This window comes from Telopea speciosissima, chromosome 3 (genome assembly GCF_018873765.1).
Source record: "Telopea speciosissima isolate NSW1024214 ecotype Mountain lineage chromosome 3, Tspe_v1, whole genome shotgun sequence".
In the NCBI taxonomy this organism is placed as follows: Eukaryota; Viridiplantae; Streptophyta; class Magnoliopsida; order Proteales; family Proteaceae; genus Telopea; species Telopea speciosissima.
Window position 1 is genome coordinate 43,126,262 of NC_057918.1, and position 72,089 is coordinate 43,198,350.

General features: G+C 40.6%; 1 protein-coding gene across 1 annotated transcript; it reads left to right on the forward strand.

The window, feature by feature from the left end:
- The first annotated feature begins 36,045 nt into the window (after positions 1-36,045).
- LOC122655194 (protein NYNRIN-like) lies at positions 36,046-36,696 on the forward strand. Its single transcript, XM_043849410.1, has one exon. It carries the CDS (start codon positions 36,046-36,048, stop codon positions 36,694-36,696), a length of 651 nt encoding a protein of 216 aa, XP_043705345.1.
- The last annotated feature ends 35,393 nt before the right edge of the window (positions 36,697-72,089 follow it).

The following is a 72,089-nucleotide window of genomic DNA, read 5'->3' on the forward strand; positions in this document are numbered from 1 at the left end:
CTTGATTTATCCTTGAAGTTGAGCTACCAGACAGAGCCGAAGCTCAAAACTTTAAAGTATTGGTTACTTCGCCGAGGGTACCAATGGATGCCCAAGCTACTGCCACTGCACCTCAGCCAGGTATGGCAGCCGAAGAGGTGAACACCATCATGACCACCATGATGCGGACCATGCAGCAATAACAGGAGCTGTTGGCCAAATGTCTACACAATTCGCCGCCATGATGCAAGAGTGAAGAGTGCCACAACCACCACCCAAACGGCCGATACAATTCCCACCACCTGTGCCTCAACACGCAGCGGAAAACTTTATAGCGAAGGTAATGGAGAGATTCAAGAAGCTCCAGCCACCTGTGTTTTCCAAGATAAATTCTGAGGCAATGCTGTCGGAATGGTGGATTAGCGCCTTGGAGAAGGCATTTGACGTACTTGAATGTACGGATGTGTAAAAATTGATATATGCTGGATATCAGCTACAAAACGAGGCAGAAGCATGGTGGAAGGCAACCAAACCTAATCTTGAAGCAGCTTATCCAAATCCCACCTGGGAGCAATTCAAAGAAGTTTTCTTTAAGAACTACTTCCTTGAGAGCTTTAGAGACAAAAAGGAAGCTGAGTTCTCTGCACTCGTGCATGGAACCAAAACTGTGCTAGACTACCAGCAGTAGTTCGAAGATTTGTTCCATTTTACGTCGGAACACCTGAAGGGGGAAGCTAGTAAGACAAAGAAATTCAAAAAAGGACCCAAGCCAGAGATCGGGTCTATTCTGTCAATTCTAGATATTCAGATGTACGCTTAAATGGTCGACAAGGTGAAGACTATAGAAGATAAATTGAAAGAGAAAGAGAAAGCTACAACGTCGCCCAGCTTGGGCAAGAGGCCAAGTAACTATCAGAATTTTGGATGGCCAAACAAGGTTTTTCGAGGAACAAGTTCGAGCCCTAGCCCGACTCAGTATCATCGGCCAGATGTGGGCCAAAGCCCTTTCCGCCCCACTTATAACCAGCCTGCCCAACCAATTATAAGTCAAGCGATAACTGCAGCTTTGCCAGCCCGATCTGCAACGAGCCAAGTAAGCCAGGCCTCATCACCGGTTGTGTTGGCCAACAGATGTTACGTATGCCATAAGGCAGGACATATGGCCAGGGAATGCATACACCGCGGATACAACACTTTCTCGCCAAACCAGTCCCACGCTCGACCCTTCCAACCATAGGACAATCGGACTCGAGGAAAAGTGTTTGCGCTGACCAATGAAGAAGCGGAGACAAATCCCGAAGTGATGACAGGTAAGTCCACTTAACACTACTAAATTATAGGAAATAACCTGTGGATGCAAGAAACTTAATTGCATCCTGAATTTTAAACAAACCCTAGGTACCCTGATTGTCTCGTCTGCCCTGTGCAAGTATTATTCGACTCGGGTGCATCCCACTCTTTTATTTCCACCACTTTTGCGAGTAGGATGACTATTCAACCAAGGGACATTGGGCAAGATTTAGTAGTCTGTATACCAACCGGTAGTGTCGTGAGCCTGAAGGAAGTCTACGACCCCTGTCTAGTGGAAATTTATGAGAAGAACTTAACCGCCCGTTTGATCAAGTTCGATATGAAGGACTTTGATGTGATACTAGGCATGGATTGGCTATCTGCCTATGGAGCGAATGTCATGTGTACAGAGAAGAAAATTACATTCAAGTTGGATGATGGCTCGCTTTTCACCTACCAAAGTGAACCGATGAGAAAGCCCAAAAGAATAACTTTATCCGCCCTCCAGGCACGAAAGTTGTTGGATGATGGATACCAAGGCTATTTGGCCACGGTAATGGATACCGAGACAAAGATAAAGCCATTGGAAGAGCTTGACATCATTAGAGAAATTTTTGATGTTTTTCCAAAAGATCTGACCCAACTACCGCCTGATCGTTAGAAGAAATTTGCAATTGATCTGATTCTTGGTACGACACCGGTATCCAAGGCACCATACCGAATGGCACCCATTGAATTAAAAGAATTACAGGTCCAATTATAAGATTTGTTGAAGAAAGGATTCATACGACCTAGCGTGTTTCCCTGGGGAGCCCCCGTGCTATTCGTAAAGAAGAAGGATGGTAGTATGTGACTGTGCATCGACTATCATGAACTAAATAAACTGAAGATCAAGAATTGATACCCGTTTCCACGCATCGATGATCTATTTGATCAACTGCAGGGAGTAAGAGTTTTCTCTAAGGTTGATCTTAGGTCCAGATACCACCAATTAAAGATCAAGAGCGGCGACATTCATAAGACGGCGTTTAGAACTCGATACGGACATTAAGAATTTTTAGTACTGTCATTCGGGTTAACCAACGCCCTAGCAGCGTTCATGGACATGATGAATAGGGTATTCCATGACGTGTTGGACAATTTCGTCATTGTATTCATTGATAACATTGTAGTATACTCTAAAAGTGAAGAGGAGCATGCTCGACACCTTCCTTTCGTGTTGCAGCGATTGCGGGAGCACCAGTTGTTCGCCAAGTTCAGCAAGTGCAAATTTTGGGTCCACCAGATTGGATACTTGGGGCACATCATCCCCAAAGATGGCATCAAGGTATACCCAGACAAGGTGAAGGCGGTTCTCGAGTGGGAGACTCTGAAGAATGCCACTGAGATCCAAAGCTTCTTGGGTTTAGCTAGGTACTACCGCTGATTTATTGAGAATTTCTCTCGCATCTCGACACCCATGATAAAGCTGACAAAGAAGGGTCCAAATTTTGAGTGGAACGATGCTTGCGAGAAAAGCTTCCAAGAGTTAAGGAATCAATTGGTGACCGTGCCAGTATTGACTATTCCAGATGGCACTGGAGGAATGGTGGTATACACCGACACATCCCGAACAGGATTGGGCGGTGTATTGATGTAGAAGGGTAAAGTGGTCGCCTATACCTCAAGGCAACTGAAGGAACACGAAAAGAACTACCCCACTCATGACTTAGAGTTGCCTGTGGTAGTCTTCGCGTTGAAAATATGGCGACATTATCTCTATGGTGAAAAGAGTGAGATCTTCAGCGATCACAAGAGTCTGAAGTATTTCTTCACCCAGAAGGAGTTGAATATGAGACAGAGATGGTGGTTAGAATTGGTGAAGGGTTACGACTATGAGATTCAGTACCACCCTGGCAAGGCCAACGTAGTGGCAGATGCATTAAGCAGGAAATCCCAAACCGCATCCCTTGCTTCCTTGGTTGTAAGCGAGCAACTGATAGAAGAAGCTCAAAAATTTGATCTGGAAATTATGATCAAAGGGACGGCTATGCAACTAGCAGCTATGGACATACAATAGTCGATCCGGGAAGAGATAATTGAAAAGCAACCCAAAGACCCCGATCTAGCCAAGATAATCTAGGAAGTGCAGCATGGAGTTCACAGGGACCCAGACTTCTCACTGTCCCATGATGGGGCATTAAAATTTAGAGATAGATTGTGCATGCCTGAAGACTATGTTGTACAGGATCGAATTCTTAGGGAGGCACATAATTCACCCTACTCAATCCACCCTAGGAGCACAAAGATGTACAAGGATCTGAAGAAGTACTATTGGTGGATTGGAATGAAGCAGGCTGTAGCTATGCACGTGTCCGAATGCCTCACCTATCAGCAAATAAAGGCGGAAAGACACAGGCCATATGGGTTATTGCAGCCACTCCATATTCCCGCGTGGAAATGGGAAAGAATTACCATGGATTTTGTGACCAATCTACCCAACACCAGGAAAGGGATGAATACAATCTGGCTGATTGTGGACGGACTGATGAAAGCGGCTCACTTTATTCCCATTAGAATAAACTATTCGATGGAAAAGGTCGCCCAACTATACATTGAGAATGTAGGCCACCTACATGGCGTGCCTGTCAGCATCATATCCTACAGGGACCCCCGATTCACCTCAAGATTTTGGAAGAGTCTGCAACAGGCACTGGGATCTCAACTAAATCTTAGCACGGCTTTCCATCCTCAAACAGACGGACAGTTCGAAAGGACTATTTAGACTTTGGAGGGCATGCTCAGAGCCTGTATATTAGAAATGAAGGACAGTTGGGATGCACACATACCCTTGGTAGAATTCGCATACAACAATAACTACCACTCCACCATTGGCATGGCATCGTATGAAGCTTTATATGGTTGGAAGTGCCGTACACCGCTGTATTGGGACAAAGTCAGAGAACGGAAGTATCTTGGGCCCGAAATGATACAAGCAACCTGTGAGAAGGTGGATATAATCTGAGAAAAGATCAAAACGGCCCAATCCAAACAGAAAAGTTATGCCGACAATCAGAGGATGATATTGAATTTAGAGTCAGAGAGAAGGTATTTCTCCGAGTATCTCCAACAAAGGGGTTACTACGCTTCAACAAGAAGGGCAAGCTAAGCCCAAGATATATTGGTCCTTACGAAAGTCCTCAATAGAGTGGGACCCATGGCGTATCAACTGGCACTACTGCCATCCTTGCAAGGCGTCCATGATGTTTTCCATGTGTCAATGCTAAGGAAGTACATCAATAACCCGACACATGTACTCTCAGCTGAACTTGAACAACTGGATGTGGATATGACCTATGAAGAATTGCCAACGGAGGTATTGGACAGAAAGGAGCATAACCTTCACAACCGCACGATCGCATTCGTCAAGGTTCGGTGGGGAAACTGTCCCATAGAGGAAGCATCGTGGGAATGTAAAGAGGAAATGCGAGAGAAGTATCCCCAACTCTTTGAACTACAAGGTAAGCCAATTTCGAGGATGAAATTTTTGTAAGGTGGGGAGAAATGTCAAGCCTGCCCCTGACTGACTGGAATTTTGGATGAAGGATAGGGACCTCTGACCAGTCACCCAAACACACTGTGGAGCATCACTCCAGTGGTTGAGTTCAGTGGAGAACCCCTGAGGATGTTCTCCTATATACCTGTCAAACTATGGATTGCAGACCCATGCAGCTGCACTACCCACAGCATGATGTACACCATCAACCCTAGGTACTCTCTCTCCTATCCATAAATTTAGGGCCCACACCTATTCAGATGTGTATCAGACCCTGGATGAGGTGTTGGTGCAAAGCCCAAGCCCTTTATGCAAGCACAGGGCCTATACAGCAATGTTGTATTCTCTGGGCGATGCATTAGGCGATTGGCCCAAAGGCCCAAAGAATCGCCTAGTGTGGCTAAAATGTGTTTTTTGGACTCCAGACATGTGGGGACCACCCATACAGACCATGAACACCCTCTATGGGTAGATGGGAATTTTAGGAACCATTACCCACCCCTAGAACCATGTGGAGCCACCTGTGCAGCCAGAATGGCCCAGAATTTAATTAAAAATGCATTTTGGAAGGGGGGAGCCCAAGGCCAAACAGACCCCAGTAGGGCCAAGTCTATAAATAGGAGGGGGGCAGTCCTCACTTCGTTTTATTGCCCCAGCTGAAAGAAAGAAAGAGAGAAAGAGAAGGAAGAGGAAGAAGAAGAGAAGGAGAAGAAGAAGGAGGGGAAGAAGGACATGAGCTGCCATTCTACACTCTGTTTCAGTTGCACATCATCCCCAGGTAATCGACCTTGCCTCTATGAGCTATTGTCCTCTGTGTTTATGCCTTGATCACTGCTCTATTGATGGTGTTTCTGGCAAGTAATGCTCAGAACACCTTGGGGTTGCCTTGGGATGCATCAGATCTGACATGCAAAGCTATTACATGAAAGATCTGATCATTATACACAAGTTCTTGTTACTGTTTTACTGTTGAGACTGAAACCAATCTGTGTGCTAGACTACACAGCCCAGTTGCACCCAGAATAGGCAGTCTGGGCATGAATTTTTGCATGCAAGCTGATCCTTGCTTAGTTTAGTGTAGGATCAGTGTCCTATCATGATATTATACGTAAAAGAGGCTTTGCATGCAGCCCAAACCGAATCCTTGAGCTTGAGTTTAGCCTGAACAGCTGTTCTCTGTGCTGTCAGAACAGCTCCTGGTTTCCAAATAGGTAAACTAAACCCAAAAGCATTGGAACCATTGGATTATACTCCAAATATGGTCCATGACTAGTCCACATGCATCCATGATTGATGCCATGGCAGCCCATGCTGTAGAATCCATGAAATCAGCCCAAAACTCGTCTCAAACAGGCTCTGGGCGATGCACTGGGCGATTGGCCCAATCACCCAGTGAAACGCCTAGGGATATATTTTAGACTGAATTGATGTCCTTTCTTTTTGGGCCCTCACTAGTGACCTAAGGGCTATGTGCTGAGGGGGTAAATGACCAAAATACCCCTCTCCACATATGTTTGCTGATCTCCATGCCTTGGGTACCCAAGTGGGCCCCACACGGCCAGGTAACCTTGCCCAGGAATGGTTTCAGCTGAACTGCTAACCTAGGTGCTGATTTGTATGACTATCTGGACCATGTACTAACTGACTATACTATTGGATACCAAGTCAGATTTAATTTCATATCTCTAGATTATGCACCGGGAGATAGACCCAAAAGCCCAGTGCAAGACCCGGAGAATTCCAAGTAATATTAGTATAAACACAAAGTCAGACCAGTAAGCCTAGACCAACTCTAGGATATTAATACAGCTTGGAATATTAATTGACATACATTTATGATCCGATAAATTAGGATTTGATCCCATGCTCGAGGTGCACAGCATGACACCGGCCGAAATAGAACCAACAGCTGAACTAGTAGGACCAGAACAAGGTGAGTGAAATTACACCGTGTATGTTAATGCAACACAGCTAATATGTCAACACAAATTATAATCATATTATTATACTGTTCACTTAATCCAATTACTGTGAATTCTTTTGAATAAAGAATACTTGTCTAGTGAACTCTATGATTGTACATTGAATGCTGTATGTGAATTGCTAGACTAGATGCCGTAGCCGACTTGGAAATGAGGCATGTGGTAGCCCGTAGAATGGGATGTGGTTGACACCACCCGACTCATACAATGTCATATAGATGCATTGGGCTAGAGTTTCATCACCCATGCTACACACCCTTGCCAACAGGGGTTAAGGTGTTGGATGCCTGTGAGAGTAACCATATGAAAGAGAAAAAAACAAGGAAAGAAAAAAAAAGAAAAGAAAGAAATGTTATTGCACCAAAAAGGTGATTATGGCCTATAAGCCAGAGAAAAAAAAAGTATTATAAAGGATGGATGCCTCACAGGTTAATCCCAGAGGGTTGGTCGGGTTGACCTTGGTGACTGATGCGGGAGCTGATCGGTCCTCTCTGACAACTCAATGGGTGTATCGCGGGAAGGGGTTAAAAGCCTGCACCAGGGATGCATGTATTAGGGATTGTAGTAGCACTAACCCGCCTTAGTTGTGATGTTAGGTGGCTAATAAATAAAATGAACTGCACCTCATGTAGGACTCATATGGTTGTGATTGCATGTGCATGCATGGTGATGTTTTCATTCACAGGCTTGGTGGAGCTCACACTCTATTATATATGTTTTTCTGTTAGATGATCCAATAGGTGGATGTTGCTATGGCGGGGAGGCTTATCTCCCAGAGATGAGCTATGGTGGTTATGACAATATTGGTATGGACTCGGACGGAGGTCATACCGCTGGTACGAGTGTTTTCGGTGATAGCTGAGGATGACCCGTGAAGGATGCTGTTGACTCTATTTTGTTCTTGGGGCTCCTTTTGTTTTTGTTGGAGTGTCTCTTTTTGTTTTACAGCTTTGTTTTTGGGGGTCTGGTTACCTTGCCCTATTTATATTCTTTTGTATAAAGCTGTATTTGGTAGAGTTAGGAGCTGTTGTTTCTTTGGGAGTGAGAGAGAGAATTAACAAATACTGTGCTGTATATATTTTATTTTTCTTGTTTTACTTTACTCTTAAAATGTTTAATGTAAATATAGCTTTCCACAGCACTCTGAGTTTTACATTATGTAATATGGTGGATGTGTGTGTCTGTGAATAGATTAACTGCTTCTAGATCCTTGGGATTTGGCGGATCGCTATAGAGCAATTCGGGTCACCTACCTAATCCTCCCAGGGGGTGGTTTGGGGTGTGACAGGTGGCCCCCTTTTTATTCGATGAAATTAACTGTTGACCGGGAAAGCAAAGGGAACCCGGGTGCTAGTGGTGGGGGTGGAATTATTCGTGATCAGAATGGCTTCTTGGTTGCAGCGTTCTCTAGTTTTTATGGTACTTGCACAAATACAATAGCGGAAATGAACGCTCTTTTGGACGGTTTGTGGTTATGTTCTAGCTTGAACCTATATGGGTTTGTTGTTAATTTAGATTCTTCCATTATTGTCAGTTGTATTTCTAGACCGGCGTGTAATCTTTGGAGTTGCTGGTTTGAGTTCCATGATGTTCTTGCTTTGGTTGATGCTTTAGGTGTGACCGTTCAGCTTGCCTATCTTGAAAGCAACATGGCAGCGGATTTTTTGGTTAACCTAGCTTGTGATGCTATGGATAGTTCCACTTTCCACGATGATCTTCTTATTCCCCGCATCATTACGAAGGATAATTAGGGAGGATAATGCCGGTCTTCCAGTATTCAGAATGTAATTGGTCTTGGGGTTTGTTCTTTTGGTTATATGGTGTGAGAGTGTAAGGATCCTCGGGTTGGGGTAAGGCAGGTTATGTCCCCCCCCCCCATTGTATCTTTTTCTCTCTTCATTTTTTAATAAAATTGCAGGGGCCAACCCGGGTCCCAGATAATATTCGGGCTTAAAAAAAAAAAGAGAGATAGCTTGGATCTCCGCGTCGCGTGGTATCCAAGGACAACCATGAAGGATGCCAGTCGACACAAGTGCTGTTGTGCCTGGGGTTAGGGCGACTGTGAGGTAACCATCCTATCTTTCCCTTGGTTATATTTATTAAAAATTTATGTCATGCATGCATAGTATGTTATCCTAGGCTCATAGACACACATAAACACCTTATGTACCACCCTAGGCACATAATGGCACACTAATCAACCCTAGGTACATAATGGCATGCAAATCGAGATAAACACCCTATGCACCATCCACATAATGGCACACTAATCAACCCTAGGTACATAATGGCATGCAAATCGAGGTAAACACCCTATGCACCATCCTAGGCACATAATGGCATGCAAATCGAGATAAACACCCTATGCACCATCCTAGGCACATAATGGCATGCAACTCGAGACAAATATCATATGCAACACCCTAGGCACATAGTGGCACACAAGTCGAGGTAAACACCCTCTGTACCACCTTAGGCACATAATGACATGCAAATTGAGGTACACACCCTATGCACGACCTTAGGCACATAATGTCACATAAATCGAGGTAAACATCCTATGCACCACCCTAGGCACATTATGGCATGTAACTCTAGATAAACACCCTATATACCATCTTAGGCACATAATGGCATTCAATTCAAGACAAACACCCTATGCACTACCTTAGGCACATAATGGTACGCAAATCGAGATAAATATTTTATACAACACCTTAGGCAAATAATGACACACAAATCGAGGTAAACACCCTATACACCACCCTAGGTGCATAATGGCATACAAATTAAGGTGAACACTCTATGCACCACCCTAGGTGCATAATGGCACGCAAATTGAGATGATTGTATCATGCATGGTATACTTCATGGGACCGACTCTTTTTTTTTTCATGGCCTAAATTGTCTCCATTACAAGAAGTATTGTCATACTGACAATGTCAGAGCCTGGTACGACCGGTTGTGTCCCCTAGTGAGGGAGCGAGTTCATAAAACTAGGTTGGGCACACGGTCCAATTGATCACACGAGGGATGGATACCAAAGTAGTACCCATACCTTCCACATTCCTGCGAGGGAGTTCACTATCACCTCTCTTTGCTTGTACATGAATTCTAGTTTACCTTTTGGTGGACGACCTATACGGCTCACCAGGGAAGATCAAACGAGGCCTGTCTCTCACTGTTGTGACCTACTGGGGTGACTTTCGGAGTATGCAAAATGAGGTGGAATATACTCAGGGGTACGTGGTGCACTTGTTAGGTGGATGATAGTTCTCCTCTTGAGACGCTGGACCAGCTTGCCAGGAGCTTCCTTCTCTACATGATTGTAGAGACCCTTTTTAGTGATAATAAAGGGATGGTAGATCTGGCCTACACCTGCATTTTTAAGGATTTTGACTTGGCTTGCAGCTACTGAGGCGGGTCAGCCTATGCCTACTTTTTTAGGGATGTTGGACTTGATCCCCATAGGGATGCCTAACCTCTACGGCTACTCCTATGTTCTATGGGTACATATTTCTCTCTTTTTCCTTATTATTAATCCTTCTCTTTCATGTTTTGACTATTTCTTGTGAAAAATCTGATCCTACGAGGTCCTGGGGATCCACACTCCTATTCTAAAGTATGAGCAGGATATGCCCTTTCCTCGAGCTTGTCGATGGGATCTGGATAAGTCTATCCAGGGTGATGATGCAAAGACACTGGCGCAGTGGCGGGCTCACCTTGACTCCTTCACCATGGATATAGTAAGTTTCTTTCCCTTGTGGTTTATACCTTTTCCCTTTTCAAATATATCTGAATTGATTGTTCTCTTCTTTCCTTGTAGGTGAAGTGGCAGCCTTTTGATGAGGAGCACACACCCATAGGGAAAGGGTATGGACGTGCTCTCGAGCTTACTCACAGGTGAATCCTCTTCATTTGTCCGGGGTCGCCAATTTTCTACTTATGCGATAGGGTCATGCACCAGTAGTTTGGTACTTGCCTCATTCCCCTTCCCCCTCTAGATCTCATGCATGACCCGAGATGCATCCTCATGCAGTTCCTTCCTAATATGATGGCAGGTAGGGATGCTATAGAGTTGGTTGATCAGAGCCAGTCCTACAAAGCATTCCTATATCAAGAGACAGTCTGTATCCCCTTAATTCTAGAAGGTCCTTAAGTACGATTCTTCTCAAAGTCCCATTTTCATTACCATCTTTTGATAATCACATTATTATTTTATTTTATTTTATATATATCTTAGATTGCACTACCCCGGTGATCCTCTCAACCCTGGGGTCTATGGTCTTGAGATACCCTCTTCTTCTAGATCAGGTGGGGCAGGGACATCTCGGCCAGTCCCTCATGCCACAAGGAAGGTCCCCTTGACCTTACAGTTGGTGGGTATGAGAGACCACATTTCAGGGTATCAAGGATGGACCGTTCTGGCCTTTTCTGAGAGTCTGAACGTGGTAAGCCTTCTGGAGTCTTCGATTCTTGACAATAGTCTCAGCCTTCCCCTTCCTTATGATGGAGTGAGTTTCCTTGACTCGACATTCCATTCTGACGGACCCTTGTTTATCAACCTTGATGATGACATTCTTTTATCTTAGTAGGTCTATGCGGAGCGGTATGCGGATATGCGCCGCTTGATGAGCAGTAAGGATGTTGTGCTATTTGAGCGATCCGTGATGATCCGAGAGAAGGTGAGTATCTCTTTTCCTTCTTGACCAATTTCTTCAATCTCTTCCTGGTCCTCATATTCCATCATATGTTTTGTAGGACCATTGATTAGTACAATAGAGGGGAGTCATAGACAGCTTTCGTACTTGTTTGGAGGAGTCAGAGCAGACTTTTAGATTCCTCCGTCATGAGGTGCAGACTTGGGAGACAGATTGCTGCTCTTAGAGGTGATGTCGAGCCATTCGACTATAGGGGGACTACTGAGGACAACGCGGAGCTTGATGGTGGTGAGGACGATGATGCGTATGGTGATGAGGATGATGAGGGTGGCGAGAGTGAGGAGGATTAAGCATTGTAGAATGCCTGAATGTTTTTATTATTCATACACATTTGATTGAGGTTATTTATGTTCATTTATAAATTTGTTTATGTATTGCACACTTTCACAAAACATTTGATTAATTGCTTCCTGTTACATACATGGGTAATCATGGAAACCCTGATGATAGGGGGAAGACATGATAGAAACATTACAGAGTACAGTATTGCTATCCCTTTTTTATCCTGAATATTATCTGGGACCCAGGGAAGCCCCTAAAATTTTATTAATGAAAGTTGAATAATAAAGAATACAAGGGGGGACATTCCCGCCTTACACCAACCCAAATGAGAACACTCTCACTCAAGCCTAAGTACTGGAAGAGCTACCTTGTCTTCCCAGACAATACTATGCAGAGCCACAGGCAAGTCCTCAGTAGTCCAGAACATAGAGTCAGAAGCAGAATCACAAACATGATTAGCAAGCCAATCCACCACCCTGTTGCTTTCTCGAAAGGAGAATGAGACTAACGGCTGCAGGGATTCACAAAGATGCATCACCTCTTGAAACCAATACCAGCAAGACCAGATCCTGCAAAACTTATGGGTGATGAAGGATACAGAAGTTGAAGAGTCCGAATTCACATGAAAATTGGATAGACCACAACCCGCACACAATTTTAAACCATTCTGCCAGCACTCTTAATTCAGCCACTGCATTCGTACAATCACCATAAAAGTTTGAGAAAGCCTCCAAGACACTACCATCACCAGTTCTAATGATTTCACCACCACCCCCAAGCCTGGATTTCCTTTCCAAGCACCATCTATGTTGAGCTTTACAGAGTTAAAAGGAGGACGCCCGTAAATTGGTCTAGGCAGGTTTCGTTTAATAGTCGGGGGAGCCAAGCCGAAGCAGGAAAGGATGAGTTTCTCTCTTTGGGAAGGCGCAACTGTGTACTTAACAGGATAAGGAATTTCTTTGACCCAACTTTTCACCTGGTCTGGTTTGAACAAAAAATGAACCTATGTCGAAATAGGTATCGATTTGCAGGTCACAACCCTCAACATCGCATCCACACATCTAATAAGAGATAAGGACACTTTTTAGAAAATACCAAACCCAAAAAGTACAAAAAATGCCCCCAAATAACTCCAAAGGACCCACCCGGTCTGGTTCGGACCGAAAATGAACATATGTCGAAATACATATCGATTCGAAGGTCACGACCCTCAACATCACATCCACACGTCTAATAAGAGATAAGGACACTTTTTAGAAAATCCCAAGCCCAAAAAAGTACAGAAATGCCCCCAAAGAACCCCAAATGACCCACTTGGTCTGGTTTAAACCGAAAATGAACATATGTCAAAATAGGTATCGATTCGAAGGTCACGACCCTCAACATCGCATCCACACGTCTAATAAGTGATAAGGACACTTTGTAAAAAAAAATAAGCCCAAAAAAGTACAGAAATGCCCCCAAATAACCCCAAACGACCCATTCGGTCTGGTTTAAACCGAAAATGAACATATGTCGAAATAGGTATCGATGCAAAGGTCACGACCCTCAACATCGCTTCCACACGTCTAATTAGAGATAAGGACACTTTTTAGAAAATCCCAAACCCAAAAAAGTATAGAAATGCCCCCAAATAATCCCAAATGACCCACCCGGTCTAGTTTAAACCGAAAATGAACATATGTCGAAATAGGTATCGATTCGAATATCATGACCCTCAACATCGCATCCACACGTCTAATAAGAGATAATGACACTTTTTAGAACATCCCAAGCCCAAAAAAATATAAAAATGCCCCCAAATAACCCCAAACGACCCACCTGGTCTGGTTTAAACCGAAAATGAACATATGTCGAAATAGGTATCGATTCGAAGGTCACGACCTTCAACATCGCATCCACACGCCTAATAAGAGATAAGGACACTTTTTAAATAATCTCAAGCCAAAAAAAGAATAGAAATGCCCCTAAATAACCCCAAACGACCCACTCGGTCTGGTTTAAACAAAAAATGAACATATGCTGAAATAGGTATCGATTCAATGGTGACGACCCTCAACATCGCATCCACACATCTAATATGTGATAAGGACACTTTTTAGAAAAAAATTAACCCAAAAAAGCACAGAAATGCGGCCGCTTTCCCCATGCCGCCTGATGAGCACATTTATGTGTGAAATCTTAGGGCATAAAGCATACATTTTACCACATTGGACAGAGTTACTTTGGTGCTTTCTTGTGCTTTTTAGGTTTTAGATGAATTCTTGTGAAAATGGAGCAAAAGATGCTAAGAATAACCGGAAGCGCCCAGAAGTCGAGAAAATCAAGTTTGGATTGAGCACTGAAAGAATCAAGCCAATCAATCAAATTTGAATGTGATTACAGTGGGCCCCTTAGCATAATTTTGAGGTGTTAATAGTATGGATATGTAGCCCATCGAGTCAGCTTCGCAACGGTTCAAACGGTACTTGATTCCGAGTTGAAACAAAGAAGTTACGGCCGTTTCCGTGGATAGGAGTTTATTTGTAATTATTAACAGTCGAACGGAGACAAAGTAAAACAGAAGTTCGGATTCTAGGAGCCTTAGCGTAATTATCAAAAGTTATTTTTCTGTCAGCCGAAAGATTCCATTTGGAAGGCTCTGGGGCAGTCCAACTTCAACTTGAGATGTCTTGGGCTCCCGGACTCCAAATTAGACAAAATTTGGGTCTATGTTGGGTGATTTTCCGTAAGGAATACAACAGTGAGGCCCATATAATCATCCCATGCTCCACGTTTTTTGAAGGACAGATTTAACATTTTATTAATTGTGAGTGGAATCCTAGTCATCACCCTTGCTCTCTCTCTCCTCCAACTTTTCAAGGGCACTTTTGGAATTCTATTTAGGATAGATTTCTTTTGAAAGATATTCTCTCATCTATGGAAGGTTGAAAAATCAAAGATGCATTGATCTCATTGCTTGGAGAAAACACCTACAAAGAAAAGGAAGCACAAGTTAGAATTAGAAAGTTACTTTTTAATAAATAGAAGGTTTATGTATTTAAGATTCTTTTCTCTCCTTTTTTCTATTTTTTTTTTTTTTTTTCTTTTTTCTTGGGATTCAAGGCATTGTAAAGGAGGAAGGAGAAGAGAATATTCTCTTTTCTTAGGGAATATTTCTCCTACCACTTCCCTCTTCTCTCTTCTCCCTTCCCCCTATAAATACCCCTTGCCCTTTGGGTTGTAACAAGTTAGTTCTAGTTCAATTTTAGTTCAACTTTAGTTAGTTTTCATTCAGTTTTTTAGTGAAATTTCTTCTTCTTTTCTTCTAGTTTTTGGCTTTCTAAGTTCTAGTTTGATTTCATGCTTTCAATTTCATGATTGTAATGCTTTTGATTCATGGTTTAATTTTATGTCTTCAATATGGTTATAATAATTCTAGTTTAGTTTCAAGCTTTCTAGTCTAAGTTCCTAAGTTGATGACAAGACTTGGAGATTTAGAAGAGGAAGCCATGCAAGGTTTGTTCAAGTATCCAGGTTTTTACTCTCTAAACTCTTAAACTCATTCTCCCTCTCTTCTATCTCATTCTCCTTCTTCTTCTTTTATTTTTTTATGTGGTTGTGGTATTTGGCTGCAATTTATCCCTTCCAATCCGCGTTAGTTTGATAGGTTAGATGGATATGTGTTAGGACACCAATTTAATTCGTTAGATGCTTGTAAGTTAGGATCCGTTAGTTTGTTAGTTTAATTAGTTTAATTTAACACTTTAATTTGGTTCACTTAGCATTACTTTAAAGTGAGTAAAATAGGGTGGCGTATATCTCCTTGAGTTCGATCCGTAGCTACGATTGATCCGTACGCTTGCGGATATTATTTTGTGCAAACAAGTTTTTTGCGCCGTTGCCGGGGAGATTATTTTCCACTTTATTTTTTTGATTTTTAAGTAATTCGAAGTGCTTTATTTTATTTTACCGTTTCTTCTAAAAAAAAAAATCAGTTTTTGAAAACCTCATCTTGTTTCTCTTTTGTTTCAAAGACTGTGCGCCCAATCTAAAGTCCTTCTTATGCTCAAACCTAACCTCTTTTGGTGTCCCTCATAGGATTAAGTTACCTATGACGTTGCATCTTGACTTGGTTGGATGGAATGGCATATGACTTATCTTTGGAGGTGACCAACTTTGATAACAGGAAAGCGACATAGTGAGCCTTGGAAACAGAAAAGTATATTAGTCATCCACTCTACATTAGAATCCAATTGGAGTTGCCCGTAGGTGGCTCTTGAAGACTATACGGGTTCCCTTGCTGTCAACCTATATGGCAACCTTACAGCTTTGGAATCATTGTTTCGATTTTTGAGGGCAATGCACCAACTGTCTATTTATTCCCTCATGTTTTTAGTGAATTTTTTCTAGTCTTTTATTTTTCTTTAATTTTTGTAAGGGAGACCTCAATTTGGGATAGGTGGTTAGTTTAGAATAATGGGAGATACACTTCCACCTATGACTTTGGGGGAAAGATGGAACTATGCTAAGGCAACCATGACTTTGGAGGAAATGTTTAAACAGGCTAGGGAAGCCAAAAGTAGTGAGATAGAGAACAATTTTGCACCACCCCAGTACAATTTTGCTCCCCAACCCAACTATGGGCTTTCAAAAAATTTTGATTGGTCACATCCCCAGACTATCCATGTTGTGGAAGGATGCCCTAATCTTTATGGGGGTAGCATTGGTGATGAGAATGTGTGTCTTCTATTTCAGTACAATTCTTTTGGCACTTGCAATTAGGGGTGAGTGATCAACCCGATTTCTCGTGGGATCAATGGAATAACCAAGCTGGAGCACCCAATTTCCAATACCATGGTCAGTTTGGTCCTCCAATGCCCAACCCTCTATTGAATCTCAATGAGCCACCTCTCCTTGCACCGTATCATCAACCCCCTGAGTTTCAGAAAATGGATGAGGAGGCCAGAATGAATGAGCTAGAAAGGACTATTGATAGAATGGAGAAGCAACTCTCTCAATTGATCACCATGTTACAGGAGGAGGAAAGGGGTACATTACCTAGTCAGCCCGAACCTAGTCTATGTTACCAGATTCCTGTTCAGAATGAACCACCCCATCCCCAGTTTAATGATGTTGAAAGTCCACCATCCCAGTTTGAGGTTCATGAGAGTCGCTCCCAACACAATGATTTGCAAGATGATTTATTTGTTGAGATTGAGCCTCCTGAATATGTTAGTAAAGCAGAGTTTGATGAGCTACCTAGGGACGTCCAATTTTTGCCTGAAATTTTTTATCTTAGTGAGTCTAGTGTTTCCACTGATTTAGAATCAAATTTTTATGATAGCATAGAAACCCTGGAAATTTGATCTCCCCCTCTCTCTTTGGAAAACCCAGATAATTGTCATTTTGAGGATTCCATTGTCTTACATGTTGATTTGTCCAAACCTCCTAGGATTGATGATTTTATTGAGGAGGACAATGTTAGTCATGATGCTTTTGAAGCAAATTATCGTGATCATTATTTGGCAAACCAAGTTCTACAAAGAGCGGATAGTTTTATTGCTAGGATTGATTTGAGTAAATCTTCCATTTTTTATGATTATTTTGATGAGGTTACTGACATTCATGATTTTTTTGGTGCTTACTGCGATCCGTTTTTGGTTGGTTTTTCTAAACATGACATGTGTTCTACATTGCAAGAGTTTTAATGCCTTCATTTTCCACTGTCCCATGAGGACAGATTTTTCTATTGGATATTTCTTAGTTGTGCTTAACTTTTATATTATTTCTCGCTTTACTAAAATTCATGGTCGAGTGTTTTCTGGTTCTGAAGCCCTTTCTACATTTGCCGGCCATGGATTGAGATTTCTTTTGATGCCCCAAGTACTTGTTGTAGAGTTCATGACTCTTCATGATCCTCTTTTTTATTATATCTGGTAAGCCCCCTCATCTCCTCCCTTGTCCTTATTCTTTTTCTTATGCATGCATTGAGGACATTGTATGATTTAAGTGTAGGGGTGTGTGTGAGCTTCCTTATTTGGTAAATTTTGATTGTGGAGGTAGTTTTGGTGTTGTGAATACGTTTCTTTGATTGCGAAGTGAGAGAGAGAGGGAATTAGGTGCCCTAGCATGCGAAATAATAAAAAAATCCCTTTTCAAGGATGGTAGTTGGTATGTATCCGGTGAGAGGGATTGAATTGAAAAATATGAGCCTTATTTCATTTGATGGCTAGATTTCTCTATGCGTTTTATGGACCCTTTAATTTTTTTTCTAGTAGATAAGACCAATTTGTTTGTGGTAAGACAAGGCATGAAAGTGAAAGAAAAAAAAGAAAAAAAAAAAAGGAAAAAAGAAAAAAACAGAAAAGAAAGTGGAATTTCTTGGGACTAGATAGGGCACTGTGCCTCATGAAGCAGGGTGACTTGATCGAAATTTCTTGGAAGGAAACTCAAAAAACTCTTGCATCAATGTCTCAAAGTCTTTATGGATATATGCAAAAAGTGAAGCTATCAAGTACAAGTATTTGGGTGTCTGGTGTATGCTCCACCATGTCATTTAGAGAACAGTAATGGAATAGAAATAGAGTTTGTTGTTGAGAAAGAAAAAAGCTTTTGTCTTAATGCCTGGAAAGAAAGTATGGTAAAAAATACTCAAAGCCTAAGTCTTCGGTTCCATCGATGCTATGATTGGTTTACCTGAGGTGAGTAGTGTTCAGAAAATATGAGGAGATCCCTTAATCTTGATGCCTGTTTGTTACTTGAATTGATGTGGGGTGATAAAATTCAAGTGTGGGGGAACCTTTGGCTCCTTGATCTTTAGTTGAGCACTTTTTGGGATTATGTGCACTGTCCTACTTATGCCATGATTAAAATTTGTAGCATTCATTTACAATTGAATTTTGGGTGTATATTCATTGCAAACACCCATGAGACACAACTCGTCCACTAGGGGTAGCCTAGGGGTTCAAAGGCCTGTTGCACATGTTAAGTGCAACCGTGATTCCTACGAAAGTGAGTTAGGATTTTTTGCATTTTAGATTAGTTTTTCTTTTGCTTTACTTGAGGACAAGTAACGTTCAAGTGTGGGGGAATCTGATGAGCACATTTATGTGTGAAATCTTCGGGCATAAAGCATACATTTTACCACATTGGACAAAGTTACTTTGGTGCTTTCTTGTGCTTTTCAGGTTGGTGAATTCTTGTGAAAATGGAGCAAAAGATGCTAAGAAAAGTCGAAAGCGCCTAGGAGTTGAGAAAATCAAGTTTGGATTGAGCACTGAAAGAATCATGCCAATCAATCAAATTTGAATGTGATTACAATGGGTCCCTTAGCATAATTTTGATGTGTTAATAGTATGGATGCGTAGCTCATCGAGTCAGCTTTGCAACGGTTCAAACGGCACTTGATTTCGAGTTGAAACGAAGAAGTTACGGCCTTTTTTGTGGATAGGGGTTTATTTGTAATTATTGATAGTTGGTCGGGGACAAAGTAAAGTGGAAGTTCAGATTCTAGGGGCCTTAGTGCAATTATCAAAAGTTATCTTTCTGTCAGCCGAAAGATTCCATTTGGAAGGCTCTGGGGTAGTCCAACTTCAACTTGAGATATCTTGGGCTCCCGAACTCCAAATTGTTAGGGAAAATGACCCTACACCCTATACCCTCCGAGTCATCTTTATGATAATGTTTTTTATGATAACAAATAAGACTTGGACTAATGTTTTTTGTTCTAGGTATTCTTAGAGTCAAAGCATAGCACCAAGTGAGGGGGAGCGTATACAAGTGTACAAAGACCATGCTCAAAGAAGATTGAAGCTTGGAAGACAAAGTCAAACTTTTGGAAGCTTAAAGTCTTGAAGAATTGAAGACTCTTGATTGAAAACTTTGTAAAACTACAAATATGTAATTTTTGTTGTTTTTGAGTCACATTCGATGTAATGCACACACACACGCATGCATCCATCTAGACTGACCTTAGGAGGATATTTGAACCCCTATTCATATGACCAAATGGGTTCGAAATACCCAAAACAATCCCTAAGGAAATTGGACTGGAACTACACTGTTTTTGCCTAATCCGGCATACCGGTTCCCAATCTAGTATACCGGATCAATTGTGAATCTCAGGAAATGGGAAACAGTAGTTCTGTTAAGCATGCTGGATCCTCATCCAGCATACCGGATTCCAAAGTACTGCTGAGTGCCCTAATCCGGTATACCGGATCCCAATCCAGCATATCGGATCACTCCTGACTATTGAAATATGATCGTTATTCCCCTATTTCTTAAGGAAAGTAGGTAATCCGGTATACCGGATTCCCATCTAGCATACCAGATTATTTATAGACTGTGGAATCCGGTTGTTAATGGGATTCCTTATTGGTTCTAGGCTCCTAGTCTATAAATACTCTCTTGATTTGTGTTCTAAACACAACATTTATCCACAATCAAGAGCTCTAAAAGATCAATTACTCCCTAGTGAGATTATACATTCAAGATCAAAGAGGATCAAAGAAGTTCAATCTCGCTCTTGCTCCCTTCATACACATTTGCATTCAAGCTGCATAGATTGAAAGGTAGCACCTATTCTACTAAGGTTTGAGGTAATCTTAAACTTCTTAGAATTTTACTTTACTTTGTTTAAAGTTGTTGTTGAGTCCTCTTGCTCGGAATCAAGAGAAGGAGTCCTCTTGCTCATTAACTAAAGAGTAGCTTTTGAGTCTTCTTGCTCGTTTCTCAAGAGTAGTTGTACAAGTTCTCTTGCTTACTCAAGATTTTAAATAGTGAAATTCTCTCTAAGGTGAGAGGAGTGGACGTAGGCACATATTGGCCAAACCACTATAAATTGCTTGTGTCTCTTTACATTGCTTGTCTTTACTCTTCTCTATCCTTATTGTTGTTTTTAATTCCGCATAATTCTTTTAATTTTCGAACCTACACCTATTCACCCCCCTCTAGGTGAATTCACATTTGGTATCAGAGCAAGAGCTCAAGACTGTGATTTTCTCAATCCTACTAAGAGTTAAAGACCATGGGAACTTCTGCTAATCGTAAGTTCGAAGGTTATAACATTATCCGACCTCCCTTCTTTGAAGGTGAAGGATTCTCCTATTGGAAGAATCGCTTCAAGAACTTCGTGTGTGCCAATAACATTGACGCATTGAAAGTTATAGAGAATTGACCTAATACCATAGACAAGCCCAAAGAAAAATGGACTCCAGCTGAGAAAGCTAAGATGCAACTCAACTATGTTGCTATAAGTTATCTCCAATGTGTATTAGAAGAAAAAGAGTAAAATAGGAGATGCATGTGTGACTCAGCTAAGGAGATGTTTGATAAGCTTATAGTGACCTATGAAGGTACCTCTGAAGTTAAGCAATCTAAGATTGACATGTAGTAAATGAATATGAATTATTTAAAATAAAAAATGATGAAGATATATATGCCATGTGTACTCGATTTACTAACATTGTGAACAAGTTGAAAGGATTAGGTAAGGTTTACTCCAATGGTGAGAATACTCGAAAGATTCTAAGATCTCTCTCAAAGAAATGGAGATCCAAGACTATAGCCATAAGAGAATCAAAAGACATTGATAAGCTAAGCTTAGATGAGCTGTTGGGATCATTCCAAACACATGAGATGGAGCTAAAGCAAGACACCAAGGAGGACGAGCCTAAGGAACCTAAGAAGAAGGTTATCGCATTCAAAACCTATGACATCAGCGATGATGATGAAGAACTTTTGGATGATGAAATTGCTTATTTGTCAAAGAAATTCTCAATATTTTTTAAGAACAAAGGAAAACCTTCATTCAATAGAAGAATATTCTCAAAAGATAAAAAAGATAAGAATGTTTCTAAGGATAATTCTGACTCTTCTTCAAAAGGTAAGAATGTAGGAAACCTGGACATTTTAGAGGAGATTGCCTTAAAATGAAGAAATATAAGAAGACTTACAAAGCCGAACACACATTCGATTCAAATGATGAAGAATCACAAGAAGAAGAGGAACAACAAATCTTGCTCTAATGGCTACTGAAGAAGAAGAAACTCAAAATGAGATAATTCCTACTTCTTATTCTAAAGATAAAGATAAAGACTATTTAGAATTAGAAGAGGCTTTTGAAGATTTATATCAAAGTAGCATAGAATTGGCTACTATTAAGAAAAATCTCCTAAAGAAGATAAACACCCTCAAAGACCAAAACACATCTCTAACCTCTCAAGTAAATATCTTGAAAGAAGAAAAAGAGAAATTGTGTAAAGCTTTAGAGTCTTTCACAAATGATAAAAAGACCCTTGATATTTTACTTAGAAATGTCTCTAAAGCACCCTTCAACAAGGAAGGAGTAGGCTTGTGAACAAGAGTTCAAATCAAACCAATGAGGCAAGTTCAAGTAAAGTAACAAGTAAGAAAATGAAGAAAAAATTTTGCAATTATTGTAAAAAAAAATGACATTTGATTGAGGAATGCTATGTTAGAAAGAAAACTTCTCAAGTAAGCAAATCTAATCCCAAAGGGAAGAGTCAAAATCTAAATATCCCTCAAATTGTTGTATGCAATAATTACAACAAAAAGGGACACACTGTTTGGGAATGCTATCATATGAAGGAACCTTTTCGCCCTCCTAGAAAACACTTCAATGGTCAAACTCTTAAAAGACCCTTCAATGACCAAACTAGGAGAAATCCACCAAAGGTGCAAAGACCACCCAATAACCAAGGCTCATTTAGAATGTCTCAAAATCAAAGACCTTGGAATCCTAAACCATACACAAATTGGTATGAAAATCAAAAGGCAAGTGGTCACCAAATGGTGTGGAGACCAAGAGGAATGTATGATACTAACAATGATGGACCCAACACTTAATGGGGACCAAAATTTTATTAAGCACTCTTGTTTTGTAGGTACATCTAAGCAGAAATGAATGGTATATTGATAGCGGTTGCTCAAAGCATATGACATCCAACCCAAGGCTATTTTCGAAACTTAAGAAGCAAAAAAGGTGGATGGGTGTTTTTTGAAGACAACAGCAAAGGAAGAATCATTGGAAATGGATCAATAAAGTTTGGAGGTACAGTAATTTCTAACGTGAGCCCAGTTACAAATTTAAAGTCTAGCTTGCTTAGTGTAAGTCAACTCTGTAACAATGGCTATTTTGTTAATTTTAATGCCTCCAAATGTGAAATTAAAGATTCTAATGATAATATGATTCTTGAGGGTTCTAGGAAAAATAATGTTTATATTTGTATTTTTAATATGAACTCTCATGATGCTTGTCTTTTATCTAAGTTTGATGATGCAACCTTGTGGTATAGAAAATTGGGACATATTAATCCTAAGATTATTAAATCTCTATCTTCTAAGAACCTAGTGAGAAACTTACCTAAGTTGAATTTTTATAAACATCACAATTATGGAGCTTGTCAAAGAAGTAAACTTACCAAAGCTTCTCATAAGGCCATTAATTCTGTTGCCACTACTAGACCTTTACAATTACTTCATTTGGACTTATTTGGGCCTATACAAACCTCTAGCTTGGGAGGAAAGAAATATACTTTTGTTATTGTAGATGACTACTCCCGTTTTACTTGGACCCTTTTTCTCAAGCATAAGAATGATGCATACGAGGAGTTTGTAGCTCTTTGTAAGAGAATACAAAATCAAAAGGGTTACATGATTACTTCCATAAAAAGTGACCATGGTGGTGAATTCGATAATATAGAAGAATTTGATGAGTTTTATCGAAAATAAGGTATAACACATAATTTCTCAGTCCCTAGAACATCATAATCAAATGGTGTGGTTGAAAGAAAGAATAGAACAATCCAAGAAACGGCTAGGACAATGCTCAATAAGTATTCCTTGCCTAAGTATTTTTGGGCTAAAGCTGGTCACACGGCTTGCTATGTGTTAAACCAGGTTTTGATAAGACCTATCCTGTTAAAGACTCCCTATGAATTGTTCCATAATCAATTACCTAAAGTAGATTATTTTAAAGTTTTTGGATGTGCTTGTTTCATTCTTAATACTAAGGATAATTTAGAAAAATTTGAAGAAAAGGTTGATGATGGCATATTCCTAGGCTACTCCACAAATAGTAGAGCATATAGAGTGTTTAATAAGAGAACACTAGTTGTGGAAGAGTCTATGAACGTCAGATTTGATGAATCTATGCCAAAAGATAGGTATAAAGACCTAGAAGAAAATGATGAAGATGAAGTACTTGAGATTAGGAATAACGTTGAAAAAGTTACCTTAGATGACCCTAATGATCAAGTACATCAACTTCCTAAAGAGGTTAGAACTGTTAAAGACCATCCCCTTGACCTTGTCATTGGAGACCTACATAAAGGTATACAAACTAGGAGTAAAATCCAAAATGTTTGTTCCAATGTTGCCTTTATATCTACTATCGAACCCAAGAACATTAAAGAAGCTCTTTTGGATAGTGATTGGATCATTGCTATGTAAGAAGAACTTAATCAATTTGAAAGGAATCAAGTTTGGGACTTAGTGCCAAAACCCTCTAACTCTAAGATTATTGGAACTAGATGGATGTTTAGGAATAAACTTGATGAAGATGGTAATATCACTAGAAACAAAGATAGGTTGGTTGCTCAAGGTTATAACCAACAGGAAGGTATTGATTTTGATGAATCATATGCATCTGTAGCTAGACTTGAGTCAATTCGAATGTTACTTACTTTTGCCTGTCATAAGAATTTCAGGTTGCACCAAATGGACGTCAAAAGCGCATTCTTGAATGATTACATCAATGAAGAAGTCTATGTCCCTCAACCGCCTGGTTTTGAAGAGTCAAAGTTTCCTAACCATGTATACAAGCTGAAAAAGGCCCTGTATGGTTTAAAACAGGCCCCAAGAGCATGGTACGACAGATTGAGTAAGTTTCTAGTTGATACTGGATTTTCAATAGGTAAAATAGATACTACTTTATTTGTCAAGCATGATAAGAATGATGTAATCATAATTCAAATTTATGTAGATGACATTATCTTTGGATCTAGAAATGAATCATTTTGTCATGATTTTAGCAAATGCATGAGTAATGAATTTGAGATGAGTCTCATGGGTGAACTAAATTTCTTTTTAGGACTTCAAATTAGACAAACCCCTAATGGGATCTTCATTAGTCAAACAAAGTACCTTAAAGAATTATTAACAAATTTTGACATCAATGGACAAAAGTCATCCATTACTCCAATGAGTACATCTGTAACTTTGTCCAAAGATAAAGATGGAATCCCTGTTGACCCAACTAAGTATAGAGGCATGATAGGTAGCTTACTCTACCTAACGGCTAGTAGGCCGAACATCATTTTTAGTGTCTGTGCTTGTACTAGGTTCCAAGCCAAACCTATACAATCCCATTTGAGTACTGTAAAGAGAATCTTTAAGTACTTAAAGGGAACCCCAAGCATTGGACAATGGTACCCTTTGGACAATGACTTTGACCTCGTTAGCTTCTCTGACGCTGATTTTGCCGGGTGTCATGTTGATCGTAAGAGTACAAGTGGAACTTGTCACTTATTGGGATTGTGTTTAGTGTTGTGGTTTAGTAAGAAGCAAAATTCAGTTGCTCTTTCTACCACTGAAGCTGAATACATTGCAGCCGGACGATGTTGTGCACAAATACTTTGGATGAGGCAAACCCTCCAAGACTACGGAGTGAAGTTTGACACCTCCTCAATCCAATGTGATAACACAAGTGCCATTAATCTTAGTAAGAATCCGATTTTACATTCTTGAGCTAAGCATATTGATGTTCGTCATCACTTTCTATGTGATACAGCTCAAAAGGGTGAAATCCGACTCGACTATATTGAGACCGAGAAACAAATTGTGGACATCTTTACAAAACCCTTGAGTGAAGAAAGATTCTACTCACTTAGAAGAGACCTAGGGTTGTGTGACCCCTTTGAATAAACTAAAAGACTGCTTTTGGAAAATATTTTTGCTTCAAAAATTGCTATTTTTTACTGATTCTGCTTGAAACGGTATACCGGATGTTCAAACGGTATACCGGATAGGCTGTTTCTGGCAGTTTCTAGCCGTTATTGCTTGAAACGGTATACCATTTTGGGAAACGGAATACCAGATGTTCAAATTTTTGCCCATTTTATAGCTGTTACAGTACATAAAGAGCCTATATAAAGCCTTGTTTTTTGTCTCTTTCTGATTCACTGTTCACTCCACTTTTCCTATCCTCTTTCTCATACACTCTAAACATCTTAAAATTTCAATCTCTTCAACATCTCTCTTGAAAATGAGTCGAAGAAGCAAGAATGTCATGCCCGATGAGCAATAACCATCCAAGAGAGGAAGAACCGGAAGCTCCTTAAGACCCCAATCTCCAAGAGAAGATCGTCTCTTTTGTTCTTCCGAATGCCGTACAAATTGGCCTCTCTATCTCGCCCGCAAAATCAAAGAAGGCCGTGAAGTTGGAACATTCTCCTTCAATAGCATTCAACTTGAGAGGATGTTCAAGGACATCGGTTGGGAAGCTCTTCTCAAGATGGATGACCATTGCTACCCTCAACTCGTCAAGTACTTCTATACAAATCTCTATTTCAGCTGGGCGGAAGAATCCTTGACGCTTCATTCCTATGTGAAGAGTGTTTACATAGAGCTTACTATTGTCGCTTTTGCTAGTCTTCTTGGAATCTCGTGTGATGGACCTTGCATTTTTTGGACACCAAAGAGCACCATTTTCAGAGATTTCACTGACCACAAAGAAGTCTACTCATCCATTTTGAAGCAATATGATCCCCAAGCAGGCACTATTGTCATCGGTAGACTTCGTCTCATTCCCCAAGTGATTTCTTATATAATTCAGCACAATTTCATTCCTAGGGGAGGTGATCGAAGCAAATGCCTCACTCCTCAAGCCTATCTCACATATTATGTGTATACCTCTACACACCTTTGTCTTCCATACTTTATAGTGCGTTATATGGAATCTTGTGCTCACCCCCAAAAGAGCACAAATCTTCCATATGGACGTCTTCTTACTCGCCTTTTCAAGGCTTTTGACATTGATCTCACTCGTGAAGAAGAGTCCACCGTGATATTTCAACACATCACCCGAAACAATTTCCACACTATTGCCATTCCACCTCCTTCGGATGTGTTTGTTGAAGAAGAAGAAGACTTAGATGGAACTGCACCTCCTCCTCCTCAAGTTCAAGAAGGTATTCCGGCATCCTTACAAGATTGGGTGTTCAGTATTGATGAATACATGGACGAAGCAAACATTCGTATCATGGAACTTGAACTTGGACAACAACGGATTCAAGATGATGTGGCATCCCTCCGTGATGTTGTGAAGACTGGCTTTAACAACATGTACCTGCGCCAAGACAAGCTTCTTAACTATATTCAAACTCTTGCTCTCAATCTTGGACATCTTTCTCTTGATACACCAGGAGCAACTCCACAAGGAGTTCCACCAACCTTCGCCGGTGCATCAAGTTCTATTCCACCTCTTCCACCTTTTGATCCTTCTAATTGATATGTTTTACCCCTCTTTTTGATAAAGACAAAGGGGGAGAAGAATTTGAAAGTTTGAAAGTGGTAGTAATAAATGTTTATGTTTGAAAGTGGTAGTAATGAATGTTTATGTTTTATGATTTTCTTATAATAAACTTGCTTGGATTAAAAGAATTGTTATCCATTGCATACATTATTGCTCTCCATTATTTATCCTTTGTGTCCTATTTGTCATCATCAAAAAGGGGAAGATTGTTAGGGAAAATGATCCTACACCCTATACCCTCCGAGTCATCTTTATAATGATGTTTTTGATGATAACAAATAAGACTTGGACTAATGTTTTTTGTTCTAAGTATTCTTAGAGTCAAAACATAGCACCAAGTGAGGGGGAGCGTATACAAGTGTACAAAGACCATACTCAAAGAAGATTGAAGCTTGGAAGACAAAGTCAAACTTTTGGAAGCTTAAAGTCTTGAAGAATTGAAGACTCTTGATTGAAAACTTTGTAAAACTACAAATATGTAATTTTTGTTGTTTTTGAGTCACATTCGATGTAATGCACACACATACGCATGCATCCATCTAGACTGACCTTAGGAGGATATTTGAACCCCTAATCATATGACCAAATGGGTTTGAAATACCCAAAACAATCCCTAAGGAAATTGGACTGGAACTACACTATTTTTGCCTAACCCGGCATACCGGTTCCCAATCCAATATACCGGATCAATGGTGAATCTCAGGAAATGGGAAACAGCAGCTCTGTTAAGCATGCTGGATGAGGATCCAGCATACCGGATTCTAAAGTACTGCTGAGTGCCCTGATCCAGTATACCAGATCCCAAACCAGCATATCGGATCACTCATGACTGTTGAAATATGACCGTTATTCTCCTGTTTCTTAAGGAAAGTAGGTAATCCGGCATATCGGATTCCCATCCAGCATACCAGATTATTTATAGACTGTGGAATCCGATTGTTAATTGGATTCCTTATTGGTTCTAGGCTCCTAGCCTATAAATACCCTCTTGATTTGTGTTCTAAACACAACAATTATCCACAATCAAGAGCTCTAAAAGATCAATTACTTCCTAGTGAGATTATACACTCAAGATCAAAGAGGATCAAAGAAGTTCAATCTCACTCTTGCTCCCTTCATACACATTTGCATTCAAGCTGCATAGATTGCAAGGTAGCACCTATTCTACTAAGGTTTGAGGTAATCTTAAACTTCTTAGTATTTTACTTTACTTTGTTTAAAGTTGTTGTTAAGTCCTCTTGCTCGGAATCAAGAGAAGGAGTCCTCTTGCTCATTAACTCAAGAGTAGCTTTTGAGTCCTCTTGCTCGTTTCTCAAGAGTAGTTGTACGAGAGCTCTTGCTCACTCAAGATTCTAAATAGTAAAATTCTCTCTAAGGTGAGAGGAGTGGACGTAGGCACATATTGGCCGAACCACTATAAATTGCTTGTATCTCTTTACATTGCTTGTCTTTACTCTTCTCTATCCTTATTGTTGTTTTTAATTCCGCATAGTTCTTTTAATTTTTGAACCTACACCTATTCACCCCCCCTCTAGGTGAATTCACACAAATTGGACGAAATTTGGGTCTATTTTGGGTGATTTTCCGTAAGGAATACAACAGTGAGGCCCATATAAGCATCCCATGCTCCACATTTTTTGAAGGACAGATTTGATATTTCATTAATTGTGAGTGGAATCTTAGTCATCACCCTTGCTCTCTCTCTCCTCTAACTTTTCAAGGGCACTTTTGGAATTCTACTTGGGATAGATTTCTTTTGAAAGATATTCTCTCATCTATGGAAGGTTGAAAAGTCAAAGATGCCTTGATCTTATTGCTTGGAGAAGACACCTACAAAGAAAAGGAAGCACAAGTTAAAATTAGAAAGTTATTTTTTAATAAATAGAAGGTTTATGTATCTAGGATTCTTTTCTCTCCCTCTTTCTATTTTTTTTCTTTTTTGCTTTTTTTCTTGGGATTAAAGGCATTGTAAAGGAGGAAGGAGAAAAGAATATTCTCTTTTCTTAGGAAATATTTCTCCTACCACTTCCCTCTTCTCTCTTCTCCCTTCCCCCTATAAATACCCCTTGCCCTTTGGGTTGTTGCAAGTTAGTTCTAGTTCAACTTTAGTTAGTTTTAATTCAGTTTTTTAGTGAAATTTCTTCTTCTTTTCTTCTAGTTTTTGGCTTTCTAAGTTTTAGTTTGATTTCATGCTTTCAATTTCATGGTTGTAATGCTTTTGATTCATGCTTTAATTTTATGTCTTCAATATGGTTGTAATAATTCTAGTTTAGTTTCAAGCTTTCTAGTCTAAGTTCCTAAGTTGATGACAAGACCTGGAGATTTAGAAGAGGAAGTCATGCAAGGTTTGTTCAAGTATCCAGGTTTTTACTCTCTAAACTCTTAAACTCAGTCTCCCTCTCTTCTATCTCATTCTCTCTTCTTCTATCTCATTCTCCTTCTTCTTGTTTTATTTTTTTATGTGGTTGTGGTATTTGGCTGCAATTTATCCCTTCCAATCCACGATAGTTTGATAGGTTAGATGGATATGTGTTAGGACGCCAATTTAATTTGTTAGATGCTTGTGAGTTAGGATCCATTAGTTTGTTAGTTTAATTAGTTTAATTTAACACTTTAATTTGGTTCACTTTGCATTACTTTAAAGTGAGTATAATAGGGTGGCGTATATCTCCTTGAGTTCGACCCGTAGCTACGATTGATCCGTACGCTTGCGGTTATTATTTTGTTGAAACACCGCTTATTATTCCTTTCCAGCCAAAGCTCCCAAATAATGATAGAGGGAATTAAACCCAAAATATAGCGACACAACCCCTTACTTGCAGCACGGGACTGCCAAAATAAAATTATGTCCCTAACCTCCTGAGTTGGAACTAATTCCACATCAAATAGACATGAGAACGTTCCACCAGAAACCAAACAATGGGTAGCTGACTCACCTCTGGGGAACCACAACACACACATTTAGAAGCTAAGGGGATACCAATGGTCATAAGAGTATCTTTAGTTGGGATTCTCCCATTAAGGAGCTGCCACAAAAAAAAATGCCATTTTGGGTGGTAATGATTGATTCCAAATCCATTGCATATATGGTACTCTAGGAGAAGGTTGTCTTACCTCATTCCACACTGATTTTGACGAGAATAAACCATCACTGGCAAGAGTCCAAACCAACCTATCCGACCTGTTGGAGAGAGAAAAATTACCTTGAGTAATGACATCGCAAACCTCAGAAAAGTCAATCTGATCTAAGACCACTTGGTCCCACTCACCCTCATCATTAAGGACATCTCTAACCCGAAGGGAGAAATTAACTTGAAGAGCACTATCAACAAAATCAACAAGGGGGGCTCTCCCAGTCCAGTTGTCCAGCCAAAAGTTAATATCACCAGTGCCAATCAACCATCTAGACCTATTAAGCAGGAACTCCTTGAACTCCAAGGCCCTTCTCCATGATTTCGAACCTACAGTCCTCAAACCAGCCAAAACAATGTGATCATTGTTTAGAAATTTGGCCCTAAAAAAAGAGTACCAAAGAGACTGTTCAGATATGATGCGCCACGACCCCTTCAATCCCAGAGAGAGACTGACCTCCTCAATTAACCTAATACCCAGGCCACCTTCATCCAGAGGTTTGTAGATCCTTTGCCATCTCACCCAATGATGACGCTTGCCCCATTATGAATGCCCCACAGGAAGTCAGGACACATACTATAAAACTTAATCATGACTGATTTGAGAAAATCCAGAGTGGAGAGAACATGGATTGGCATCGAAGATAGAACACATTTCAAAAGTACAAATCTGCCTCCAGAAGAGAGGAGTTTCCCCTTCCAACCCGCCACCTTATTTTTTATTGAAGCCAATAGATCATTGAAAAAGCTAATCCTGAGTCTTCCAGTGTATAAAGGTGCAGCCAAATAAGTAAGAGGTAGTGATCTCCTACAAATCCTATAACGTTTCCCACCAACATCGCCCTTGCCTCAGAGGTCTTATTGCTCATTACATAGCAACTTTTTTGTCTATTAACAAGTTGCCCCAAAAAATCCTCATATCTTCCGATGAATCCCAAGATTTGTTTCAAAGAATTTTTCGGCCCTTTAGTGAAAATTATAGTTTCATCGGAAAATAAACTATGGGAAATACCTGGGCATCCTCTGGGAAGCTGATAATATGCAACTCTACCCTCAACAAACAACACATTTAATCCCCTGCTAAGCAATTCCTCCGCCAGAATAAATAAAGTAGGCGATAACGGATCTCCTTGGTGCACGCCCCTGGACAACTTGAAAAAACCCGAAGGACCTCCCTTTAATACCACAGAAAACCAGCAATTTTTAACTGTTTTCTTGATTAAATCAATCCATGGCTAAGCAAAACCAAATCTGGACAGAACCACTTAGAGAAAGTCCCACTCCAAATGGTCATACGCTTTAGCCATACCAAGCCTTAAAATAACATTGCCACCCCTGGTTTTCCTATTCAGATCCTGCACCACCTCTTGCACAAGAGCAATGTTACCGTGAATACATCTTCCTTTAACAAAAACACCCTGCTCTTCCAATATCAACCCAGGAAAAATCGAAGCCAATCTCAAAGAAATAATTTTTGACAAAATTTTGTGGGAAAAAATTACAGAGGCTAATTGGTCTAAAATCAGACATTACCTCTGGGCTCTCTTTTTTGGGTACCAGTATAGTATTGCTATCTTCAAATTACATGTTTTGACAATAATTCATCAAGTATTCACCACCCTGCTTGTCAATTCCTTTGGCGGTTTGAAATTCACTATTTCAGCTGACGCTTCCTGAGATAATTGATATTGTCAAGGCATCCGAGAAGGTAGATAGAATGTCGTGTGGGTCAAGCCCATCAGCCTCACATAGTTGTATCCCTGGGTCTTCAGTAGCGGCGAGTCCGTCTTCCACCAGTGACAATCCCATTGGATCTTTTCAACTGTTCTTTCTTTCAAGTATTTCTGCCAATTTTTAACCTTATAGATTTCTTCTGTCTCCCTCTTCTGAAAATGCATCGGTTGGAGCTGACTGCAGGGGATAGGTTTGACCAAGTGCAACCTTTCCATCAACTACATTTGGAAGACTGTAGGGGAACCCGTGAAATGATCTATTCTGTACTTTCAAGAAGTGCTCGTCATATCTAAGCCCTTGAAGTTTCTGCCAGCATACTGGAAATGATGACGCAGCCTTATCCCAGTTGCTTAACAACATCTACTATTTTGGGAGGAACACCCCTCTTTGGAGTCCACAGAAGATATCTTTTGATCATACAAAAAAGGTAAGCCTTTCTTCTACATTCGCATTGAAATCCTTCAGCACTCCTTTGTCCAATAAAGATCTTAGCTATTTTTAGAATGTCCACTTTGTCATAATTCATGACTTGTTTGATCTCTTTCTGGCTCCACCCAAAGAAACATTGCAAGACTTCTAGATAGCTCCTTCATAATGGCGGATGCAACAGTCTCCCTTGAGGGGGAGAAAGCATGTAGACCTTGAATTCCTCAATAGTAGGTGTCGTCTCGACTTCATCGAATTTGAAAACATGTAGATTCGGGTCCCAGCGTTAATGTGCTTGAAAGATCAGATCCTGATGGAGCTCAAAGCACCTGATCCATCCAAATATTGGTAGTCGGATATCTTCCAAGATCGTCGGATCATTTGCGTGCATATTGAGGGTCCAATCGTGCAATATTTCATCTAGAGTTTCTCGATGCATGACACCTGTATCTGGACAAAATCTTCTTTTTTTTTTTTTTAAATTCATCATCCTAAGGAGTAGCCAGCTTTCCATAAGTCACGGACCATTATGGGGATTCTATGGCATAGGTCAGACAATATAAAAAGTGGTGCCAAATGGCTAAATTAGATGAGTGGAGAAAGATGCAAAGGTAATGCCAAATGGCAGAATTGGGTGGGTTTTATGCCTCTTTAGATTTTTTTTACCCCCTATGGCTTTTGGTTGTTGAGATTGTACTCGATCATGCCAAGTTGCCTACGTACCCCTTTAAAAGGAATCCAATCAAACATAGTTCATGGTGGCCAGATGCTTATACATAATACTTCTTGAGTTGATCCATGTTGATCAAACCCCATAACTCTACTCCACTAAAATTTGTGAGACGAACAACTCTCCCTGATAGAATTCCTTTCACAACATATGGTTCACTCCAATTGGGTCGGAACTTCCCCCTTGGATCATTCAATGGAGCTCTTTGTTCCCGAAGAACTAGATCTCTTATTTCAATAGGGTGGGGGAGAACACATTTGTTGAATGCCCTTGCGATCCTTCACTGGTACTTCTTGAGGTTATCCATGGCCTTCATTCGCCTTTCATCTAAAAAGTTGAGCTCATCATATCTGGCTTGCACCCACTCTCCTTCGGGCAACTTGCTATCTAGGAGTACCCTAAGAGATGGCAATTGTATCTCGATTGGTAACACAGCTTCTACCCCATATACCAAAGAGTATGGGGTTTCCCCAGTTGAGGTACGGATGGACATTCGGTAAGCCCATAATGCGTATGGGAGCTTGTCAGCCCAATCTTTGTGAGTATTGACCATCTTCTGCAGTATGACCTTTACATTCTTGTTGGTTGCCTCCACTGCCCCATTGGCCCGTGATCTGTAAGTGGTGGACCTGTGCCTCTTGATGCCAAACTTAGTTTAAATTTCTTTGGTTTTTACCTAAAAGTGTGTACCTTGATTTGATATGAGATCTTGAGGTACCCTGTATCTGCATATGATGTTCTCCTTGATGAATTTTGCCACTTTTGCAACTGTCAGGATAGCAAAAGATTGTGCTTCCACCCACTTTGTGTAGTAGTCAATAGCTACTTAGATGAACTCATGCCCATTGGATGGTTTTAGAGTGACTTTCCCTATGACATCAATGCCCCATGTTAAAAGGGCCAAGGAGCGCTTAATGAGTGAAGCTTTGCTGATGGGATATGGATAATGTTGGAAAATATCTGGCACTTATGGCATTTCTTGACAAATGTAGCACAATCTGCTTCCATGGTATCCCAATAGTATCCCAACCTTAGTATTTTCCTGGAAAGCATCCTTGCATTCATATGCGATCCACATATCCCTTGATGAATTTCTTCAATCACTGCTTTTGCTCTTCATCTACACACAGTAATTGTATGTCATCATATGATCTTTAATTTGTATAACAGCTCGTCTTGAAGGATAAACTGTATGGCATATTTTCGTAGAAGCTTCTTTTCTCTTGTAGTGGAATCAATTGGATATTTCCCATCTCGTATAAAGTCGACAATGCGAGTGAACCAAGGTCTTCCATCCATTGTGAGAACATTTACTGAGCTACTATATGTCGGACTATGCCTCCTTTCAACTACTAGTGGTCAGACCTAAACTTTGGGGTCACATTCCATCATCGAAGCCAAACTAGCGAGAGCATTGGTGAACCAATTACTGTCCCTAGGTAGTTAGTAAAAGGAAATCTTTATGAATTTCCCAATCATTTCTTCTAGATGTTCTTGATACGGTTTCAATTTCTCATCCCTTATCTTCCATTTCCCTTTTTGGCAGATCACAATTAAAGAATCTCCATAGACTTTTACCATCTTGATTTCAATGGTCAAATCCATCTCCAAACCAATCACACAAGCTTCATACTTTGCGATGATATTTGTGCAAAGAAAATCCAATCCAAAGGCCAAGGGCAAAGATTGGTTTAGGGATGTCCTTGTCTTCCATTTTCCTTGAGTCTTGCATAGCTTTGGTGTGGGCAACCAAGAGATTGAGACATTACATGGTGTCACACCCCATCCATTTGATCTCAAAGATGGATCCCATAAAGTAACTATCCGAAAAGCTAGCATTGACGGGAAGAATGGTTAGGTGGTTGTTATTGCCCTCAAATTTTGATATAAGTTATGTCAACCAAAACTCTATCAAAGGGTAAGAGATCTCTAACCATCTGGCCGCACATCCAATAGGCAATGATTCACGACCCTTGGAGGATTTCTTCCCTACTGAAAACTTGTCCTTGGTAGAAGATGAGGATAAAAAAGAATTGTGGCAACTATACTTCGATGGTACCACCAACCAGAGAGGATGCAAGGCTGGAATATTGTTGATAACCCCTGATGATCTCTATTTGCCATTGGCATTTGGGCTGGACTTCCATTGTACCAACAACATTGCCGAATAGGAAGCCTGTGTGATTAGTTTGGGGATGGCCTTAACCATCGGAATCAAGAAGATGAAGGTCTATGGAGACTCTTCAATTGTAATTTGTAAAACTCAAGGGAAATGGAAGACAAAGGATGAAAAATTGAAACCATACCAAGGGCATTTAGAAGGAATGATCATGTACGTCATAGAGATTTGCTTTGATTATTTGCCCAGGGATAGTAATTGGTTTGCAAACGTTCTCGCTATTATGGCGTCAATGGTGGAATGCTATCCCAAGGCTCAAGTCTGCCCATTCTTAGTTGAAAGAAGGCACGGTCCAACATACAGTGATCCAGTAAATGCCCTAACAATAGACGGAAGGCCTTGGTTCGCTCATATCATTGACTTCCTATGAGATGGCAAGTATCCGACTGACCTCGGGAGAAAAGAAGTTTATGCAAAAATATGCCACAGAATTTATCCTTCAAGATGAATTGTTGTACAAAAGGTCATCTAATGGAATGCAGTTGCTACCTGTGGATGAAAGTCAAGCTTAAGCGGTGATGGAAGAAATTCCTCAAGGAATATGCGGACCTCACATGAATACAATAATTCTCGCCAAGAAGATAGTGAGGCTGGGGTATTACTGGGCCACTTTGGAAGCAGATTGCACAACTTTTGTCAAGAGGTGTCACAACTACCAGATATTTGCCAACATAGTCCATGTCCTGCCAATAGAGCTTCATTCCTTGAGAGCTCCTTGGCCGTTCTCTACTTGGGGCATAGATATCATAGGGAAGGTCAATCCCAAGGCATCCAACGGGCACAAGTTCATCCTAGTGGCTATCAACTACTTCACAAAGTGGGTCAAAGCACAATCTTATACTGTCTTGACTGTTGCAAAGGTAGAAAAATTCATCAAGGAAAATATCATCTGTCGATATAGAGTACCTCTAGATATCATATCTGATCAAAGCACACATTTCTGGGCAAAGGCCGATGAAATCTGTACTAAGTTCAGTATCAAGAGGCATAGATCCACAATTTACATGCCACAAACTAATGCGGCAATGGAAGCAGACAACAAGAACATGAAGGTCATATTACAAAAATGGCAGATACTCACAAGGATTAGGTTGACAAGCTTCCATATGCATTATGGGCTTATCGAACATGAATTCACACCTCAACTAGGGAAACTCTGGACTCTCTAGTGTATGGGATAGAGGTTGTACGACCTATTGAGATACAAGTACCATCTCTTAGGTTTCTCCTTGATAGCAAGTTACCCGAAGGGGAATGGGTACGGACCAAATACGATGAGCTCAATCTCTTAGATGAAAGAAGTGTTACAGGAGTCGGTACTGTAGCATTACTATTCATGGTACTGTAGCGTGAAAAGTAACTGAAACAACAGTGTAGGGGTTTTTGTGTCTGTTCTTTTATATTATTTCATTAAGGGTAGTTTTGTCTTTTGGGACCACAAGGGTATATTTATTATCTTGTAATCTCTTTGTTTAATGATAATGGAATCTGGCCGCATGGCCTTCTTCTTCTTCTTCTTTCTGGAAAATATCATGGCATCAAAGCTAGGTTCTCTGATTTGATCGTCTCTACTGTTAGAAGCCTTCATCGCAAATATTAGGTGCTACACAAGGAGTCGCAACTCATTTGTGGTATTATTGATTTCAGTTTTGTTCTTCCCTTCTCTTTCTATTGCAAATCAACAGCAGCAATATACATCTCAGCTCTATCGATCCCTTGTTTATCTCATTTTTTTTCTACTTCTGTTACGATCATAGATAGATAGATTATTATGTTGGGTTAGCCTATTAGGGATAGATGGATAATTTGCATTGGATTAGTCTGCTAGGGGCAGTTGAGTAATTAGAGGATAAATTGTTGTTATAAATGGAGGAACAAAGGTCATGTAGAGGTATCCAAGAATTAATCAAAATCTCTTCTCTTATCTCTGTTCTAGGAGGTCACCACCCTCGAAGTGGTATTTTCCCTTCCCCGTCTCCTTCTGCAACTTAATTTCTTTCCTTTCCCTGTTTCCTGTTCGTTACATTGGTGCTTTCGTTGAGAGAATCGGCAACCATGACCGACGAACTCTGCCTCTATCCGTCTTTCACTTCTGCCTCACCACCTCAATCCATCGTGAAGGAGGCAATCTCCAACCTCCTCCGCAGCTTCGATCATATTCCTCCACCACCGACACCACAAGATCTCCACCACCAGCAAATGAATACCATCGAAACCGCCATGACCGATCTGCGTCGCCTCCTCTCGCGTATGGAGGAGTGCCTAGATCAGGCCCTTGGTCTATCCTCTCCTACTTCCCAGCCGCAACCTACCCCATCAACCACGGCTCCCTGCAATCGACAACCCTCTTCGATCAACCACCCCTGTTCCACGTCCAAACACCCCTGTACCTCCGCTTTCATCGCAGTAACCGACTACCCAACTCCGATGACGGATGTCCCTGATTCCGACCAATCACGCACCAACCTTCCACTGTCCCTCACACACTCTGCATTACCCATTCTTCCTCTTGCGTTTGCCTCTCCCGAGCATCCATCGATAACATTCTCCAACCACCTTGCTCCATTGTCGCCACAACCAGACTCCGTCGAGGAAACCATCCGAGAGCCGATGATGTATCCTCTGCGTCTTGTATCTCCCAACCATCAGAAGGAAATGGAAGCGCTAGGGACCATCACCTCTGTTGAAGTGATGACAGATCTTGCCGATGACATGTCCATGACGGTTCAGGGCAAGGAGAGTGAGATCCCATCCTCGGCCATGCCTGCGTTGCCATCCACCCTTGCTTACGGATTTGATATTGAATCCTATTTTGCAGATTTCGTTGGAGCAACGGGCAATCACAGCAGCTTCCTGAATCTTGTGCCAATAGCAGCAGTCCTCAAAATCAATGGATCGTTGGCAGCTTCGTTGCCAGGCTTCTTGGATTTCCTTAGCATTCCGCCATGGCCACCGCCTGCCGCTCTAGGAATCATTTACAGTGCCATCTCACAACGGCTTTCCCACTTAGCATCCCTTATTGGCACTCTCTACCACCATACGAGTGCGACAGGGAGCGCAGGAGAATGGAACCCTCGGCCACCACCGGAGCCACCACCACTTTTGGGCTCTTACCTGAGCGCCATCGGGTTCTGGGCGATGCAATCGTGTCTTCCTGAGAGAAGAAGCCCTCGAAGCCCTCCACCAGAAAGTGGGTCCTCGATGGGGATTCTGATGAAACCAAGGAATTTGGTTTGTACTTCGATCCCCCAAATCGACATCAACAATCGCCGAAACCTTAGAGTTCATTTTCACGGGCGACTGCTCCATTACCTCAGCCGGACTCACCTTCGCCGATACCGTGGATCGAGTTCAATGGCATTTCAAGACAAGGTCGATGATTCGATTCGCCCCCACCAAACCAGAGGAAAGCGACGGATATCTCACAGTATGATTCTGGCATCGGAGAAACAGATACGACGTATCAGTGCGGGAGACACAGCAGTTCGTGGGAGGTTTCAGAGAGAAACGAAGGTTGGGCCGAGTTGCAACATTGATGGGGAGAGGGGAGCTGCCGTTCTCGACTCCATCGTTCTGGCCATCAACGATTGCAGGAGAAAATTAAGGGAGAGAAAAGAAAAGAAGAGAAGAGAAAGAGAGAGGAAAGTAATAGGGAATATAAAAATAAAAGAAAGAAGATGGAACATTGGAACGTGTGGGCATAATGCCCTTGCCACGTGTTTGTTATTGTTGGGGTTTTAAACTTAACCAGCCTTGAATCAATTTAGCCGATTGCAAAGGGCTGAGATGGGTCTGGACTCATGCATATGCTCATAGATTGGTTGAAGATGGTGCGATTTTTCGATGTCGATCCAACTTTGTTTGGGCGGCTTTTCTTGGTTATGGTTTGTTTGGTGTAGGGAAGCATGCATGCGGTGCGCCAATTGTATACAACTGAACCTTGAGGACAAGGTTCTCTGAAGGGGTTGGCAATGTTACGATCATAGATAGATGGATTATTATGTTGGGTTAACCTATTAGGGGTATATGAGTAATTTGTATTGGGTTAACCTGCTAGAGGCAGTTGGGTAATTAGAGGATAAATGGTTGTTATAAATGGAGGAACAAAGGTCATGTAGAGGTATCCAAGAATTAATCAAAATCTCTTCTCTTATCTCTGTTCTAGGAGGTCACCACCCTCGAAGTGGTATTTTCCCTTCCCCTTCTCCTTCTGCAACTTAATTTCTTTCCTTCCGTGTTCCCTGATCGTTACAACTTCTCAGTATGCATTTTTTTTGCAATCCTATTGTTTTGGTGCAATGGCTTATATAGATGATAAAATACAAACAATCATTGTTCGTTTGGATGGAAGCAATTATTCTTATTGGTCATTTGTAATGGAGAAATTTTCATTTGGAATAGGACGACTAGGTTACATAAATGGTATTATAGTTAAGCCAATAGATCCTACGAAGGAGACCTATGCAATTGCAATTGGCAAGTGGGAAATGGAAAATGCACAAGTTCGGACTTGGATACATAACTCTAAAGATCCTAGCATTGGAATAAACTGTTCTAAGTATAAGATGGCAAAAGAAGTTTGAGATTACTGGAGGCAGAAGTATCTTGAATCTAATTTTGCAAAACAATATCAGTTGCAAATGGAGATTTGGTGTGCCAAGCAAGATTGTAAGACTATATAAGAGTGCTATAATCAGATGACTACTTATTGGGATCAGTTGGCACTCATGGAACCACAACAACTTCAAGCATTAGATAACTATATGTCTTAAAGAGAGTGGCAGAGGTTGGTACAGTTTCTTATGGCACTTTGAGATCAGTTTGAGCCTTTACATGGATCTACCCTGCACCGCACTCCTCTTCCTATGGTTGATGCTGCTATCCGTGAGTTAATCACAAAGGAGATACTTTAAAGTTGCTAACTCAAGAACCTTTGCTCAAATTGTCTTAGCAGCATCCTCTGCATTATTGTTGCCTTCACCTGCCTCTAATCTTTTTTAGGTCATAGGAAAACCAAAACCTCGGGTTGCAATTGGTAAATGTAATTTTTGTCGTCAGAAAGGACACTGAAAAGAAGCTTGTACTAAACTTCAAAAGTGGCGTCAGTACTCTTTCCCCACTTCGCCAAATGCAACGAGAGGACCACCTCAGCAGCTCTATCAAGAGTCTTTATAGGGTCTGGCATCTCTTGTTACACCAGCATCTAATACTTCAGCATCAAGCAATCACCTATCTGCTTCTATGGTTCAGTCTAGGATTGAGCAGTTGCAATTTATGCTTCCTTCTTCTGGAGCGGATCAGCCACATGTTTCTGCTATGACTATGGGTCATCTGATTCTAGTTTAACTTCTCATAATTGGATTATTGATTCTGGTTCCTCACATCATATGACCCCTCATCTTTCCTTCCTTAGTCATTATAGTGCACCTTCTTCTCCTATAAGTATGATAACTGCAAATGGTTCTCCTATGCAAGTTAAGGCTATTGGGTCTATTTTTCCCACCTCATCTTCTTCTCTGTAGTTACCTGATGTCTATTATGTTCCACAATTAGCTCTCAGTTTGTTATCCATTAGTCAACTGGCTGACTCTGGTTTTGATGTTATGTTCTCTTCTACCGGATGTGTTGTGCAGGATCGGACGTCACAGAAGCTAGTTGGGACTAGGCGTAGAGCTGGGAATCTTTAAGTTTTGGAGAGTTTACACATTCAGGTTTCTGGTTCATTAGCACTTTCTTCATTTCAGCTAGACAATAATTCTTGATTATTTTTCTTGTGGCATTCGAGGTTGGGTCACGTCTCTGATGACCGTTTGAAACATTAGGTTTCTTCTGGACAATTGGGAAATTTTTTTTATATGATTGTGATTTTTCCTCCTGCGGTAGTTGTAAACTTGCTAAAATGTCAGCTTTACCTTTTAATAATAGTACTACTTTGTCTTCGTCTTCTTTCTCTCTTATGCATACTAATGTCTGGGGGCCTTCTTGGGTTCCTACAAAAGGAGGTTTTATGTATTATGCATCTTTTGTGGATGATTATAGTAGGTTTTGTTGGGTATTTCTTATGACACAAATCTGATTTCTTTAAGATTTATTGCAACTTGTGTTCCATGGTTCAGACTTAGTTCTCTACCACTATTAAGGTTCTAAGTTTAGACTTGGGGGTGAATATTTCTTGGGAGATTTTACAGACTTTCTTGCAACTGTAGGTACTATTCATCAGTCCTCTTATTTGACACACCACAAGAAAATGGTGTGGCTGAACAAAAACATTGGCACATTTTGGAAACAGCTCGGGCATTGTTGTCTTCTTTAGTTCCAACTATGTTTTGGGGAGAACCTGTCATCACAACTGTCTATCTACTCAATCATATGCCCACATCTCTTCTCTCTGGTATTTCTCCTTATGAAAAGTTGCTTGGTTGTGCTCCCAATTACTCTTTGCTTCGTGTGTTTGGTTCTACTTCCAAAACGTGATCGTAGAAAACTCACTGCACGATCAGTTTTATGTGTATTTTTGGGTTATGGTATTCATCAACAGGGGTATCATTGTTATGATCCTATGTCCAAAAAATTGTATGTCTCTCGTTATGTGGTCTCTCTTGAACGCATTACCTACTACACTATTCCTTCTTGGGTAGCTCCGGTTTTCAAGGAGGATCTTGTTCATATTGATCCTTTTCCTGATGATGTTCCTACTGCCGAGTATACCTCCACCATAGAGACTCCTAATCTAACCTCTATTGCACCTAGTTCATCTCTCATGCCTTCTCTTCTTCACACTTACTCTTATAGGAGAACTGAACTCTCTGGCTTCGAGGCGCCTGATCCCAATCTGCTCGTTGTGGATGCTGATCCTGCTCCATCTAAAACAAGGTAACCATCTCGTATTTGTTACTCACCTGATCAATTTGGTTTTAGTAGTACTTGTTACTCTCCATCTTATCAATCATTCCTTGCATCTATTCACTCTTTTCATGAGCCTCAAACTTACAATGAAGCATGTACTGATCCAAAATAGATGAAGGTAATCTAGGATGAGTTCACTATTCTTCGTCAGATTCATACCTGGGACTTAGTTCTGACACCTATGGATAAGAATTTCATTGGCTCCAAGGGGTTTTCTCAAAAGTATGGCATTGAATATGAGGAGACTTTCGCTCCTATTGCAAAGATGACCTCTGTTCACACATTGATTTCTATTGCATCTGTTCGTTAGTGGCCTCTATTTCAGATGGATGTCAAGAATGCCTTCCTTCATGGGCATCTAACTGAAGATGTGTTTATATGCGACCTCCCCCCGATCTCAGTCGTCCATCTGGTCATGTGTGTAAGCTATGAGATGCTCTATATGGTCTCAAATAAGCTCCTCGAGCTTGGTTTGAGCGTTTTCACTCAACTGTATCTCAGATTGGCTTCACATCTAGCTCACATGATCCTACTGTTTTTGTTTGTTCTACTCCTAGTGGGCCTATTATGTTATGTTGATGATATAATCATTACTAGACCTGATTCTTCTGGCATACAGGAGGTTAAACAACATCTATTGAGTGAGTTTGCTATGAAAGATTTGGGGCCCCTACGTTATTTCTTGGGGATTGAAGTGGCATCCTCTACTAAGAGCTATCTTCTTTCTCAATCTAAATACGCATCTGCCATTGTGCATCAAGCTCGCTTGACTGATGATCGGACTGCTCCCACCCCAATAGAGTTATATATGAAAATCTCTGCCTATGATGGTGTTCCCCTGTAAGATCCCACACGTTATTGTGAGCTGATTGGTGGTCTAGTTTATCTCATTGTCACTCTCCTTGATATTGCATATGTTGTCCATGTTATTAGCCAGTTTATTTCTGCTCCTCGAACTACTCATTGGGCTGCTTTCCTTCCCATTATCCGATATATTCGTGGCAAAATTTATCATAGTTTGCTGCTTTCTTCTACCTCCACTTTGGAACATCGTGCCTACGCAAATGCTGATTGGGCTAGAGATGTTAATGGTCGCAAATCCGCTATTGGATTATGCTTGTTTTTAGGTGATTCTCTTATCTCATGGCGAAGTAAGAAACAAAGTGTCATTGCTCATTCTTCTGCAAAGGCTGAGTATCGAGCTATGACACATGCCACTGCTGAAATTGTTTGGCTTCGTTGGCTTCTTTCTGACTTGGGTGTTCATCTTTCTTCTCCTATACCATTGTACTATGACAACAAGAGTGCTATTCAGATTGCTCATAATTCAGTGTTTCATGAACAGATGAAACACATTGAGATCGATTGTCATTTCGTTCGGCATCATCTACAGTTTGGAACTATCTCCTTGTCATTTGTCTCCTCCACTCTTCAGTTGGCTAACTTTTTTTACGAGACCCATACTGCTGCATGCTTCTAGTTCTTACTTGACAAACTCATGTTGTTTTCATTTGTCCCAACATGAGTTTGAGGGGGGTGTTATAGGAGTCGGTACTATAGCGTGAGCAGTAACCGAGACTACAATGTAGGGGTATTTATGTCTTTTCTTTTATATTATTTCTTTAATGGTAGTTTTGTCTTTTGGGACCACTAGGGTTATTATATTTATTATCTTCTAATCTCTTTGTTTAATGTTAGTGAAATTTGGCTGCATGGCCTTCTTCTTCTTTCTGGAAAATACCGTAAACAGTGACGCTACAATAACAACTCATGTTATAAGAAGAATGAAGGCATGGATAACCTTAAGAAGTATCAATGGAGGCTTGCAAGAGCATTCAACATATGTAGAAATCATCATCATCACTGTAAATCTACCTAATTTTTCCATTTGGCATCATCATGATACCTCTGCCATCATCTAGTGAATCATTTTCAATTTGTCACTTGGCATCTTATTCTGTCATTTGATTTATCTCATAGTGTCTCTATAAAAATTTGAATAGGAGTTGGCTACTCCCTAGGATTCATAAATAAAAAATAAACTTGACCAGATCATTAATGATGGGCTTGATTGAATGTAGGTGCAATATACCAACCACAGAAGGAAACTCTGGATGAAATATTACTTAGTTGGACTCTCAATATGCATACACAAGAGTTGCTTTATCACTGGTGTGAAGTATACTGATACCCGAAATAGAATGATTGGGACTGTAACTGATTTTACTAGGAAATCTTTTCCTATTACCTACTTGGGTACCCCTCTCTACATAGGTTGGCTGAAGGTTGCTTTTTTTGATGATTTTTTGGCCAAGATCAAGAATAGGATCGCAGGTTGGAAAGGAAGACTGCTTTCTTAAGAGGGGGGAGGCTAACTCTTCTCAAACATGTTTTTTCTTCTATGCCAATTCACATTTTATCTTGCCTTGACATTCTATCTCAGGTTATGAAGAATTTTTATTCTATCTGTTCCAATTTTCGTGGGGTTCCTCAGAGTTTGGTAATCGTCACCACTGGGTGAATTGGAGGAAAATTTGCAAGCCTACTCAAGAGGGTGGTTTGAGTCTAAGTACCTTAGAAGATATGTGTCTTTCTATCAATATTAAAGGTTTTTGGCACATCCTCTCTGAGAAATATTTGTGGTGTTCCTTTTTTGAAGTTAAATTCTTCAAAGGGGACCATATCATTTTCGCTCATACCAGCAGGGTGGGTTCCAAATCTTGGCGTAATGCTCTTGATCATAAGGAGTTTGTTCTTGTGAATTCTTAGTGGATGGTTGGGAAAGGAGAATTGTTATTTTGGCTAGATGACTGGCTTGATGTGGGTTAGTTATTAGACTTTGTGGATGGTGCTCTCAATGTCCATTTGGATTCTCGTGTTAAAGATGTGCTTTCTTTAGATGGATCTTGGGATTTGTTGACGCTTAATCTAATTGACAATCAGGCTATTCGCGGCATGATCATTACGAGTAACATCCAATGCTCTAGCAGGATTGAAAAGCTTGTTTTGACTCCTGCTTCTAATGGGAAATTCTCTGTCAAGTCTGCTTGGCAAGTAGTACGAACTTGCTACTCTGTTGCTCCGTTCTCTAAGTGGATTTGGAATGCCTCAGTTCCAACCAAAATAGGACTTTTCACCTATAAAATTCTTAATGGGAATGTTCCAACTAATCATGTGCTAATGAATATTGGCATTGCTTTGGCCTCTAAGTGTTCTTGTTGCAGGGAGCCTTGGAGGGAGTCTACTAACCATGTCTTTGTTGTTGGAGATACGGCTACCAAACTTTGGAACTTTTTAGCGACCTGATGGATGTTGTTTTGATTCCCACTCAAGATATTAAGAGTCGTATTCTTTTTTGGTGTTCTCAAGCGGCTGCAAAGGTATTTGTGAATTTATTATAGGAATCATTTTGTATTTTATTATCTGGGAGTTTTGGAAGGAGAGAAACAACCGTAGATATGGCGAGGGGGTCAGGACAACTTCTACAATTATTACTAAAATCAAATCTTGGATTAGGGAGATTACCTATCCAACAAATTTTTAAAAAAAAAGGTTTGTCCTTGAAAGATGAACTTATTTTGAAAGTTTTTCATTGAAGGCCTCCAATTTTAAAACAGAATTTCCCTAGACCTATCTGTTGGTGCCCCCCATTTCTATGGTCAAACTAAATGTTGATTTGGCTAGTAGAGGTAACCCTGGTGTCAGTGGAGGCGGAGGAATCATCCGTGATCATAATGGGACCCTGGTTGTAGCCTTCTCTAATTTTTATGGTGTGTGCACCAATTTGGTTGCTGAAATGCGAGCCCTTCTTGATGGCCTTTGGTTGTGTGCTAGTTTGGGGATATACGGTTGTTTTATCAACTCAGACTCTTCTTCTATTTTGTGCTTTGTTTCCCAAAGATTGTGTCATCTTTGGAGCTATTGGTTTTGGTTTCATGAAGTGCTTTCCCTAGTTGACTCTCTAGGAGCTTCTGTTCAGTCCTCCTTTAGAGAAAGCAATCGAACAACGGATTTTTTTGGCTAATATGGCTTATGATTCTTTGGTCAATTCTTCTTTTTGCGATGATCATATTCTTCCGCAGGCTCCTCACCAAATTGTTAGGGAAGATAAAGCTGGTTTACCAGTTTTCTGAATGTAATGTCTTTTATGGTTGGGTTTATTTTTCTTCTTTGGTGTGTTAGAGTGTGCAGCTCCTTTAGGTTGGGGTAAGGCAGGTTATGTCCCCACCTTGGACTTGGTTTTTGTGTTTGTTTTTAATAAAATTGCAAGGACCAGCCTGGGTCCTAGTTAATATTTGGGTTAAAAAAAATGCATGCAGATGATCCAACTATTCTCGAAGATGCTCGTCTTCAAGTGTTAAGAAGAGTGAAATGCCTTGAACTCCATCATGAACTACTCTGACAGGTGTACCAATGTTGGGATCCAAATTTACATGTCTTCAAGTTCGGTGAAGTTGAAACGACTCCAACTATTGAAGAATTCAGAGCTTGTATGTTGATCCAAACCCCCTGAAGAGAGGTTGTTTCGTCCACCACTTTGGAAAAATTACTCAGAAGTTCGGGAAGAGTTCTTCGGTCAGGATAAAGAAGAAGTGAAGCGAGTCATGAACTATGACAAAGTGGATATTCTGAAGGTAGCCAAAGTCTTTGTGGGAGAAAGGAAAGAAAAAGGATTGTAGTGTGATCATAGACGAAGAGCTTACCTTTCTGCATGATCGGAAGATATCTCTTGAAAAATCCAAAAAGAAGGGGGGAGGGTTCTTCCCATCATAATCGACGTAGTCAAACAGCTCGAGGAAGGTTGTGACATCATGTTGACTGTCTTAGTTGAGACTTTCAGAGGATTGGACATGATGCAAACATCTCATAAATACGTGAGATATTATTGTATGGGATCCCTGCAGTATTTCAAATATGGTTGATGGAGAGATTACAACTGTTTAAGCCCATACCATGCAGTTAGCTTCAACTCGTCCGCTTTCAGAAAAGAAGGGAAGCAAAAGAATTTTATGAAATCAAGGACTGGAAAAATTATCTCAAAGAGAAGACGATAGAGAAGATCCAATGGAATTGTCATTGGTGGAAGATGGATGCACTGGTAATGAAGACTCAAGGGTGAAATTATGTGAGATTAATGGGTTTGACCCACACATCATTTTATCTCCCTCACCGAGTGCTCTGAAATATCATCTACCACAACTTGAGTCAACAAAGATAGTGGATTTCAGGCCTCCTGAAGATTTGACAAGCGAAGTAGTGGAACTGTTGGATGAATTATGGTTAAAATATGTGATGTAATATCCTGACAATTGGACTTTGTGGTCAACCCTAGAACCTTATTTTTGCCAATGTAATCCCGTCTTTTCCAAGTTTGCTCATGTGTGTAACGGGAAGAAATTTTTTTTTTTTTTTTTGATAAATAGAAAAACCTCATTAAGCTAAGGTTTCAAATGTACATCCTGATCAGTAACTTCAAAATAAGTTTGTTCTCTCAAGGCTTTATTACAAAGCCAAACAAACAAGTTAAAATGTTAGGGTTAGACATGCACTGAAACAAGATTTTGTTTGAACTGGAAGTGATGTTAACTAGCATTGGAATAAGAGACCAAGGCCAAGGTTTAATGGCAGGATCTGGGATCCAGCATTTCACTTCTGTAGAGTCATGCCATACTTCTTTTAGTTGGATCCCCAAAGCTTTAGCTTGTTCCAGTCCTCTCTCTATGCTTTTCACCGTGGCTCCCTCATGCTGACCTGTGTCCAAAAAACCTGTAGTCACCAAAATAATGCTTCCTTCTAACAAAAATAATAATTCCATCTTAATCCTTTTAAAACTGGGTTAGTAGTTCCTGCGCAAATCAAAACAGGAAAATGTAATATAGGGAACTTTACTGTCCAATCAAGAGGAGCTTCTCTATTACCATTACACATATCATGAGACTCATCACTTGGAGGATTATGGGGTAGGGGATACAGTTTCAAATCAGTTAACCGTCTTGAGACATTAAATAGAACCCAAGTAGGATCACTTTTAATAGTTCCATGCTGTACTTTGTTTCTAAAACTCCAAATGAAATAACATGTAATAACTACCACTGAAAAAAACCATTTCAGGGAATGTTTGTCCATTATCTTGTCATGAAAGAGATAGATGCAAAGGTTTTCCAAAGATGAGGCGGAAAGAAATTCCATTCTCAATCCCAAAGGGCCCACAACTCATATCCGCCTGATCCATTCACATGATAGAAAAAGATTCCAATAGAATTCTACATGGGATCCACAGAAAACACAATGAGGATCAATATGTACCCATTGCGAGATGTGTGCCTTGATCGGGATACCTGCATTTAACACATGCTGGAAAAATATTTTAAATTTAGGATGAATAGGGAGTTTCCACAAAAACCGCCACCACAACGATTTCTGTTTAGGAAGATCATTTAACCTATAAGATAATAAGAATTTAGTGTCCAGCTTAGTGGTAAATTTTCCATCATTGCCTAGAGTGCATATCCACCTATTCGTTATAGGAATAGATAAAATAGACTCAACAATAGAAGGAGGAAGGAAGGAAGTAAGTAATTTCAAGTCCCAAGCACTATCATGAAAAAATAAATCAATTTGAGCTTTTGGATCAACTGATATATCCAGACCATAGCACCCAATGTTAGGTTTGGAATCCAAGGATCATACCAAAAGAAAGAATCAGATCAATTCCCAATCAATCTAGAAACGATCTTGTAAAGGATACAAGAAATATGAGCAATTCCATTCCATATCCAAGATCCTTTCTTGGCTTGAACCCTGGGATCAAACAAAGATTGTGAAGGGAAATACTTAGCTTTAATGATTTTTGCCCATAAATCGTCAGTACAGTTGAGAAGTCTTCAGCCCAACTTGAGAATCAGGGATATATGATGAACCTCAGCCCTTCGAAAACCCAAACCCCCTACCTCAATTGAAGAGGAGATCTTCTCCCAAGCAATAAAGAAAGGTTTTCTTGATTGCGGGGTGGAGCCATTCCAAAAATTCAGGCAGACTGAATCAATAGCCTTGCAAACTTTCCGAGGAAATAGAAAGCAAGACATGGTAATAGGCAGGGATTGAAGCAAGAACATATTGAATAAGAATTTTCCTTCCAGCAAAAGAAAGATGATTAGCTTTCCAGACAAATAGTTTGCTCTTGATTCTGCTTACTATTCTTTCTAAATCCTTAGATTTAGATCTGGAATGCAACAGGTTGGTTCCCAAATAGGTCACAGAATAATTCAAGAACAGCTTTTATGGTGGGCAGGTCATTAGCATTAGCACGACAGAATATAAAAATATCATCTGCAAAAAATAGGTGAGAAATCTCAGGTGCACCTCTGGCCACTTTAGTGCCTTGAAACATGCCCAACTCCCTATACACATTAAGCAGTCTTGAAAGAACCTCCATGGCACAAATAAAAAGATAAGGGCTAAGAGGACATCCCTGCCTAAGCTCTCTCGAGACATTAAAGAAACCAAAAGGACTATTGTGGAGTTTAATAGAAAAGGAGGGAGAGGAAATCATATTATAAATAGGGAAATTTATGAAACACCCCCTGAAAATGGGTAGAAATTCAGATCACCCCCTGAAATTTGAAAATACTCAGATCACCCCCTGATCACTAACAGAGTTAGTTTGCTGTTAGTTATTGATGTAAAAAGACTATTTTACCCTTGTACTAAATCATTAGAATTAAATTTACAATACTACCCTTTCTTTCATCTTCAACTTAATTTCATCCTCTTCTTCACATCTGTAAGTTTGCCAGAGAGTCGCCGGAGAGAAGGAAAAAAAAACAAAAAAAGAGAGAGAGAGGTCACACGACCTTGTACCAATCCGGCACAACTCAAATGCCCATTATTGAACTAGCCTGTACTGCAGGGATTGCTATGTTTTTTGACAAAAATGGCACCGAATGTCTAACGAGACTGTGAATGGGGGAAAGGTACTAATCGTTGCATCTAAGGCATTGATCAGGCCATCAAGGGAAGTGAAACAGAGCTCAGACCATTTCGCAGTAATCTTAAAACAGAGCTATTAGATGCTGATAACAGAATAGGAATCACAGAAAAATAATGATATGGTGGAGATCTGATATGGAAAGAATCAACTTTGAAGATTTCCACTTGTGATTCAAGCTTTGAAGATATAAAACGAAAGGTTTTCTAATTACCGAATGAAATGAAAAAAAGAACGAATAAATCTGAAGAAAATGATATTTTTGAAAATAAAAGATTTAATAGGATCTCAGAACTCCTGGTATAGTTTCAATTCTCTGTTCAGGTAGATATTATCTACTAAAAGAAAAAGCTTGGGAAAAGCTCAAAATGCGTGAAAAGATTTGTCAAACATTTGAATCTCCAGCTTTTTAGAATATTAAACTCACCACCAAAATTCTCGATAGAATACTAAAGGAAAAAAAACCGTTTTCTCACTTCTCTCCCTGATTTTTCTCTTTTGAAATCCCTCCCCCTGATTTTTCCCTTTTGAAATCGTTTCCCCTGATTTTTCTCACTCTCTCTCCCTGATTTTTCTCTTTTGAAATCCCTCTCCTGAAACCTCTCTTTCTGTTTAGGGTTCTCGGTTAGTGGAATCGAACTCCTAAAGAGAACTTCCTGATTTGTCTTGGGGTTTTGTGGTGGGAGAAATAGGGATTTCAGTTTGTGCATTTTGTATTCCTTTAGGTGTTCACGGTTTGAGATGATTGGGTCCAGCTTCGTTGGAGTTCAAGAATCTTCATGAGGTGCAAGGATCGTTGGAGATTCACGGTGTCTTAGGCCATACGATTGGTCGCCGGCCTATCACCACCCTTCGCCGGAATTATTGGGCCGTCGTCACAGTGTTTTGGCCGCCATTCACGGCATTTCCTTGAGGCAGAACCCTAAGGGTTTCATTTGTCTTACTGTTGATTTGGGGAAGAAGAGGGAATGTACCCCTCTTATTCCCCTCATCCTTATAGACTTAAAAAAAATTGGGGTTTTTAGATCCAAGGGTAAAAAGTAACTTCACATTAACCAAAGGGTAGTTTAGGGTTTTCAAAAAATTTAACTAACTGACTTCATCACTTAACTAATGGTAGGGTTGAATCTGAGTATTGGGCTCTATTCCAGGGGGTGATCTGAGTATTTTCAAATTTCAGGGGGTGATCGGTGTTTCAACCCATTTTCAGGGGGTGTTTTGTAAATTTCCCTTATAAATAAGGTTACACCACAAATCCCCAAAACCTAAGAACCTAAACACAACAATAATAAGACCCCATTCAACTCTATCATAAGCCTTAGCCATGTCAAGTTTAATAGCAACAAAGCTTCTTTTCCTTTTTTATGAGAAAGAAAATGAAGTATCTCTTGAGCAATGACAATATTGCCCGTTATTTGCCTACTTGGGATAAAAGCACTTTGACAAGAAGATATAAAAGAAGAAAGAAAACCCTTTAATCTGTTGGCTACTAACTTGGCTAAAATTTTATGGGTAATTTACACATACCACCCCTGAGATTTGACGAAGGGATAATTTTACCCCCCAGTTTCAGAAAGTTTTGCGTACCCCCCTGAGGTTTGCAAACGGTAACAAATAAGCCCATTCCGTCAGTTCATGACTAACAGTGTTAAAATTAAGAGAGAAATTGACCAAACTGCCCTCATCTTCCCCAAATCATTTCTCTTATTTTTATTCTTGAAGAACTCTAACCTGCAACTGAAACCCTCTTCACCCCTGTTGGTGGACAATTCCTCGCCTTCAATGGCAGCACTTACGTCTTTCTAGTTGCCGCGCTAGCTTTCAGTTCAGTTTTGTATATATTGCATATACAAAGCTTCAGCTCACCTGTTGCTTTCAGTTAGATACTGCCTTGGCATGAAAGCGAGAAATCAACTACTTACAACAATAGAAAAGGCCGGAACCCTAACCCTAGGCTAGGTTCTTCATCTTTGTGTTTCCTGTCTTCTTTCATTTATCTTTTCTGTTCCCTTATTGATGAGGTTTACTGTGATCTGAACTTCGAAGGAAATGGTTGGGCCGTTTAGTTCGGCGTCTTGGCTGCGTGCATCGTCCTCTTTGTTCCCATGGGGATGGCGGGTTGGCATCTGAGCCGTAACAAGATGCTCTTTTTCATTGGAGCCCTCTTCATAACACTCGCCGTAGGTGTTCATCTCACACCTTACTTCCCTTCGATTTCTGATTTCATTTCTTCAATTGATGAATTCGTCATTTTAAGGTCCGATCTCTGCGGCGTTTGGAGAATATGGTTTCTTCTGTGCGATTGATGCTAGTGGGAAACAAGATGTGGTATGCTGGGAGAAGAATGGGAGTTCATGGGTTCATGGGTTTAGGTGCAAGGGAAGAAGAAGGGATTTAGTTACAGGTTAAGGTTCTTGAATAAAAATAAGGGAAACGATTCTCACTCGGATCCATCTCTTTCCTCATGATTCCCAAGAAGAAAGCCCAACTCATCTTCCCCTTTTTCAAACCTTACAAGATTTGGGGAAGATGGATTTGACATCGCTGGAATGGGATTCAGTTTGTTTATTTAGTTCTGGAAGCTCCCAATTTTAATGGGTTTTTCCTTGAATGTATGTATAGCCATGGTGATGGTTCTGGATATAGACTTTCTTATTATCTAATTGTGAGTATTTGGATACTTGTAACTCATCTTCCCCAATCGATTTGGGGAAGAGGAGTTGCAGGTTTTTTTTTTTTTTCTTGCAAGGGCAATTTTGACAATTCACATCGTATTTTTAACGGTGTTAGTCATAAATTGACGGAATGGGCTTATTTGTTACCATTTGCAAACTTCAGGGGGGTACGCAGAGTTTTCCAAAACTGGGGGGTAAAATTATCCTTTCATCAAACCTCAGGGGTGGTATGTGTAAATTATCCAAATTTTGTAAGCAACATTGTATAAACTAATTGGTCTGAAACCAGTAACATTCACAACCTCCTCTTTCTTTGGGATAAGACAGAGTAAAGTGTGATTAATACCCCCTGGAATTGGGAGGCCAAGAAAGAAATTAGCTGTATACCTTACCACATCGGTCTGAACAAGGTCCCAGAATTTTTGGTAGAAGCATGCTTGAAACTCGTAAATTTCAGGTGCTTTGAAAGGTCCCATAGAGAATACAGCAAGCCTAACTTCCTCAATGTTAGGTATTCTACACAAGTGGGGAATGGAAGTGTTACACCCACACCCTAAATATCCCCTTATACCCCGGGGCAATCCAGACCTTACCCCAACGGGTAATGCCTTATGGCCATGGTCAACTCTAATGACCTTGAACTGAAAATATTATGAAAAGAACCCCCTCGAAGTTTTGGAAGTGTGGTCCAAAGCCCCGCCACTTTCCTTGAAGTTTGGGCCTTGACAGCAGCACCGAAGTCACGAACGGACTCACTCTTACTGAATTCGCTCGAGGATCCGCCCATGCTGTCATCAGCCTTTTTGGTTTATTTTCCTGTGGGGCCCATATGCCCGTGTCCCGGATACCCTAATTGAACTCTTGCATCCTGTGGACCCCTACCCCTACCATTTATTGGTCAGGTGGGGCCCACAAAACCTAACTTAGGGAGATAATGGATTTTTATAATCTAACTAAAACCAAACAAAACCTAAAAGCTAATAGGTCTAAGTGAGGCTTGGACCCAACCCAAACAGACCCTAATTAACTAAATGGACCTAAGGGCCAAGACATGGACCAAACATGGCCTAAGACCTAATCCAAAACCCATTTTAAGCCTAAGGACCCAACTACATTCTAAAGACCCCTAACCAAACACACCCTAAGGACCCCTTACCCCCTTAAAGATAAAGGAATTCCCTTATTCCCTTATCTCTTCCCCTCCCAAGCAAATCGTGGAGGAGAAGAGACAAGAGAAGGAGGAGGAGAAAGGAAAGGGAAGAAGTAGGAGTGGAAGAGGAATGAGAGGGGAAGGGAAGAAGATGGGAGCTATGCCAAAATGGCTGGCTGCCCCACATCTCCTTCTCTTGCTGACCGGACGAAGGGAGAAGAAAAAGGTGAAGGAGAAGAGATGGATAGGAAGGGAGGAGGCCAAGAAGGCTCACCTAGCCTTGGACTCCACTCCTCCATTGGAGGATCTCACCAAGGTAAGCTCCCCAAACCTAGCTCTCCCTCATTTCCATTTTATTTTGGTAGCCTCCTTGAGCTTGGACTGACCTAGAGTTCCATTTGGGACTCAAGGTGGAGCTCGGTCCCTAGTTAGAGCTCTAATGGAGCTGACCTAGACCTGATTTGGACCCCTTAGTGCTACATTTACAGCCATGGCTGTTGAATCCTTGGTTTTGAACCTTGAAACCCAACCCTTGCACCCCAATTGAGACCCAACCTTGTAGGATCTTGGATCCATGAGGTTAAGCCTAGGTTCTAATGACCCTAGGAAGGCTTAGACACCTCTCCTTTGACCCTGAGTTGCTAAGGAGCTCCAAGCTTCAAGCTGGAGCTAAACCTCTTCGAAATCTCAGAAGAGACTGTCGGCAGACAAATGATCGGATCCATCTATCATGGTACCGCCCGTTAGTCCGCCTAGTACAAACCCTGTGAATTGGCCTGAGCGGACGAAGGCACGGTTTCACCCTGTTTACCTTCGCCCGGGGCTTGTTGCTCTCGGGTCTATCTCAGTAATTGAATGGATGCAGGGGAGACCCAAGAAGCACATCCGCCCGTGGATCCGCTCCCTTGTATGATTGTCTCAGGTGTCGAATGGATTAACGATCAGATTCAACTAAGAAGTTCCGTTCGTGGGTCCACTCGCTCTGTTTTCACCTTTTGGCCTGAACGGAGTCAGGGGCGGATTCACCTTTGCTGAGACCGCCCATGAGTCCTCTCGTGCTGTCTTGGTTGAAACTTGGTTTTAACTTTGTGGGCCTAGCATGGGACCCCTCTATACCTGTTTCAATGCTTTTTTTTTGTATGTCTAGGTTGGTGCACCGGTGAGATTCATGTGAACCACGCCGAATGACACCCGATGCTCGGAGAGATTCATGCCAATCACGTCGGGCTACACCCGTGTTAAGTGAGTGGGTTCTGGGTGACTTTGTTAGGTTTGAATATTATATAATTGTTAATATTAAGCATGCTATGATATATTTATAAGCATGGTGTGCATTACATTTTATTCAATTGTGAACTGTTGAGAATGTGATAGTATGCTCGCCAATGTATCGGGCTACTGTGCCGGGTGTGCCGGTACCAGAACCCCAATTTATTTAATTATGAAAACGGCTATATGTCATTCTGATCTGTATGTGTCGTGTCGTGCTGGTACCCGGGCACTAGATGGAATGGGATGTTGATGCACCCAGAATACCTCTCGGGACGATAGGACTTGCATATAGTATAGCTGCGACTAGGATGCTTGTTCCCTTATGCTACGACCCTTTCCAACAGGGGTTTATGTGTTGGATAGTTTGAGCACCTGTGGTCTGTGGAGGTGAGAGAGGCCAGGACAAGGGTAGTGATGGCTATCGAGGTTTGCCACTGGGTGGTCATGATGGCTTCTACCGGCGTAGGTCCCCTTGTGATAATTGAGGTTTCACTGAGGCGATAGGATAAGTGACCCTCAGTGGCTCCCGAGTTATCATAGTAGCATATACTTGACCAATAGAATTGTGTACTAGGTGGAAAATGAATCTAACATTAGCATGCATCATTCTGTTTGATATTGATTGTGTGATGTGTGCGCATTCCCCTTTGCTCCCTCACTAGCTAATATAGCTAACCCCGTTGTACAACCACTTTTTAATTTATATGTAGATAGCCTCTTGACGAGCACCGTTGGATGCGAATCAAGTGGAATTGATGACTGTGGCTTGGATGTAAATGTACACCCAAGGAATTGTGCCCTTGGGATAATTATTTATTATTTAATTTCTGTACTCATTCCACAACCATGTATAAACTGTATGTTTAATTATTAGGAGAGATTGAATGGTTACGAACATTAATATTGTGTTATGTATTATCATTAGAGAACCGATGCTCTATAATTTCACATATTTGAATTTAATTTCGCTTCCGCTAACTCTGTGATTGGAATGATTTTTTCCTTTCGATATGTTCCTTTCTGTTGTCATAATGTGATGACAGGGTGGACTGTGGCTTGGGATACTGTATCTGCGATCCTGATAGGTGTTGGGATGATATGTGATTGTCCCAGTCATACCCCTATGTGGCAAAATATCTTACATCGAGATAGGGGCGTGACAGGAAGTCCCCTCAATAATGGGGTCAAACAGACATTAATGGTAAGCAATCAATCAAAGTGTTCTTATGGAATTGTGTATTGCATAAATAAGTAATATAGTGCATCGGTTAAGAAATTGTGTCAAATGTCACATCATAATAATAATAAGTATATGCCTAATCCCCTTCATGGTCAGTAACAAAGTCCTCTATGCTTAAACCACCGGTCGATCCTCCATAACCAGATGGTCCTCCGCCCTGTCCAAGGGAAGCATTTTCCTTGTGCAATCTGTCAATCTCTCCCTGAAGGAAGCTGACCACCCTCTCTCTTTCGTTCATACAAGCTTGATTATTTGCAATGATTCCATGCAATTTTGATATTGTTTGGTCCTGCAAGCAATAGAATAATGTCAGAACATGAAAATGGATAATGATTAAATAAATCAAGGGAACCTACCCTCGCCTGAAGCATGAAAGTCCGCTCATGCAACACCTCATCCATGCTACTCATCATGCGACTATAAGGTTCTTGCTCCGGGATCTCATGACACCTTGCTGGTGTCCCCCGAGGTTGATCGCCTCTTGGGAAGATGTATATAGGTACCGCGGCCTCATGGAAGCGGGGGTGGGATGTTATGTAATATTTATAAAATAAAAATGGAATTGCCACTTAGGATTAGGGCCTAGGACCCAATGGGTGTAGCCCTATCCAACAGAAGTGGAAAGGGCTACATTATCCCATATGGTCTACTCAAAGAATTTAGGTAAGCTATCAGGTTATGAGAGTGGGAAGGTGTTAGGCACCCATCTTGTCCGGCTGAACCGATCTTTCTACAAGATGTTTGATTTCGAATGTTCTCGCATGATAATGCAATCTATACTAACATGAATGATGATGAATATGCATAAAATAATGTAAAACCATAAAAAGAGAAAAAATATGCTTAAACAATCAACATTATGCCAAAATAAATTATCAAAATAAAAATATGTACCTAACGGTGAAATTTATCAAAAGCGCAGAAAATGTAAAATGGGTCACCACCCAGCTCATGTGGATATGGACAGACTACTTGACTCTCTCTTGTCCGACAAAATAGTAACTTATAAATGAGGGATCTCACACTAAGACTTCGGGCAAAGTAACGGCTATACCATTGTGAAAAAGGGAATTTCGCACTCAAACTTCAGGCAAAGTAATAGCATCACTGAGGATGAAAGAACATATTTCTTGCACTTCGAGAAGTACCTCGACACTATATGGACTAAAACATCGATAGGGCTTCCTAGACTCTGGCAGGGCTTCTGCGCTATATCGAGTAGATACCAACAGGCTTTTGCGTCATATCATTTAAACACTAATAGGGCCTCCTAGACACTGACAAGGCTTTCGCGCTGCCTCGACTAGCCACCAACAAGGCCCTTGAAGGCCAAATACTAAAGCCTAAAAAAGAAAAAAAAGGTAGAAAAATGGATAAAGCTTCTTTAGGGACCAAAATCCTTGTTTCTAAATTATACTGAAGGAGGAGGAGCCCTTATACTTATAGAGGGCCCAAAAGTCTTGGGCGGCTCCATCCTTGGCTTGGGTGGGGCTACCCAGTCTTGGGCGAGGCAGCCTAAGCCAAGGTGGTACCGTCCAACTTCCTGGGTGATGCCAACCAGGTCTCAGTGGTGCCATCGATACCTTGGGAAGTGCCACTAGGCTTCCGGTGATGCCACCGAGCTTCGGGCAATGTCGTTGATTGTTTCAGGGTGCCGAATGTGCTCGAGTTGGCTCCAGCTAAACTGGTATTTTTTCTTATTTTTGGGTATACTATGGATTATGGGTGACATGAGAGGTGTCATATGTCCATGTTCATGTTGTCATCAACGCCGAGGGTGACAATTCAGTGTCTACAGTTTGTCCCTCTTTGGTTGAGGCTTGTGCCAACAACTGAAGGGCGAAGACAAAAGATCACCTGATTTTGTCACCAGGAGCATGCATTACCATCACTTTGCTCATAAGTGACAAAGTTGAACGATAAACCACTCTTCAGTAAATCGATCGATTAATCATGCAGATTGCCTACTATATAATGCTTTTTAATCAAATCAAAACATGCAATATGATGCTTAATCATGATGTATTATGAGAATTCATTATGCTCATGATGCAACATTCTTTAGCCACACATAAGTCAATTATAAGGAGTAAGGGTGATGAGGCACCACTCGGACCTGGAAGTGAGGGTGATGAGGCACCCCTCAAATCTGAAAGTGAGGGTAATGAGGCACCACTTGAACCTGAAAGTGGGGGTGATGAGGCACCACATGAACCTGGAAGTGAGGGTGATGAAGTACCACTCGAACCTAAAAGTGAGGGTCTTGAGGCACCACTCGGACTTGAAAATGAGGGTGATGAGGCACCACTCAGACATGAAAGTGAGGGTGACGAGGCACCACTCGGACCTGAAAGTGAGTGTGCTGAGGCACCACTCAAACCTAAAAGTAAGGGTGATGAGGCACCACTCGGACCTAGAAGTGAGGGTATTAATGCACCACTCGAACATGAAAACGAGGCCGATGAGGCACCACTCACCGGGGAAAATTTTGAGATGGTTTGGCAATCTTTAGCCGAATATGAGATGGTCGTAAGGATTTTACACCTTGCTAAGGGTTTCGGATGGTACACCTCGTTAAGGTTTCTTGATTACACACCTCGTTAAGGGTTTCTTGATGATACACCCCATTAAGAGTTTCTTGATGATACACCGCATTAAGAGTTTCGGATGACACACCCCGTTAAGGGTTTCTTGACACCCATTAAGAGTTTCGGATGACACACCCCATTAAGAGTTTCAGATGATACTCCAAAAGAAATGAGGCTTCGGCACTCTTTAGTTAGAATGATGCTGGGGTGTTTTAGCACCCTTCGGCCTACTCACAGGGGATGATTTAAAGTAGTTTAGCACCCTTCGACCAAATTAAATGATATAGGAGTGATTCATCAACCTTCAGTCGATCTACAGAAAATTTAGTATTGATTCAACACCCTTCGGCCGAATACTAAACGGTTCAGGAGTGATACGGCACCCTTTGGCCGAATACTGAAGGTACAAGAGTGATACAGAACCCTTCAGCTAACTCCCTAGGAATATTTAGTATTGTTTCGGCACCTTTCAGCTGAATACTAAATGATATGGGAGATATGGAACAACACCCTTTGGTTGGTTCGAGAGAATGGTATATAGAAATACACCCTTTGGTCAATCCAAAAAAATGATATACTTTTGGCCGATCTGTGGAACGACATCCTTTGGTCGATCCGAGAGAATGATATAGTCTTATCCGATCTAGATGATTTATGGAAATGACACCCTTTGGTCGATAATGGCATGTGAAAATATACACTTCAGTCAATCCAAGAAAATGGTATACAGAAAGATACCCTTTGGTCAATCCATAGTTGTCAAGGTGTCACCTAGGCGTCGACTAGGCGACGCCTAAGCGTTCAGGCGCCTTGTCCGACTTGGGTGCCTTGGTCACCTAGGCTGGCGCCTTGGACGTTGTAGTCGTCTAATTGGTGTTGCCTTCAATTTGAACCCTCTCTGACGCCTTGGGTCACCGGGATGCCATGAAAACTATGGGTCAATCCAATGCAATGATATGGTTTTGTCCGATTTGGTCAATTTGCGGAACAACACCCTTCGGTCGATAATGATGTGTGGAAAGACACCCTTCGATCAATTCAAGAAAATAGTATGTAGAAAGACACTCCTTGGTCAATCCAATATAATGATATGGTTTTATCCAATTTGGACGATTTGTGGAATGACACCTTTCAATCGATAATGGTATGTGGAAAGACATCCTTCGGTCAATCCAAGAAAATGGCATGTGCAAAGACATCCCTCGGTCAATCCAAGACAATGATATGGTTTTGTCCGATTTGGATGATTGATCAATGATCCCTGTTTTTAGTGAGGGATATGTCTCACCTGAATGACTTGTTGAGGGAATGATCCATAGATGAGTTTCGCAATGGTTGGATGATAAAACTACACGAATGCAGAAGTGATCAAAAGATCATGGTGATCGATCTGTACGCGAGTTCAGTAGTGATTGAAGGCATCAGTCATTTGGATGATCAAACTATACATGGGTGCAGTAGTGATCAAGAGATTATGGTGATCAAACTGTACATGAGTTCGGTAGAGTTCAAATGTATCAATGATTTGGATGATCAAATTGTACATGGGTGCAATAGTGATCAAGAGATTATGGTGATCAAATCGTACACGAGTCCGGTCGTGATCGAATGCATTAATGATTTGGATGATCAAACTATACATGGTACAATAGTGATCAAGAGATTATGGTGATCAAACCGTACACGAGTGCGGTAGTGATCAAAGGCATCAGTCGTTTGGATGATCAAATTGTACATGGGTGCAGTAGTGATCAAGAGATTATGGTGATCATACCGTACACGAGTGCAGTAGTGATCGAAGGTATCAATCAATTGGATTATCAAACTATAGATGGGTGCAGTAGTAATGCGATCAAATTGTACATGAATACAAGAATGATTGGGAAATGTAAAGAAAGGTCAAATTAAACATGAGCATAGCAAAGATCGTAAGGATCAATCTATATACGAGCACCATGAAGATCAAAAGATTCAAAGGGTCGATCAATCTGTACACGGGTACAGTGGAGAATAAACGATTCATGGAGTGAGCGAACTACAAACGAGTATAGTGAGGATAAAAAAGATTCATGGTTTAATTAACTTGTACACGAGTACAAGGGAGATCAGATGATAGATCAATCTGTATACAAGTACAGCATAGACCGAAATATTCATGTTTGTGATCAAACTACACATGAGTATAGTGAGGATCAGAAGGATTAAAGGTTCGATCAATTTTTGTACGTGAGTAAAAAGAAGATCAACAGAGTTGCAAGGTGGTCCAACTATACATGAGTATAACAAGGATCAAGGTCCAATCCATTTGTACACAAGCACAGAAGTGACCAGAAGGATTAAAGGTTTAGTCAAATCTTAGGACCTAATATTTGAGAAATTGTTTAGTACGCGAGGTCGGCGATGGTCGGATAACAATTTGCATAAACGATCCCAAGTTTGGTCAAATCGTACACAAATACAGTAGGACCAAATTATCAGAGACCGGGTTGTACACGAGTTCAGCAATGATCAGATAATTCAATTGCATGCTAGTGTATAAGAGATCAAAGGTTTGGTCAAACTATATGTTAGTATGGTGGAACCACCAGGTATATGAGATCAAGTCATACGTGAATCCGACAGCGATTGGATAATCGTATTGTACGTGAGTGCGGGAGTGATTAAAGGTTTGGTTGAACCGTACACGAGTCTGGTAAGACCAAATGATCAGAGAGTGGGTTGAACATGAGTTCAGCCATGATCAGATAATGTAATCGCACGCGAGTGCATAAGCAATTAAGGTCAAATCATATGCGAGTCTGATGGAGCCAAATGATCAGAGATCGGGTTGTACATGAGTCGAGCAGTGATCAGATGGGTAGGTTGCACGCGAGTACAACAGAAATCATAGTTCGAACAATATACGACCATCATAATCAAAGCACTGAACAAAACACAGGAAAATGCAATCCTATGTATATGATTTTTTTTGCATGCAAAGGAAAACTCACTCCTAATGCAGAATATATTATGGAATGCAGAAGGAAAACATAATCTTATGCAAGTGATTTTTTTTTTAGATGCAAAAGAAAACACAATCCTACGCAAATGTTTATGACACAAATGTGGGCCAGTGAAACGCAAACACGTACAACCATAGATGCTTATCAAATATCCTCCATTTTTGCATTACACAACACATGTTCTTCACGAATGGTAAGTGCACAATACATGTGATGGCATCACAAAAAAACTTTGTAGAGACAACCTGGGAGTCACTCAAACATTTTACATGATTGTGATTCATCTTTGGTATTTTTGAAAAAAAAAATTTATTTGCAAAAGCATTTCAATTTAAAAACCTATAGTCATTCATATTCTAGCTCGGTAATGCATAATTTTATATAGACATATTATCCACATCCCCGCTACATATGTAGACTCGACAAACATCGATGGGCCAAGATCGAATAGGTATTGGATAAAACCCTGACAAAATGGGTAAATGAACTGGGAGAATGGCTATAAACAAGATGGGCGGATAGGTCATTCTCCCCTTCCCTCATGGATAGTCGTGGCATTTTTCCACAGACAGTACCACCCTTCTCCTCTGTACAGTCAATTTTCCTGATAGATTGGCCCAAGGGAAACAAATATTCCTTCCCATTCTCTTTTATTTTCTTCATGCTAAATAGAAACTGCCTCAACAGTAAACTGATTCTTCTTTTCATATGCCTTCATAAGCCATAAATCTCCTTGATCCTGGCAGACAAGCTTCCTTTCCCAGCCCGGCCCCAACTCAAGGCCAGAAATTCCAAACCCTGACTCACTCTCAGTGCCAAGATATTTCAACCTAGGCCTTGTTCGGGCTCAAGGCAGGTTAGGGTGGGCTCAGGCCGTTAGGGCCAAACTTGCACCCCTAAAACTTGCACCCCTATGTCTAGGCTCCTTGCACTTAAAGCATGTAAGGGTACGCTGGAGGCACTCTCCTCTCTGGCTATTCTCATACTTATGGCAATTTGCATTTCCCTGAGGCCTCTGATTTGGGAACCTCCTCCCTTGACTCGTGGATGTTGCTCCCTTAGAGTTGTTTGGCTTGAATCTCTTCTTTTTCTCTTCCCCTTCATACTTGGTGGAATCCCTCTCCGTAGCCTCAAAGATCTGAGACTTGCACTACCTCTGAATAAGTCTTTACCTACAAGGTAGTCACTGTCTCCTAGATCTTCGGCCTCAATCCTTGCTCGAAATATCGAGCCCTCATATCATGCGTACTCAACAAGTATGGTGTGCATCTCAATAACTCCTCGAACCTTCTTCTATATGCCATCACCGATTATCCCTGGGTAAGATGTAGAAACTCCATGGACTTCTTTTGCTTTACTTACACAAGGAAGAATATATTTGTTGTCAAAATCAACCTTGAATTTGTCCCAGGAAATCTGCTTGCCTCCCACCTCTAAGATAGGCCTAGTCATCTGCCACCATTGATTAGCTTCCCTTTAGAGAATAAAGGTGGTGCACATGACCTTCTATTCGTCGGTGCACTTAATAATATTGAATAATTTCTCTAACTCCCTAATCCATAGGGTACCTACCGACGGGTCTGTACAAGCTCCCTTGAAGACAATGGGTTGGAGCTTCTTGAAATCCTTTAGTACATGCTTATCATCGATCTCAACTGTCGACCAACGACTCCCATTGCTTGCAACCTGACCATCTTGATCAGCTTGGTTTTGGATAGCCCCCGCTAAGTTGCCTATAGCTACAAAGAATTGCTGCAACTGTGGTGGCCCTTCACGTTCTGGCATTGTCGGGCTCATAGGAGACACCTCAGGTTGACTCCTTGTCTTTCTTTTTGGTGTCATTCTACCTGGTCACCAAAACAAGAGTACGTTTAGAATCTTATCATCTTCAGAGCTAGCAGTTCTATAATCATATCATAGTTCATTTTATTCAATAGTCATGTCTTAATCAGTCATTAATCCTATGCCATCAGATCACTAGTCTACAGAACTTATTCACCCTTTGCTTTGATATCAAGACTGTAACGACCCTAGTTACAGATCTGGTCAGGCACATGTAGCCAGACCTAATTGGGACCGCACAGGGAAACCTTTCGTTCAAACATACAACTTTAATGTAAAAGCAGAAGACTTAACAGAACATAAATAACGTCGACATTTCCAAACCTTGAGTTAATTTCATATTATTAAACTCGCATGAAAATGGATCTGATGGCACTATTCTAACTTCTTAAATTATTTCAAGTACATCAAAATTGTGGGAAAATATACAAATATCCAAAGTCTAGGGGGGTCCAGCTACACCCCAAACGACTAAATACAAAACATCATGATTAACTCTTGTCTGAACAAGTCTTTCTTTTCCATCATATACATGTAAAAACTGTTTTAGGATTTCATTCAAAAACATAAACATAGTTATATGCTCTTTCAAAAAATGTGGATAAATAAGCATCCTCAACTCGGGTTTAATTAACTTGCCCTTATCAGATTCGCCATCTGTGACAAAAAGGTAAACAACAGAAGGGTGAGCTAGAGGCCCAATAACTGTTTCCAACAAAACCATGCTATTCATTCACATTAAAATTTGCATTACAAACATATATATTTCATCATGCACACACCCATAGTTCTTTAAATTTGTGAGTCTATTAAAAAGCCAAATTTCATTTTTATCATTTACATTAAACCAAAGGCTTTGTCATTTGACACAATCTGGACTTGCCTAATGGTATCTTCTCAAGCCCACAAGGAGCAAGGCATTCTACCCGAAGGTGAAGTATCTTCTAGTCTCATCTCAAGCCCACAAGGAGTGAGACATTCCACCCAAAGGTGAAGTATCTTTCAGTCTCATCTCAAGCCCACAAGGAGGCATTCCATTGGCTAGGCAAAGCTTCCTACCCAAGGATAGGGCATCTGAAGCGTTTCTGCGAGGCTTTTGGTTGGTCCAACCTAGAATCCCACTACAAGAGTGAGGAACATTCATAAAGTCTCAGCCAACATACTACCCCTGTTGGGATGGATTACAAACTGTCATACCATTCACATTTCATTTCAGTCTTTAATGGCATTTAAATAGGTAATCATTTCATTTGCATAGAGTCATGGCGATGCATCTAGCTATTCAATCAACATATCATTGCATTAGAATCTTAGCATTTCATTCATTCATTTCATTACATCACATCATCCAATCACATTACAAAGTATATGACATCCAATTCTCACAAGTACTTATCAGTGATATCGACACATTCCACCCATTAACATAATGCATCACATCATACTAACCATCGGTTAAGTAGGTTCCTCTCACCTCAAATCTTGCCAATACGAAGGTCCTCAAGGCACTGGATCCATAGGGTCCTACACAGGGAAGAACATCACATTATATGGGGTTCTAAGTGCATTCATGGTCCATAAACAGTCCCCCAAACAATCCCCAATCAAAACATCTAAAAACCCACTTCTTAGGTCAACCAGACGATGTACCGATCGACCGCCAATCGTCTGGTTCCTATCAGACATAGATCAGATTGACCGCTTCCCAACCGAATGCAACACTCTTAACATTTTGTTTTCAAAAATCTGGTTGCAGGGTTACTCATAGAGAGCAACCAGACGCATACCGGACGAACCCCACTTTGTCCGACAGCAATCCGATCGACCGATTCCTGGAATTTTTCTTGCTAGGGAGAGCAGGTCCTCTACTGGTCTAAGGGGTTCTCAAATGGGGTTTCCACACGAAACTAACATGCAACCATAGATCATTGCTTACAAATGAATCCTCTTCTACCCAAACAATCAATTTAACTCAAAGAACTCAAAATGAGATATGGGGATTTAGCTTGATTCTCTCAAATCACACCTTCAAGAGGGTTTTCAAAAAGCCAGCTCTCTACTCAACTCCTTAGTTAACTCTTCCTTCCTTTGATTGCTTCAACAATGCATTCCTCTAATTTCCCCTAGCATTAAAATTTACAACACATCAATGACCTCATTGGTGGACCTTGGTGCAACGATAAGGTTGCTCCATTGTAACCAAGTGGTCATGGGTTCGAGACTCTGGATACAGCCTCTCCATGACGCAGGGTTAAGGCTGCATACATTATGACCATCCCCAGACTCTACAATGGCGGGAGCCTCGTGCACAGGGTACGCCTTTTTTTTTTTTCATCAATGACCTCGTTCATCCCAAAATCTCATTCTAACAACCCAAAAATCTGTAATTAACTATACTTACTGGTAATTCCTCAAATCATTCCCTTAATACTACCAATCCCCTTTCCAATTCCTTCAGTAGAGCTTCAATTTCTTCTGGGTACATCAAAGCTCACTTCAACAGAGTTTCAAACCCTCCTACTCCATTCTAATACTCCTTTGCTCACAATTTCATTGACATGCATAGATTTCTTCCTTTCTTCTTCCTCTTGATCTCTTCTTCCCCTCACTCTCCCTCGTATCTCTTCTCAAAATCCCGCAAACATAGCAACAAGGGCTAACAATAATAACCAACACTAACAATACTTCCAATTCTAAACACAAGAATTCCATGGCCATAATGTAAATTTTCCTTGCTCAAAGCAATCTTCCCAAAATGCCCAACAAAATTCTTTAATCCAATACCATTCGAACGAATACGAAACCATGCAGCCTTATCTAACCTTTTTCTTCACCAAGATACCCTTCACTCAACCCCACAATTACCTTGCTACCTAAAGAAAACAAATAAGCCAAAACATGAACCACTCCACCCAACTTGAACCAATTCCATCAAAATGAACCATCATTATTCACTTAGAATAAACCACTCAACATGGGTTGACCCAAACCAAACATGAACCCATTAAACCCAAGCAATTTCCTTGCACAAATAATATAAACCATCAAACCAAAACCATTCTTAGCACTAACCAACCTAACTCATCCAATCAAATAAATCCACATACAACAACAACAACAACTCAGCCTTATCCCAACTGAATGGGATCAGCTACATGGATTCCAGAAGAAACAGAAATTAATAATATAAAATTTAAGGGAAGAAGTACACAACAACGTCACAAACTCTAGGGCATCGACCCCACTTAGCAACAAACCGCATCATAACTGAGCCTCAGGCCTCGAGAAAGGAGAGTATTAACATCAACGTCACAACATCATAGCCCAACTAAATGGGGTCAACCACGTGGATCTTCACTCTCTACTCAGCTCTATTTGAAGTCATACAAGGAGCAAGGCCTAACCTAAGCATGTCTTTCTTCGTCACTTCTCCTATGGTTATCTTAGGTCTACCTCTATCTCTTTTGGTTCCCTCAATCTAGATCAGCTCACTCCTTCGAATTGGGGCATCTAATGGCCTCCGTTGAACATGGCCATGCCACCTCAAATGACTCTCTCTAAGTTTATCATGAATCAGGGCTACTCCCAATCCAGCTCTAATATGGTCATTTTTACTTTATCCTTACTAGTTTTCTCGCACTACCATCTCAACATTCTCATCTCTACCACCCCAAGTTTAATTATATGACACTTCTTCACATCCCAACATTCCGCACCGTACACCATAGCTGGTCTAATAACAGTCCTATAAAATTTTCCTTTAAGTGTCAAAGGGACATGCCGATCACACAGAACTCCAGACGCACTTCTCCACTTCATCCACCCTATTTTAATCCTCTGGGTAACATCATCCTCTATGTCGCCTCCTTATTTATGATTGATCCCATATATCTAAAATACTCACTTTGTGAGATCTCCTTCTCACCAATATTCACTACCTCCCAGTGTTGCTAAAGTTACACACCACATATTCGGTCTTAGTTCTACTTACCTTCAAGCCTTTTGATCCCAAGGTTGATCTCTATAGTTTCACTTTGGCATTAATCCCTGCTTTTGTCTCATCTACCAATACAATATCACCTGCAAAGATCATACATCAAGGGACCTCATCATGTATGCCTCTGGTTAAGTCATTTATGATAAGCGCAAACAAATAAGGGCTTAAGGCTGATCCTTGGTGTAACCCAATTGAAATTGGGAATTCACTGCCTTAGTCCCCCGCTGTTTCGACGCTAGTCACCACATCAGTATACATATCTTTAATTATGTCTACGTATTTACATGACACCCTTCTCTTCTCTAGGATAGATTAACTCTCTAGGAACATAGTTGCCATGGCGGCGCCATAGCGTTATATCGCTAAAGAAGTGGGCATATCGACCACCGCTATGGATGATGTAAGAATATCGACCGATATGGCCTCCATGTCGTCGCCATGGCGCCGCCATGGACTCCATGCCACGACATATGGCCATATCGGGTGACATGGTTGTTTCAAATTATAAAACTTAATTTTTTAACAATAATTTTTTTTAACCATTTTTTATTTTAATGCTTTTTTCTTAACATAAAAAAATTAAAAAAACATCAAACAGAAAACACTAATACACTATTGACTAATATACAATCACATATTCACATCAGCAATTTTATTTTTTTTTATTTGGATGGGTTGTTTATTAGCTTTATTCACTCAATATAAATTACGTTCTTGTAATTGTTTTTTTGTTTTGTTACTTTTGTAGTCACTTTCATATGAATCATATCTCAACTCTCATGATTTTTCAACTTTATTATCAGCAAGACTATTGCTATCAATTATTTGATAATCCATGATTTCATATACACTAATGGATATTACACTTTCATGAATTAAACCATAGTAGATTAGTAGTACACTTTCATGTTAATTTTTTATGTTATAGGATATATATTATAGCATACCATATGACATTAAAAATAGAGAATAAAAAATAAAACAGTTATGTTGATATATCGACATGACACCCCTCCACCGACTTGGATCGCCGTGACGACATGATAACTATGTCTAGGAACTCTGTCGTAGGCTTTTTCTAAGTCTATGAAGACCATATTTAGATCCTTCTTGCCCTCTCTATATCTTTCCATGAGTCTCCTAAGTAAATTGCCTCCATCGAGGATCTTCCAGGCATAAAACCAAATTGGTTTTCTGAAATAGTAGTCTCCTTTCTCAGGTGGGTTTTAATAACCCTCTCCCATAACTTCATTGTATGACTCATCAGCTATATGCCTCTATAGTTATTACAGGTCGGGATATCTCCTTTGTTTTTTGTAAATAGGGACCACAAAGCTTCTCTTCCATTCATCTAGCATTTTCCTAGAGGTCATAATCTTGTTAAACAACTTGGTTAACCAAGAAAGACCGCAAAATCTAACATTCTTCCACACCTCAATCGGGATCTCGTCTGGGCCTGGAGCTTTGCCTACTTTCATCTTTCTTATAGCTTCTTTTACTTCAGGCATCCTAATTTTACGTATATATCTACGCGAAGAGGTGTCCCGATGAATAATGTCGCTTCATTGTATGACTCATCAGCTTTATGCCTCTACAGTTATTATAGATCGGGATATGTCCTTTGTTTTTTGTAAATAGGGACCACAAAGCTTCTCCTCCATTCATCTATCATTTTCCTAGTGGTCATAATCTTGTTAAACAACTTGGTTAACCAAGAAAGACCGCAAAATCTAACGTTCTTCCACACCTCAATTGGGATCTCGTCTGGGCCTGGAGCTTTGCCTACTTTCATCTTTCTTATAGCTTCTTTTACTTCAGGCATCCTAATTTTGCGTATATATCTATGCGAAGAGGTGTCTCGATGAATAATGTCGCTTTCCGCAGCCTTATCCCTCAAGGTGTCTTCATTAAGAAAACCGTTGAAGTACTCTATCCACCTCTCTTCAATGTCCTCATCCTTTATTAGAACTTTGTCATCCTCACTTTTAATACGTCTAACATGGTCTAAATCTCAGGTCATCCTTTCTCTCACTTTAGCTATCTTAAAGAAAGCTTTTTCCCCCATCCTTCGAATTCAGTTGTTATAGAGATCATCATATTTCTTCGCCCTTGCTTTCCCCACAATCATCTTAGCTTTGTTTCAGGCAAGCTTGTAACTTGTTAAGTCCTCTACCTCTTTTAGACCTTTGCCATGATTTAAAACGAGCTTTCTTGGTCTTAATGGCTTCTTGGACATCATCATCCCACCACCAGGTCTCCCTAGGAGCATGTATACCTTTCGTTTCCCCTAAGACCTCTTTAGCAATCTTCTTTATACAAGCCGTCATCTCGTCCCTCATCATATTAGGGTCTCCCTCAAGGTCGCACTTTCCTAGTTTGACCACTTTATCCGTAAATGTAATCAATGACTCTTCTTTTAATCTCCACCACTTTATCTTAAGGTAAATAGGCTCACCTATCCTACGCTTCTGAGTAGTAAGGCATATTTCTAGGACAACTATTCTATGTTGAGTGGTTAAGCTCTAACCAAGAATAACCTTACAGTCTTTAAAGAACCGTCTTTTAGAACTTATTGCTAGGAAGAATTTATTTCGCTGTTATGATGCCTACTTTTGTAGGAAACTAGATGTTCCTCTCTCTCTTTTTTAAGAAACTGTTCACAATGGAAAGATCACACGGTACAACGAAGTCTAAAACTGATACTCCCTCTTCATTTCTTTCTCCAACCCCATAGCCTCCATGCAAACATTCGTATCCTCTATGTTCTCTCCCAACATGCCCATTCAGGTCACCCCCCATTATAATCTTTTCTCCCCACCCAAAGCCTTGTACTAATCCATCCATATGTTTCAAAAATTGTACCTTACTACTTTCATCCAAACCTACTTGGGGTGCATAGGCGCTAATTATATTGACAACCTCTTTCTCCAACACAAGTTTGATGGATATAATCCTATCTCCAACTCTTTTAACATCCACCTCGTCATCTTTTAAAATCTACCACTATACCCACTCCACCTTTATTGCTTTGGTCTCTCGAGTACCAAAGCTTAAAGTCATCCAACACCTTGTGGTTTTTTACTTTTCCATCTTGTCTCTTGGATACAAGCAATGTTAATCCTTTTTCTGCTCATAACATCTATCAACTCCATACTCTTACCCGTTAAAGATCCAATATTCCAAGATGCCAGTCTAATCCTACGTTTTTGGACTAGGTTCTTAGTATGCACATGACCATTGTGAGAGAGCCCTTATCTATTAGGCACCGAGTCCGGGTCAGGATGCGGGGTGTTTCAAATAGGGGATGCCCTAGAATAAGGTTGATAAGCCATGAAACAAAAGTACAAAGAAATCAAGAAAAAGGATCCATGCAAACGGAGATTGGCTGAAAGTAATAATAAGATTGTGTCTTGACACACCAAGTATATGGGTATAAAAAATATAAGGGTAGTAAAGAGAAAAGAGGGAAAAGGTCACTCAAGCATTAAATAGATATATACTCAAAAAAATGAACAGCCAAATAAGGAGGTAAAGTCATCAAGGATTTAGTACGAGATAAAATATAACTCATGCTAACATATAGAGACAAGTAAAACTTCCTACATGGTCTAGCATAGGCACTTGAGAACAATGATACAACTTGCTCAAAATAGCACAATCAGTAGAGATAAAGCACTAACAAATCATCTACTAGATATCAAAAAGCAATAATACAGCAGGCACTCAGGCAGTATATCAATACAGCACTAACAATCAGTAAATGAATAAGCACTAAAGAAGCATCTACCAATAAAACAATAAGCACTAATAAAGCAGGCAGTGATAAAAACAATAGAATGGGTGCAGCAAAGAATGTATTACAACAGTATACAACTAAACATACAAACGACAAAGTATTAAAGG

Coding starts and splice junctions, on each gene's coding strand:
- LOC122655194 (XM_043849410.1), top strand. CDS start 36,046: ATGGAAGAAATTCCTCAAGGAATATGCGGACCTCACATGAATACAATA.